Source organism: Ictalurus punctatus, chromosome 3 (genome assembly GCF_001660625.3).
Source record: "Ictalurus punctatus breed USDA103 chromosome 3, Coco_2.0, whole genome shotgun sequence".
Lineage (NCBI taxonomy): Eukaryota > Metazoa > Chordata > Actinopteri > Siluriformes > Ictaluridae > Ictalurus > Ictalurus punctatus.
The window spans coordinates 24,946,340-25,018,428 of NC_030418.2; the positions used below are offsets into that span (position 1 = coordinate 24,946,340).

General features: G+C 37.9%; 1 protein-coding gene across 2 annotated transcripts; it reads right to left on the reverse strand.

The window, feature by feature from the left end:
• Positions 1-4,225: 4,225 nt before the first annotated feature.
• Positions 4,226-47,121, reverse strand: hs3st1l1 (heparan sulfate (glucosamine) 3-O-sulfotransferase 1-like1). 2 transcript variants are annotated; one of them, XM_017463159.3, is made up of 2 exons: positions 46,736-47,121; positions 4,226-5,712 (listed from the first exon to the last, which is right to left on the reverse strand). In XM_017463159.3, the coding sequence occupies exon 2, from the start codon at positions 5,505-5,507 to the stop codon at positions 4,578-4,580; it is 930 nt and encodes a 309-aa protein (XP_017318648.1). In that variant the 5' UTR covers positions 5,508-5,712; positions 46,736-47,121; the 3' UTR covers positions 4,226-4,577. The 2 variants fall into 2 exon arrangements, with proteins under 2 accessions (XP_017318648.1, XP_017318649.1); XM_017463160.3 differs by lacking the exon at positions 46,736-47,121 and adding an exon at positions 11,390-11,692.
• Between the last annotated feature and the right edge of the window lie 24,968 nt (positions 47,122-72,089).

A 72,089-nucleotide genomic window follows, 5' to 3' on the forward strand; every position in this document is an offset into this window, starting at 1 on the left:
TAACGAGACTTCTAGAAAATATTAACTTTTGACAAGCTGTCATGATAATTATCATGAACAGTAAATTATTGAACACCAATTGTCAGGAACACTCGAATGACTTGATAGGATTTTTATGCCAGTTCATGTTAGGTTCAAGTAATAGTCCTGAAATAATTTGACAAGTCTTACATGCTTACAGAATATCAGAAATCAGACTGTATGATCTGTACACAAAACAAGCATACTTTGATTTATAGTTTTCAATAATCACCAGAGGCAAAAATTAGCTACAGTGCATGTAATAATATATGTGAGAGGCTGTTGTTGCTGTAACACTTAAGAAAACAGACCTGAAGTTGAACATAAAGCCAGTCTCTACTTTGCATCTGTTTCTGGTATGGAGATATTTATTAAAACAGACTTGGATTGATGATGAAAATCGCCACTGAAGCGAAGCATTTTACATTCTGCTGTGGGTGGCATGTAGTCCTCCATCCATCATTCTGTTATGATTTTCTTCCTTGGTTTTGTTTTCTTTTTAACATAATGATTAAACTCATAGACTCGTATCTGAGAGTATACTTTTTATCCCTCGGTCTAATGGTTTTGCTGCTTGGTCTATACCACCTGATGTATTATCTGTCAGTGACAGTGGCAGGCAGTAAGTTGCTTATAGAAATCCAATAATGGCAAAGCATATTTTATATGCACACACGTAATATGGTCATCTTTGAAGCAATAATGGCTGCATCATCATCTTTCAGCACATGGGTACAATATTGTATTGCATCATTTCCCTTCAGGAACATGATATAGCTGACAAAACAGTGCTATTTATATTTATATATTATATATATTTATATATATAAAGATAACTGTTTGAGTATATTTCTGTGCTTAGGAGTTTTCCTTTAATTTACCTAAATGAGTGTGCCCCACCCCAACTCTCACATATACACATCTCCCAGATCAAAAGCGTACCCTCTGAGCTACACATGATTAAAAATGAATCAACAAATGAATAATTTATCTATACTAGTTTTACAAGCCTCCTTACTATGTTGCTCAATGGTAAAAACAATGTTTTGCTTGATCAAATCCTTTTCTTTATATATAGTTTTGCCACCAAAAACACTGTACATGTCAAACACTCTATCCAAAATTGAAGTAAATGCTATTATCTTATGAACAAATCATAAAACTGTAATATACTAAAGTTTAATGTGTCTACACTTTTGCTTCAAGTTGGAATTCTGACCAATCTCACCCTCTCTTGAAGGAATACTGATCAATTCCACCCATTCCTAAAGGAATTCTGACCAATCACACCCAATCCTGAAGGAATTCTGACCAATTCTGATTGTGGCTAAAGGAATTCTGACCAATTAAACCCACTCCTGAAGGAATTCTGACCATTTCCACCCACTCCTGAAGGAACTCTGACCAATCACATCCACTCAAATGAATTCTGGGGATAAGGGGGAACCAAATCAAAGAGACATGGCAAAATTAACATGCACATGGTAATAGTCACTATGAGAACTGTGATGTGAAGAAGCAAATCATGAGAGATTTTGTTTTTATATTCTGGGAAAAACTAAGTTTATTAGAAAATATTATACCACAGCAACCCAGATCAAAATTAACAATTTACTAAAGATTAGTGACTGAGTGCAGGAAATGTGTCACACTGTGACCAATATGCTCCTGTGCTAATCGATGTAGTCTTTCTTTGTCTCAGAAGCTTGCCCTAGCCTGCATCATCCTTTCCCGACTCTACTCCAAATAAAGCAATTCACCATGACAGGCGAGTATTTTTTTTTTTTTTGGTCCAGGGAGGTTATTTCTACCTGTTACACTAAATAACCAATCTACTATGAATCACACTCAGCACAAGATACCACTAAAGGCACATTAATATGATTGTGTATGCCTAAGAGTGGAGAAAGGAAAAAAAAAAAAAAAACAGGATGGCATTGTGACAGCCAACAACTGACTGTATACAAGTGTGGACGCCGTAACAGCGATACAAAAGTGAAACCAACATGTCTCCGAAGCCCTATAGTGACAGGCTGCAATATAATTTTTAACCCCGCCCATTCACATGTAAGTGATAGACAGCAATTTTTAATTTTAAGTTACAGCTCCACAAATTATTTTCAGGAATAGTCTCCTGTCAAGTTCAGTTTACCCTGATAACTTTTCCTTATGATAAATGCATTTTATAGGAGTTATTTGACAATAAATAAAAGGCCATGGTTAATGAGGTGACAGTTTTGAACATGGCAGTCAGTCCTTATGAATGCGCACACACTCTGACATTCACTTGGAGCTCCTTACATTATTGTAGCAAAGTCAGGTCCTGTTCTACTGTAAACTGTTCTTACGGACCTAGAGCGGGGATTTTATTGCAGTTTTTTTTTTTTTTTGTATGTCTCTCATTTTGATGTCTTAGCTAGATCATTGTACTATTATAACTACCAAACCAATGTGAAGGTCACCCACCAACACTAGCTAAATTCCATAATTTATTGACCCTGATCTTCGTGAACACTTGAAATATATTGGTAGGGTTTGCCAGTCATTACTTCCTAAAACTGCATTGAAAGAACCCGTGGAGCATGAAAGAGCACTTCTCCATTCAGATGTGCAAGTTACTACAGGTGACAAAACTCCATGAAAATCATGGAAAGCAGCATTTTTCCCCCTCAAAAAATAGGTTGTGTTGAGTGTAAATGTTGACTGCTGTTTACCAGTATATTTTCAGTTGGCACCTTACATCAGCTACTTATACTTACATTACTTTGATTAAAATGATGGATATTGTCAGGTAGCTAGCAAATGGTAGCTCAGTTAGTCATGACTCAAAACTCAAATATTTTCCTGACAATGTTGAAATCAATATAGCTGAGAAAATTATACAACTACTAATGTTGTACTTGCCACTTGGAGTTAGCCGACGCACTACCTTAAATTGCAATTCAGGTAATAGCGTGCGTGTTCATGTAGAAGTGTCGATCACTAATATAGATGGACCACGGGAAGACCCACTGCATGTCTGAATGTATTTACAGTGTTTGCTTTGGTTCAGAGGTCTCTAGTGCTCAGTGCTTGGCTCTAATTTTCAAAAGATAGTGACTCCAGTTTCAACCCAAATACGCTTCAAAGATGCACAACGGGAGCGAATGGTGCCATGTCACCCACTCATATATACAATCACTGGGGCCAAGACAGACCCTCTGTGTCACTGCAAGAAATGTGTTCTTTTCTAGGTGAGTGCTGACCACCACAGAGGTCAAGAAATCACTATCACAGTGTACTTCACCACTAGTGTATAAAGGCCTCTATAAACAGCAATGAACATGGTGAAGTACACAGTAGGGTAGAACTTTGCACTCAATTAAATGATCTATGCTAGAATATAAGGATTTGGTGTAATATAGCATAATGGTGGTATATGGTATGCACAAACAGTGACAAAATCTTCCTAGGATCCGAGACGTGAGAGATATGGTGTTGTAGCAAATGTCTTTCATGTAACAGCCTGCTCTCACAAATTCACAAGCCCACAGAGCTATAAATAGCTTGCACCATTTGTTGTATTTTATTCAAATACTTTAATCATGATAGTTCTGCTTCATTAAAATCTTTTTTTTTTCCCCCATTTATGAGTGCAAGATGCATTTTTTTTTAAACAATCCATTCACCATGGTTGAAGACCTGAAAGTCACAAATTTTCACATATCGACGTTTCTCTGCTATTGAGACAATAGTGACTTCAGTAAGTCAGTCCTTCACGTGTAAGGATGAATTTGGTTTTAATATAGCATTTTTACTTGCTGGTGCTCAGAAAGTGGTGTTTGATATCATATAGCAACAACCTAGCTTTGTTGCTTATCATGTGTGCAGCAAGCACAGCTGTGCTGACTCTCATGATTCATATTTTGAGGCTGCAGGCGCTGACTTCCACGTCTCAGCCTATTAAGGGCTCCTGTTCCTCTAAAGCATTGCTCCAGGCTACCTGCTTTGCTGAATAATTTTCATCTCCTACCCTTGGTACTTCTCAAAGCATAAAATACCATGTCACTATCTTGGTCTTACACCCACCAACACACCCACCCACCCACCCACCCACCGACCGACACACACACACACACACACACACACACACACACACACACACACACACACACACACAGTAAGTAGCTAAAGAAGCAAAAATGAGAACTCTGGATATCAGCTTTCCAATTTTGGAAACAGAACCATTTATTATCAAGTACAAGAATATCAAATGAAGAAAAAAAAAAAAAGGCCCATGAGTTCACAAAAATGTTTGTTTCAGTCTCCCTTCAGTAACTTGCTTATAGTATAGAGGATCAAAGCTCTGGGCTGCGCTCACTGTATATATTCATTTATAAATTATTCGTTCAATTATTTTCTTAATGATTACAATTTTCTCATTGCAAAGTTATTCTGCAGTCACAATAAGAGTTCAAAAGGCATCCATCTGCACCCTTGCTCAACATTACTGATAATCAGCCAATAAATATATTAGTTGGCAAGGAACCTAGGACAGGCTCAGATATTCCCCAGCACTAGCCCCAGTTAAAAGTGTGTCCGACCAGTTGGTAGAAATTGTGATTGTGCTGGCGGAAGTAGGAGCGGAGCTGCTCCAGAACGGTGCTGTTCACGGGAGGATGAGGTCGCCCTTTGGACTCATGCAGGCATCTTTCTCTGCCATCGCTGCGGATGCAGTAGAAGCCCTTTGTCTGGTTGAAGTAGAAGTTGGAGGCTACTATCCGTGGTGGCAGCTCCAGGAATTTCTCCACTTTCTGCAGCTCTGACAAAGGGTTATGAATCAGTGTGTCCCCATGAACAATATGGATCTGCTCCAGAGGGAAGTGCAGGAGCCAGTTCCTCATATACACATCATAGAGACTACGCTGAATGGCCTTGTACCGTGTGTTAAGAGCCCCGTTCCTGACCAGCATGTCCTCTATGGCATGCACAGGCTTGTGGTTCTCCAGCCGGTTGAAGTACACCTGTGTGTAATCGGAGATGACTCTCTCAACCGGGTCTCTCAAGATTAGCAGGAGCTTGATCGAGGAGTTCATAGCACGGATACGGGCTGGAGCTGAAGGTGAAGTGAAGTAGCCTGGAGTCTTTTCGATAGTGATCTGGTGAGGGTATGAATACGGCATAAGGTCACGGTACCACTCTAGGCCCTTGGCATAGTTTTCATCCCAGTCAAAGAAGTGAACTTCTGTAGCTGCTGCTGCTACTTCAGGGTGAATGTCCAGCATCTCCAGAAGTGCACGTGTGCCACCTTTACGGACACCAATAATGATGCTGTGAGGGAGGTGCTTGCTGGTGCCAGGTGGGGGCACCAGGGAGGGGGTGACTGTCTCATTAGCCAGATATCCAGGGCCTGAGGTTGGGGCACTGGGCCACATCTGGATAAACTCTGGAGGAGCAGCATATGTCTGTAGGACCAAGAGGAACACAGATCCCAGCAAGGCAGCCATTGACAGGGAGAGCAGCAGGGAGAAGGGCAGCCAACAGATGGGAATGGTAATTTGCGGCGTTGTAGCAGTGCACTGGGGAAAAGTCTCAGGGAGATCACAGAGCTGGGGCACAGTCAGGCTGGCAGCATGGAATGGCACTCCTGGCAAGCCATCTTGGGTGGGCAGGAGAAAGAGGAGGATGGGTAACCTCTGGTCTGCAAGAAATCTGTCAAAGTAAGAAAAAAAAAATGAAAGGAGACATTAGAGATACATTTTGATCTGGTAGAGAAGGCCATCAGACCAGTGTTTTTAAGAGTTATCAGCAAGATAACAGAAGCACATGTTCCATGGGAAGCATACAAAAACCTTCCTTCATGCTTTTACTGAAAGAAAATATTTGGCTCAAATTTACTGGAGCAGTTACAATCAGTTCCTGGTAGGAAATGGCAGTGACAAAGCATGGTGTACTTCCAGAGCAACAAGGCCAAAGCACCCTAGATGAAATTACCCTGCTGTGATTTTCTCTCAGATCAATACACTTCAAATTTGTCCTAAAAATTCATATATAAAAAACTGTTTTAAATGAAAGGAAAAACATGCAACCCTATGATCCGACGAGAGTAAACCGGTTCTTTTTCTTGCTCACTTAAAGAGGTTTATTTATTCACCACAGTTCAAAACAGGGCAGGATCAAAGCCTGAACTGTGGCCAAAAAAAAAAAAAAAAAGACCAAAGAGTGGGAGAGAAAGCAAGAAGCTCAAAGAAAATGCCTACTCACCAGTTTAACAATCTAGCATTTGTATGCAAATATATGGATTTACCACATCTGCTTTTTATGCTTCATCAAATCCCGGACCGTGAAAAATGCAACAGTTATTCTGTTTAGACTAAACACTCAGCACCTCCAAGTCAAAATATTCCCCTAGTTAAAGGTCACTTTCATGGTATTTTTACTCCACACTAAAAGTTGATTAAACCTCACAGCTCCAGTACACACTAATACTGAACAGCTTTGATTTTTCAAAGAGAAGCCTTGATTTCAACTTTGAGCAAGAGCAGCATGCTGCCTCAGCCATAGATGTACCAGATGTTCCGTTCTCACTTTCATCAGTTACTGCACGCTGGATCATTACACCCTGATTCAAATAAACCAACAATTAAGTTAATTAGCTGTTCAATGGCACACACAGCTCTTTTGAAGAGGTTAGACTCTTCACCGCCTTAAGAATGTCTTTCAGTGCTCTGCAAATGACACCTGCCTCTGCCTGGGTTACACTCAGCTGTGTTTGAGGAGGAGGATTGGGAGAGATGTGTGAGGAGAAGACTGTGATAATGGGGTAACGCACAGTGACATGGCTGCCTGCCTGTCAGTGATACAATGGCAAAGGAGCTGCCAGTGCCAATACTAACAGCCAGAAGAAGGGATGAGTTGCTGTCTAATTTAAAACAGCTTACCATGGCTCTGTACACTTATCTGTGTCCAGATATTTCTTTCAGGCTGTACTTCGTCACTTTAGAAATTATATGGCAAGTCTGCCTGAATCAGCACAGGACCAAACTGTGAATCAGGAGATTAAGCATAGGGTTAGTCTTCTTGCAGATATCAGTGTGAACTACAGAAAAACCACCAGTTAATAGTCTCTCTTTTAAATCTATATTTATGTCACATCTGCTCCCAAAGAACATAATTAGCTAATCATTCTCTGCATAAAGGGACCAGGCCAGCAAATTAAAGATATTAAGCTTAATAAATCCTGGTATCTGCTACTACAGATGGTCTAACTGGTGTGTAATAGTGAGGAATAAATTAGCAAAGGTGTGTGTGTGTTAGTTGAAAATCTGTACACTGAGAAGGGGGGAAAAAAAGCAGATTTTAATATTCAGTGGTGCCAGTAAAAAAAAAGAAAGAAGTTTCTTCATATGCAGTGGCCCTTAGGTTGAGAGAGAGAATAGACATTTACTTATGACTCTTTACTTTGACTCGTGCACATACTTTTAATTTTTCATTTACAATAGAAATATAAAAAATAAAACAGCACCTATATTTCTGAGTAAAAATGAATTGTAGGATGGGTCTAACCATTTTTTCTGAAATTTCATTTCATTATTTAAACCATTTAGTTTTTAAACAGGTCATTCATAAATACAAAAAATATATATGATGAGGCATACTTGTATTGTTTCATTTTTATTTATTTACCCAGAGCAGGATTTTCTTTTTCACTGTCATTCAGCTAAATTTTACATTTCTTGTCGTGAACCAGGGCTAATTATGCACAATTAATTCAGTTGGTCTAAATTCCATATCGCTTCCTATTCACTATGTGCTCAGTACATGGGGAATAACCTAATGGTGTTGCAGAACCAATACATTAAAAGTGTGACTCCCATAAGTGCCTGTTGGAAATGAATAATTAATTACATGGAATATCACTTTTATGAGATATACTTTAAAAGTTAATTAAAACACTGATACATGGTTAAAAATACAGTCCCCCTCTAAAAGTATTGGAACAACAAGGCCAATTATTTTGTTTCTGCTAGACACTAGAGACATCTGGGTTTGAGGTAAAGAAAAAAATGCATATGATATGACATGCTTTTATTGACTGATATTTACAGCCAGACATTTTAAACTACTTAAAACATGGCAGCTTTGGTGTAAGACCACCCAATTTTAGATGAGCAAAAGTATAGGAGCAGATTGTTTTGAACTAAATTAAAGTACATAAAACTTGATATTTGATTGAATATCCCTTGCTTGCAATAACTGCATCAAGCTGGCGACCCAGTGACGACATCAAACTGTTGCATTCTTCTTTTGTGACGCTTTTCCAGGTTTGTACTGCAGCTTCTTTCAGTTGTGTGTTTTGGGGGTTTTCTCCTTTCAGTCTCCTCTTCAGGCAGTGAAATACATGCTCAATTGGGTTAAGGTCTGGTGATTGACTTGGCCAGTCTAAAATCTTCCACTTTTTCCCCTGATGAAGTCCTTTGTTGTGTTGGCAGTATGTTTTAGTTCATTGTCCTGCTGCATGATGAAGTTCCTCCCAATTAGATTGGATGCATTTCCCTCTAAATTGGCAAACAAAATGTTTCTGCTGACTTCGTAATTGATTCTGCTGCTACCATCATGAGTTACATCATCAATAAAGATTAGTGAACTCATTCCAGAAGCAGCCATGCAAGCCCAAGCCATGATACTACGTACACCATGCTTGACTAATGAGCATGTATGTTTTGGATCATGAGCAGATGCTTTATTTCTTAATATTGGTTCCAGAACATTTGAGGCTCATCTCTATGTCTTTGCAAATTCCAATCTGGCTTTCTGATTCTTACTGCTGATGTGTGGTTCACATCGTGTGGTTTGGCCTCTATATTTCTGCTTCAAATGGTGAATTGTGATACCTTCACCCTTGTGAAGGTCAAATGTTACTGACTGTTTTTGGGTTTTTCCTCATAGCTCTCACAAGTGATTGCCATCAACACCTGTTGTTTTCCTTGACCAAACTGTTCTATGTCTGGTTGTTAGTACACCAGTGGTTTCTTTCTTTTTCAGAACAGTCCAGATTGTTGTATTGGCTATGCCCAATGCCTGCACAATGGCGCGGATTGATTTACACTCTTTTCTCAGCTTCATAATGGTTTACTTTTCTCCCATGGGCCGCTCTGTAGTCTTCATTCTGGTTTTTCCATTTAACAAATACAGTCTTCTCAGGCAAAGTCCATGGCTCAAACCACGAGCAGATATTCAGAGCAATTAATTGTTTAAACAATCAATGTAAACAGGACACACCTGGGCAACACGAAACACCTGTCAGTCACGTGTTCCTATATTTTTGACCACTTGAAAAATGGGATCAAAATCTGAAATTTTGATCCACTGTCTCATTCATCTTTTGATCTCAAACCCAAATGTCTTCAGTGTGTAGCAAAAAAAGACTGGGCTTTGCCATTCCAATATGCTCAGAGGGGACTGTATATAAACAAGTATTAATTCTGACACCCTTATATAAATCATGTTTTTATAATAAATGAAAATGAAATTTTAATGTTATCAAGCAGTCGTACTGTAAATCAATGTTGGCTATATATAAAAAAAATCCATAAGATATACAACATGCATAAAGAAACTGATTATCACATTGTGTTTGAATTAAATCGTGAGACCATTAGAGATTCCCACCTCTATTAGAGAAGAGTCAAATTAGGCCTCATTTAGAGGCTGTTGGCATAAAACATTAATTCAGTGTGTGTTACAGTGAACTTGCCCTAACAGTCAACTTTAGAACACCAAGCTTTATTCGAATATTAAATGTCTGCACTTAGTTTAGGGAACATTATTCAAAATGAATATAGAGGATATATAATAATGCAATGCTGAGCAACATACAGAAAAGTAAACATGCGAGCTTAAATATCACACACACTATAGAACACAATACAGAAATATCCCAAGCACAGTCATGTTCTTTTGTTTCTGCTGAGAACTCCAGTAATGACCAACTAAAACAGGCCTCTGGGAGCTCACACCTCCCTGATCCTTCGCTGCATCTCATCACTTATGCTCATAACAATACACTCTCTCTGCCCTCTTTTCTTTCTGTTTTTCCCCCCCTCCAGTTTTCTCTAAATGATGGCTGTAGTTTATCTCACACTGTAGGAACAGGGAGAGAGGAACTAAACAATCTTTCCCACCTACCGAGGCTTCTGTAAACTGTGTTCTCATGGAGCCATGACCACAGATGGCTGAAAATCTACTGAACTCAACTTAGAACTCCACTTGGTACACAAACGGTACATTTCATAGATAAGCTAGACAGCATACACATATTTAATCCTTTCTTCAACCTTTCTATCTCCGTTTTCATTTTCTCTCTCTCTCTCTTTCTACCTCCTTTCACCATTTCTACCTGACATGTGCCCTTCACTTCAGAGAAATCATTCACTTTTTAAGTTGTCTTTACCAGGGCACTAACAGTGCACTCACATGCTTAATACCATCATTTTCAAAATAACTCCACTCCTTATCATTAAAATAACCCCACTCCTTATCAAGTCCTTATCATTCCTTAGTCCTTCAGCTTTTGGCATGTGCACAAACATCTTTTATTTTACTACTTTCAGCATTCACAAGCATCATGGAAAAAAAAAAGCCATCAAACTGTTTTTTTCTTCTTCTTCAATTTGTCAAGTAAACAGCATTCATAGCTTATCTGAGATTAAAGATATATATGGGTACTTTGACGCCTTTCATTTTCCTACAACTGAGCATGTGCGCAAACAGAGAAACAAGAGCTGAGTCAAGGTCAGTCATTATCATAGGCCTAATTTCACAGTACATCCACAAAATGGTGACAAAGGACAATAGCCCTATCCAGACAGGAACATATTCTCTGTGTGACAGCTGCAATCTCTCCATGATAAAAATCTTAGTACATATGCTGATTTCTATGCATTTTGGAATATAGAGAATATTACTGGATCATTTACAATCATATTTACTTGTCAGCATCTAATGTTAGACAATACAAGATGATAGGAAATTTGGCCTAATTTACTTATGGGAGGAAGAAAAACATAAATGGTTGATGTGGATGGAAATACAGAAATAATATAAATACTACAGTTCCATGTTAAAATCTAATCCCATCCAAACAGGGCTCAATAGATTTCTTTTTTCCAAAGCAGTGAGAAAGGCTACATATTTCCAAAATGGAACAGAAAGCTAGAATTTTTAAGTCACATCCTCCTTCTGTGGTGTTTCATGTGACAACTACAGAGGTTTACATCAGATTAATGACTGACTCACGCAGGACTAGACTTTTCCTGTGATCACTTACAGCATATTTAAATGTATTGATCAAATGATTCAAAATTTTTTGAGAAATGCAAACACTCACTGATTCTCACATCCATGTCATGCCCTTCATTTCTGCATACACAAACACCTTCGTTATGCAGCGCACACTTAAACAGAACATGTAAGCCTCACTCCTTATCGCTTCGCTGCTCCCTCTAGCTGGTCACATCAAGTTCAAGCCCTTAACAAAAGCATACAATGCAACCAATAAAGCTTCACCACCTACTCATCAGTGACAACACTCTTTCTCTCCCTTTCTTCCTTTCTCTGTGCAGTTTCCCCACAATCTCCAGTACACACCTGAAAATAAAGTTCTTCCTAAAGCATATAATATTATTGCAGAGACACCCTTAGCTCTCGTCCTCAGAGTGTGTCTGTTACCCCCCCCCCGCGCAAGTAATTTGTTTTCATCACAGTTACTCATTTTATTTCCAAATTATTATTATGGAGCGTTTGCATTTTGGTAGCTTTGTGAATAAAGTATAAAGTGGCCTTGCATCTCCGTGGTTCTCCCTGTTCTTCTCATCTCACACTTGTTTCTGTATTACATTCAGCTCATTTAATAGCTTTAAGCTTGCGCAATATTGATTTTTCCCTGCTCACTATTTAACATTTTAGAGAATCATAATAAATGGTTTAATCATGCAGCCTTAAGCCACTTCAGGTTTACACAGAATACAGGAGGTCATAATGATATTACCAGCTGTGTAGTTGGGAACTGGTTGCCGGCAGCACCAATCATGAAAAACTGAGCTGGATGTAAGATTTTTAGATCATTCTGCAGTAAAGCATAGTAAACATTTTCCCAACATTTTTCACTCTTGATCCGTCGCTCAAAACGTCCTTAGTACTAACGATGTCAAACCAGTCCCTCCGGGATATTGCAGAGTTTGCATAAATTTCACAAAATCAAGAAAACACCGCAATATTCAAAGGAGCTTGCAATTTTTAACAATTACTGCAGATTTGGACCAAAAAGTCCCCCCCCAAAAAAAACTCATCATGTGACATCAGAATGTGCATTCAGCCAAAGCCCTCTTTGATTCATGTGCGTCGAACAGTTAAAAGGTCTCATTTACCAACAAATATCAACGCAGAAGACCGTGCAAAACTATTTCATGCAATTTCGCCAATTCAAGTAGTTTTCCCGAAAAAAAGCACAAAAAAACTTGCATTAAAAAATTTGAAAAAAGCCACAGCAAAAGCAAGCATTTTTGGCCACAACAATCACAAAAAAACACTCTGAAATCCTGTATGGTCTGTCAAACTACTAAAACAACATTCAATCACCTTCTAATTATCATCACCATTAAAATTATTAAGTGTTTGATCTGGCACATTGTCGTAGGCCTATTTAATGTATTTTATGTTTTAGGTCAAAATCTTCATCCTTTTTCTCTCTTGACTATTTCCAGATGAAATATTTCAGGGGCATCCCTCATAAAAATAGTTAACTAATGTTAAATTTATACATGTCCAATGTTAGCCAAGGTAATCACTGAGATTTTATTTCTCACTAATCAACTCAAATCATTCTCCATTTATCTTGACAGAAAGCGAGATTAGTTGAGTGCATCAGAGCATTAATACCTGGAAAACATTTGCACAAATCGTTATTGGATTATGGTAGCGCAATGGTGAAGACACTGGACTTCTGAACAGAAGTTCAAATCCAAGCTCTGCCAAACTGCCACTCCAGGGCCCTTGAGCAAATTAACTGCCCTTAAATTAACAGTTGCATAAAATGACATAAATGCAAGTCTATCTGGCTTACGGTGTCTGCCAAATGCCATAAGTGTAAATCCAGATTCATATGTTGATCATCCTGCTGGCATATGTTAAGTGATGAATCATACTAGCATACTCTGCTGTTAATTTTCAGAGCTCTAGCACAAAATGAGTAAATTTTAGGCAGTTCTGGTAATATCCATCCATCCATCTTCCATACCTCTTATCCTACACAGGGTTGCAGGGAGCCTGGAGCTTATCCCAGGGAACTCGAGGCACAAGGTAGGGGACACCCTGGACAGGGTGCCAACCCTTCGCAGTGCACAATTGCGCACACACTTTCGCACTCTACAAACAATTTGGTAATGCCAAACAACCTACAACAAATGTCTTTGGACTAGGGGAGGAAACCGGAGTACCCGGAGGAAACCCCTGAAGCACAGTGAAAACCCTGTGCCCCCCCAGTTCTGGTAATATTAACAGAGTAAATTTGACTGGATATCATGGCAATTAAGTATAGACATTTAAATTCTTATATCGCACAAGCCTAACCAGCTCTATTCTTAGTTTGTACTGTGGGTCACTTCTATGTGGCAAAAATGTAATGTAAATTACATTTTATGTCATGGCATATGTAAAACACTGTTTCAGGCATTGCACACATGCTACAATGTTTCAGAGCTACAGAAAGAAAGATTCTCCTAACGTAAAAGGCTGAAATAGCACCGAGATCCAAACCCAAGATGATTTATTTTTGATGAGAACGGCATGGTTAGAACGGAGGGAAAAATATTTCTGGAAGCATCCGAAGAAGTCATAAAGAGAGGCCACAAAAATACCACTGTTCTCGAACAAATCTGCATTTCTGATTATGCTTTGCATGCAACTTCTTTACCTCAGGTAATTACTTTTTCCTACTTTAGGAAAAAGTGCAAGTAGGGCTATAAAACACCACTTGAATTTCACTCAACAACGCCAGACAAAAAGGTGCACGAGTGTGTTTGAGTACGTATAAGGGCCTATGAGGCAGGTGTGAAAACATTGTGCTTTTAATCACAGCTTATTCTCTTGGGAAGAAGTTTATAGCTGTAGCACCACCTGGTGGGTGTTGGCTTAACCTTTACCATCCTAAATAGTTCTACCCTTCTGATCACTGCACTAGACAGAATCAGCAGCTCATCCATGCTCACATAACCCTATTCAAGCAATACTTCAGGTCTTTAAAGTTCATGCCACTGCTGGGTAATCCTAATGGAGGCAGTGATGGGTTCCTGGAAAAGCATGGAACATTGTATGTGTGGAGCATCGACTGTATTATAATGATAAATACTGTGTGCTTAGTCCTGTGTTTGCGCACACTAATCATTGTTAGCCTTGACAATAACCGTTAAAACTTTAGAATAGACTGAGTGCTGTTTAATAGCTTCTGAATAAAACGGTATGGCTCTGGGAAGAAAGGTTGAGCCAGGCAGAAGGCCAGCTCTTTATTTTGACTACTAAAAGCATGGAACATTTGGTGGCAATGAGAAAAAGATTGAAATCAAGCTATTTCTGGAGTGTGCAAGTAAATGGAGATCTTACACGATACCAAAAAGATGTTTTAACGACATTATAGGGCAAGAAAGACACAAAAATATAATACCATTACAATACTGATATGCTTGTTACTAACTGCTCCTGCAGATTACTGAAACATTATAATGATTTGATCCAACTGCTTTGGATCATTCTATAATTTAGGGCACATCATGAACCTCAAAAACAACTTGTAAACTAGGATAATTAGTTGTCCCTTAATGGTGGGGTAATAGGATCATTTAGATTATGCACAAGACTTAAAAGCATAGAACAATCTGCAAATCAGTGAACATCAGAATTCTGTGTCTGCACAATATATGATCCCAACCTAGGAAGCAAGCCAATTAGAAATCAGAGGAGAAGTCGATGCACCAGTGTGCCCAAGGGAGAAATATTTAATGAAATATAGAGAACACTGCAACTTTTACTCAAATCAATCATTTTAACAATCAAAATAATATTAAAGTAACAGGCACAAAACAAAATCAAATATAAAAGTCGCCAGTTTGCGCAGTGGTTACTATGGACACCATTTGAAATGACTCGTTCCTTTCAGTAATTCGGCCGATCCCAAAAACAAAGAGGTTCTGGAAGATTTTGACACCAAATGTTGCACTGCATGTGTGGGAGTAAGAAAGCGAGGGAAAAGGTGTTTGGACACCTGCGATTGTATCTGCCCTGATTCACACCCAGTCTGCATGACATATTCATGCACCCTATTGTTCTCAGCACTGTTCACATTCCAGTGACCCAGATATCAGCAAACAGGCACGACTGGTCACTTATATTAGTTATTTAGAGTATGTGATAAATAAAAAATGCTTGTGTGGGGGAGGTTCAAAGAAATTTTTTTTATTATTATTATTTTTTTTATCTCTTTCAGATTATGATGCTGAATTCCTAAATGATGGAACACACACAATCACTATATTTGTACAACTACTATATTTCCCAAAATGATGGTCCAGACACCCAAGCACACATACAGATGGACCCAAACCAAATCATGCACACAGATATTACATATAAATATACACACACACACACACACACACACTGTATATTGCCTTTATATACATATAAGCCATTTGGCATCAATGTAAAAACTTTCACATAAGCAAACGCGCATCGTGTAAAGTGTGCTTGCAATTCATCACTGCCAGAGCCAATGCTAACTTGGCTAACAGCACCGGTAAGTGTATCGAGGTGCTATTGACGTCAGGGACGTGTGCATCGTAGATAATGAAGTTTTCCAATGAGGAATGTGTCCACCTATTAATCTGGCTCAAAGATTTTGCAGAGCTCACCTTTATGCAAATGAATCTTTCCACTGCATCGTCTGACTAAGAACATTTGCATGGTGATTGAAAAGACTTCTAAATTCCTTTTATACACATGTTAAACATCAATGCTCACTGCATTATCTGACTATATTCATTTTTATAATTCCTACTGTATTCTTTGGAAAGAAAAAAAAAAAAAAAGTCATAAATATAAATACTTAGGATACTTCCTAATGTTGCTAAGGCTGAGTTGAACCAAGTGGTCAAGTGAGGCACATTATGATTAACAGACTTAGACATGTCTTCAGTTTATTCTGTATTATTAATGCAAGTTTTCATAGAACATTAAATATAAATGCTAAACTGCAATCATCACATTAAATTACCTCCTCACTTGATTTCCATAACAAAGCCCATAATGATGCAGGGAGGGTCTGCGTGGTGGTATGTGGTAAGGGACAAAATTTGCATCTGAAAATGTACTAATAGTACCCAGTACTTCTTCATATCAGTTGTACATGTTGATGCATGGGTTGGATTTATTTTTGAGTGAAAGAACCTTTATGAGTTTTTTTTTTAACATTATTTTTTTTTTTAAATAAAATGAACTGTAAATTTCACATTAATGGATGCAATTCTTTGTGAACAGAGGCAGAAGTATAGCAGATCCTCAACTCTCCTTCCTAACTCACACCATGTGGCTCTTAAAGAATGCGCACAATTAATCAGGAAGTGTTTTTAATTGAGATAAACATCAGGCCTGTTTCACACCTGGCACTGAAATGCATCTAGCATATGAATTTTACAAGTTTTCAAAGGGATCAGGCTTGAACGTGAACGGAAACATCTGTGTTTGCTTGCTTTTACTGTCCTTTCACTTGGCGGGCAAGCTGGCAATAGAATTAAATCTCTCTGTAGGATAAACACAGTTCTGATGTATGCAGCAGACGTATCATCCTTTAGAAAGAAATCTCAAAAGAGAATTCGGATGTTGTAACTGCATTAAAATGAGCACACAAATCTTTTTGATTAGATTGTGTGCCAAGCAGAGAAATCTGATCAAAGAGATCAAGCACTAACGCACTGTTGTAGAAAGGGCTATATGGGTGATGTTCAATTGGATCAGAAGCTGTATGATTGACAGCAACTTAAAGAGGGTTAGGGTAGAGCTCTAGATGTAACTGAGAATAACAATAGTATAACAATAGTGCAATCATACAAGAGCCTTGTGTATAGTGCTACAGTGTACTAGTCCAATGATAAAAGCGTTAATAGTGACTGATCAGCCTTTTGGTGACACTGTTAGTCCAGCCTTTTAATACAGAGTTTGGAGAAGTGCTTCAATACCAAAATAAAAATATGCAAAACCTGAACAAAATATGGTTCATTGCAACCAGATATTTTGCTTGTTGTGGCTTCATTTGGAACATGGAGGTTTGTCCCCCAATAAAAATGCCCTAATTTGTAATGCTGAACTCCACACAGGTAAGTAATGAGATTTCTTTTTTTTGCACATCAATAGGCAATTACACAGCAGACTATGGTATTCATCTCTCTATCTATAATTAAAAGAGACCTGGTGCACTGCTCCCTCTACCTATCCACAGTCTTTCCCCTCTTAGGCATAGGCACATTCATTATAAATGAATTCTTCCTCAACTTAAAAAAAAAAAACCAGCTCTTTTTGTGCTGTATGGATAGGGAGACATTAAATGTTTGATGGGATCTAGCTGATCGTTTAGTGAGGTACTATAACATTGCCTCTTTACTGCTGACTCAGAAACTCTCAGAGCAGCATAAACCACACAAGCACATACTGGATTTAGGATCTCTGTGTACAACTGAATACAAGTTGTGGATCGAAGAGATCTATATTACACTATGGATTATGATTCATTCATATTATATTAAGTCAGTGCATCAAGGACATCAATTTGTTTATCATTAGAATGGGGTTCGTACCTGGGTATTTAAAAGAAGAAGAAAAAAAAATCCACCAAAATATTAGTTGAGGTTCAGTGAGACTTCAAGCTATGCAAGTAAAATGTGCTCGAGAATGGAGAAAAACAGGCTGCATTTGCATGGAACCATCTGTTAGAGATACTGATTGTCAAGCAGTGCAATCACTCCATTACTACAGCTGGAGAATAAACCCATACATTTCCAAAACTGTACTCCTGGCAGAGAAAAATACTGGACTCTAGTTGCTGTGAGCAGCTGAAAGTACCTTAGAACTAGAGCTGTTAAGTAGCTCACAACACAAATATGGAAAGAAGTACTCTCTCATAATGGCATGTATCTGCACCAGGACGAAACAAGCACTGGAAACACAGTACAGATCAGACTTAAAAACTAAAACCAAGTGTGTATACATATGAAACAAGACTGACATCCTTATTTGGTAATTAGCTACCCAGCTACCTGAACACCACACTACCATAGGAGTTAGCTTTGTCTGTCCTCACCAGCAATAGCTAATTAACTTAAGCTATTGTTCAGTTCAGTAACTAGCTAACTAAAACTGCTATATACACATGACAAGGCTGTTTTATATATTTTATATATATAATTACATACACACACACACTATAATTAAAACCAAGCAAGTTAACCAACATTAGCTAGCATTGTATAAACCAATAGCCAATGTCACTAGCAAGCCTGATATCAGGTTGGGTAATGTATAATAAAATATTTAGCTGAACTCTAATTTGTCATTGTCCAGATACTATGCAATGTGAGCCAGGACATATGAGTGAGCAAAGAGACTGCTCACACACAGTCGCACAGACATCCTGATTAACGTGTCTACTGGTACAAAAATCTTTAGTAGTTGCCACCGCCTTGCAAAATAGTCTTCATTCATTCGTTCATCTTCAATAACTGATTTATCCTGGGCAGAGTCATGGTGAATTCAGAGCCTATCCTGGAATAGGAACACATCCTGGGTGGGCATTAGTCTATCACAGCACACCGTGTACACAAATTTGCACTTTTATTCATAGCTAGAGGCAATTTAGCTTAGCTTATGCACTAACCAGCATGGGTCTGGGTGGTGAAAGGAAACCAGGAAACCCAGAGAAAACCCACACAGGGAGAACATGAGAAACACAGGGTTGCAGGGAGCCTGGAGCCCAACCCAGGGAACTCGTGGCACAAGGCAGGGGACAACCAATCGCAGGGCACAAATCACACACACATTCACACACTATGACCAATGTGAAACTGCCAATCAGTGCATGACTTTGGACTGGTAGAGGAAACTGAAGTACACAGAGGAAACCTCCAAAGCATGGGCAGACCATGCAAACTCTGTGCAATAGTTTCCTCCTTCTCACAGCTGATGCTATGTTTTAATTAAAGGATAAAATAAGATGGTTTTCCTCTCTGAACCTGTCTGTTCTTAACACATCCGCTTCAACTGCAGTGAGCTGTGATGTTAAAGTATGCAATGTGCATCTGTCTGTGTGGAGGACAGAAGTGCTCAGTGAGAGGTCAGATGCCAGCAGCACCTGTGTGAAATTCAAGGCTGTTTACTTTGAAACATCACACGCCAGGCAGAGAGAGCAATCAGAGCTAAACTTCCTGCACCAGGCTTGTAATCTCACTCCTGAGAGAAGCAGATCACACCCACAGCCTTTATCTATAATGACTATCTACAATGTTCTATTTCTCCATCCTGGCTGGAGTTGTGAAAGAGAGTGGAAGAATGAAGGAACAGAGACACAGAGATGGATGCAAAGGAGAGAGATGGATGCAAAGGAGGGAGAGAGAGAGAGAGAGAGAGAGAGAGAGAGAGAGAGAGAGAGAGAGAGAGAGAGAGAAGAGGGGGTGGATGTGCAGTCCAAGAGAACGTCAACGAAAGCGACAGAGTGGAGAATGAGTGGTTGCGTCTGCTTAACAGTCTGTTAGTGCATGTTGCTGCTGTTGCACATTTACATAAATGTCTGGAACGGCACACTGATGGCAAAGTCACTCAAGACAACAGCTTTTACACTCCAGACATTGCAGGCTGCAGGTAAACCGGCTCAATGCCCAGTTTAGTACACACATTATTCTATGTAAAAGCTTAATGCCATCTAGGCTGGCAATTGTGTACTCAGTTGACATCAGTATTATCAGAAAGAAAATAATTATTTTTAGTCTCAGGCTGATTGTACACAGTTATTAAAATTAGCTGACAATGAGCTTACCCTCACCAGCCACTTTATTAGGAACATCATGCTAATACTGGGTAGGACCCACATTTACTCTCAGAACAGCCTCAATTATTTGGAATGGATTTCACATGGTTTGATCATTACAAGATCATTAGAGAAGTACTGCAGATTTGTCAGCTGCAGAATCATAATGCGAATCTCCCATTCTACCACTTCCCAAAGGATCCCTATTGGATTCAGGTATGGTGACTGGAGAGGATATATGCTCTTATACGTACAAGATGGGTAAACTGTTGACAGAAAAATAGGATTCACAAAAGCAAATGTGTGCCAAGAAAGAAAAGAAAAAAACAAAACAAAAAAAAAAAACAAACAAACAAACAAACAAAACAAAAAAAAACACAAAAACATTCCCCACACCATTACACGACCCCCACCGGTCTGAACTGTTGGCAGAAGTCAGGCTGGGTCCATGGATTAATGCTGTTGACCAAACCCTACCATCTGCTTGTTGCAAAAGAAGCTGAGATTCATCAGATTCATCAGGAGACATTTTCCAATCTTCAACTGTCCAGTTTTTTGGTGAGCCTGTGCTCCCTGCAGATTCATATTACTGCTCTCAGGTGGCTGACAGAGTGGAACCTGATTTGATCTTCTGTTGTTGTAAACCGTCTGACTCTAGGCTTGATGTGTTGTGCATTCTGAGGTGTTTTTCTGACCATTTTCCTCTGACTTCTCTCATCAAGTAGGGGACTGCTAATGTCAGCAGAACTGGATGGAACTGGTGCTCATTTGATTCCCCCCCACCCCCTCACCATTCTGTGTAAACTGTTGTGTGAGAAACCCATTGTAGGGCACAATCGCACACACACATTCAAACACTATGGACAATTTGGAAATGCCAATCAACACATGCCTTTACACCAGGGGAGTTCTTGTGCTTACTAGTTCACTCAAAAAAGTAATGCAGCATGATATCATTGAATAGGAAATTTTTTATTTTGTTTTTCAAGCAGGAAAGACACCAACAAACAGGTCATGGTCAAAGTCACTGAAATCACGTTTCCTACCCCAATCTCATGTTTGATTCATGTGGACATTAACTGAAGCTCTTGACCTGTATCTGCATGATGCAATGCATAGAGCTGCTGCCATATGGTTATTAGGAACATTCGTGCAATTTCCAAAGTAGCCGGTGAGTATTTTTCATATCAGCAATTCAAACTGACTAATGCAGTTATTCAATTTAAGGAAACAGCTTGACTGAGCTTAAATTATACTTCAAAATGTGCTGCACAGTTCTAGACATCATCCACAATCTACAAAATATTTGATTTGAGGGATGATAATTTTGTTGATGCCAAGTGACACATCACTGCTTTCTTTCTGCTTGTTGCAAGATGTCCACCATTGGCAATGATAGGTGAATTAAATTAATCGCAAGTAGTCTCAATTTGACTTATCAGACAAACTTAGTTCCCTGTTCCTTTCATATATAGCACACTTGTTTCAGTATCTGCATGCATAAGTCATGCAATCTTCACCCCTTCCAGCAGTGCAACCACCTTCATGGCCCCGTAAAAGTGACTGAAGTCTTTATGGGAGATACGAGCGATAGAGGTTGCCTTCCCAATAACACATTTTTATTACGCATTGTTCTCCTCTGGACACTTTATGATGAACACACACTGCAGTCGAATAGCTAACTCGAGAAGTAAAAAGAGGCTGTGTTCAACAAAGCTGCAGAAGGAGGACAAGGAGACGGAGGGGAAACCTGAGACACAGTATTGATCTGCGAGGGCTTTACCAATCATTTCCTGTCAGTCCAACAATCGATCCTCTTAGTGTTGGGTTCAATCATGACCGCTGAACCTCAAACAAAAGATACATAAATCAAAACACCACAACCAGTACCTTGTGCTCGGAACACAACAAGATCAACGGTAAGAGGAAGAAGAGATACTTTAAAAAAAAACAACAACAACAAAAAAAGGCATTTGGCTATTCCCTATGAAAAATTCTGGTTTCTGTAGTTGTTTAGGAACACGGAGACCTTAGTTTTAAACAGTTAGCTTAATCTAGGTTATGCTGACAGATAATGTCACTTTACATTGTGAAAACTAGACATTAATTCTATTTATACTGTATACACCCACCAATGCTTTTATTCTCTGTACCCTCTGTCTAGTATCCTCTTCTTTTCCTAACAACCATATCATTACTGTGCATCTTTCCCTGTTCAGTGCTTCTTGTTTCCTCAGTGATGTCCATATAATTAAGCTTTCCTAGTGCTCAGACAGCATAATGTAGCTAAATAAAATATCACATTTTTCTTAAACCATTCTCAAACTGTTAAATCAACAGAGTTCAAAATTCTTCTGAAGTACAACAGTTGTGTTTCCCTTTATTGGTTCTTTTCTTACCTTTGCAGACAGGAACAATCTTGTTTCTTGTGAAAAGGCATTATTACATTACAGCTCCTGCATCAGCCACAATTAGTGGTAGCAGTGTGGGCCAGAATGTTTACACCTCTGAGAACCAAAGAGGAAGATGACTTTCTAAAATTAAATTATTGGGCCTATTATATTTTTGCTAGCAAATGCCTCATTCCAAGCATTCGGAAGGTCCTCCACATGCATTTCTCTACTCTACTCGGCCTCTGCTTCTTGGACTGAAAGGTGAGATTGAAGATGTTTCCTCAGAGAACCGTGAAACAGTTACTGCTTCTGGACAATTGATTGGCTGTAGGAATGTAGGAAGCCAAACCGGTTCACCTTTACTTAACTATGGCATTTGTAGAAGCCTAAATGATAATGGGATCCCAATGCTGGCCAGTGTGCGTGTGCACGTGAGTGAGAGCCTGACAATTAATTACGCATTTCCGCTGATTGCATAATTTAGACTTTTAAATTAACTTAAATCCAAATACTGCAATCTTAGTAACTCTACTTTGGTCAATTAGCTGTGACAATTACTTTAAGACACCAGACATCCTTGTGTGAGTGTCAGGGAGAAGACAAATGTGGGGAGTGGGGGATTTTAATCAGGCCTCTAGAGCATGGGGTACAGTTATACCTGCACATACAAGTGTCACAAATACGATAGAACTGGAATTTCAAATTAATACTTATAATCCATAAATCTTGCCTCCAGTGCTATTCCATATAGTGGCTGGCACGTTTGCCATGTACCTCCAGGGCTGGTGGTTCGATTCTGGTGTTTGAGGCATTTTTCCCCCTCATGCCTCAGGGGTTTTTCCGGTTACCTGCCCCAGTCCAAAAACATGCATTGTAGGCTGATTGGCATTTCCAAATTGTCTGTAGTGTGCTAGTGTGTATGCAATTGTTGGGTTGGCACCCCGACCAGGGTATCACATGTATTGTGCCCCAAGTCCCCTTGGATAATCTCCAGACTCACCACAAACCTGTGTAAGATAAGTGGTACAGAAAATGGATGGAAGGATTAGCTTGGTAATAAGGTGCCGTCATACATTCACCGACCCTGAAAAATATTTTCCAATTATGAAATATTATGAAATTTTTTTGAGAGATGTGAACACTCCACTTGTGTACAAACAACCGAATTTTGGTCCTCACACCAAAATGACATGCAAATGACTACACCCTTGTATAATTACAAAAAAAAGTTTCAATATAATATTGTGACGAGGATTAAGGAGAAGTCAGGTTGTGAAGATGCACACCTGGTACTGATTTGGCTAATCAGTGGGAGAGAGAGAGAGATAAAGGAGTGGTTGGAAGCGCCAGTGGGAGAGAGAGGCACACGTGTGCTTTATGTTTCGTTTGTGTGTTTTTGGTTTTGTTTGAGTTTGCTTTATTATTAAACTTTATGTTTATGTTCAGTCAGTTCCCGCCTCCTCCTTGCCAATCATTTAACTTTGTTACAAATATAAAGATATGTCAAAAACAAACTAGGCTGTATACACTGCTTTGTTGCACAAGTATAATTAATGAGACATTTTTATTTCCCACTTTCATATGGATGGCACGGTTCAGCCTCAAGACTCCAAGGTCTCGGCTCATTCCTGCGCTCAGGTTACCATCTGTACAGAGTTTTGCATGTTCTCATGCCCAAACGGCTTTCCACCGAACTCTCTAGAGGAAGAAAGAAAGAAAGAAAGAAAGAAAGAAAGAAAGAAAGAAAAAAAACCCTATGCACTTCAGGTTTAAAACACACATAAGCCTAGAAATATGCTCTATATTTCAGCTTTTTTTCCCCTGCTCTCATTCACTAAATGCAGCACGTTTAAATAACTAGCTCAAGGTTCATTGTAAAACTCCAGGATTAAGACCAGGATAAACAGTTCATATCAGAGGCCGAGATGCCTACCATATAAAATATTCTCTTAACTGTGACAGAGCCTTAAAAAAAGCTCACAGGACCTCATAAAAAAAAGTCGCTGATGCTGTTGAGACTGAAAGTTTTAAAATATTCTGTAAGAATCCTTAAAAAGGGATTTCTTAAGACCCGCATTTCTGTCATTCTTAGCCAGATAGATGGTGTAAAAATGTAAGAAATACCCCACCCTGGCTTGTGTCAATAGGAGTGGGTGTTCTACAATTATTAGCACAAGAGCAGATGATACAAAGAACCCTAAAAAGACAGCTTTGTTATTGTAAGAAAACAGCCCCCCCCCCCCGCCAAAAAAAAAAAAAAACAACAACAAAAAACTAAATTTTTACACACAAAAAAACCAAAAACAAACAAACAAACAAAAACCCCACACACTGCACATTGGCTTAGTAGTCAGCAAGTTTGCCTCGCACCTCTGAGGTCGGGGGGTACAAATCCCACTTCTGCCCCATGTTTCCTCCAGGTACTCTGGTTTCTTCTCCCAGTATGAAAAGACAGTGTTGCAGGCTGACAGGCATTTCCAAATTGTCTGTAGTGTGTGAATGGGTATGGGTGCGTGTGAGATTCTAGGGTGTCCCCTGCCTTGTGCCCCGAGTTCTTTGGGATAAGCTCCAGGCTCTCCCATGACCCTAAAAATAAAGCGGTACAGAATATGGATGGATGGTACACTGCAGCCCATCGCGAACTTCATTGTGCATTACTATACAACTCAGAGACAATATTGAACCTTTGTTAAATGCACACGTTACTATGTTTGAAAATAGCACACTACCATCTAGTCTACCTGTATCAAATATCTCAGCTGTGAAGCATGGTGGAGGGAGTATAATTCTGTGAGACAGCTGGGCTGCCTCAGGGCTTGGGCAGCCTGCAATAATTAAGGGACCAAGAAATTTCAAGCTGTATCAGAACACATCCAAAACTCAGCAGCAATAACAAAGTAACTCAAGCAGAAGAAATTAAACTTTATTATTATTATTTAAATATTAAAACAGACTATTCTTCTCAACTAAACATTAACAATCTAAAATAGGCAATTTAACCAAGACTTCCAAGCAAAAAAAAAGAAAAAAAAGAAAAAAAAAGTGTCAAATGAACACACAAGAGTGATATGAAGTGACATTTAAATGCAATAAGGGAGGAAACACTAAAAGAGTACACGTATTTCAATTCCCTGGTAAGTTTAATTCACTGTTTAATAAACACTGTGTTTTTTCATTAATTATCGATAGAATATTTCTTAGATCCCTTTGCATTTTAATTATTGATTTTCTTAGCTATTAAAACAGAAATAACACCTAATGATTCCCATCACCAAGCACAAAAAATGCTATAAGAGTTTCATTTGCATACTTTCAAATGGTGACATTTATGGCATTTACTTTTTATCTTCTGCAAAATAGCCTTTTATGCTCTTGCGCTCGCTTTCTTGCTATTCATAGCCATGACCTTTTCATTATACAGCTATTAAATTCAAGCTTTTCCCTAATCTTGTTTGTCGGTGTGGATGAGTGATTCTGTCTAAGGTGAGAATCAAGTGCACTTTTGAGACAGACCACTAGTATTTATATAGCACAACCACAGCCTGATTAATCACATGCAGTGGCTTACATTTCATTTACTTCATTGATTCATCTATTTACTGTTAAGCTCAGCTTCTTAGTAAGTATGTTGATCTGGATTCAGTTAATTAAGTGCAACCGCTGCCCAAAAAATTAATGCACACGGTATGAACTACTTAGCATCCCCTACCTCAAATGAAAATGTGTAGAAGGCAATGCTAAAGGCGAAGCAGGACACTAGAAATAGACCAAAACAACTCCAAAAAAAGGGTTATTAGTCATATACACATGAGTTCCTAATGCTTCTCTCTGAACAGCTATGAGTTCCATGTCCATTATTCACTTCAGGGTTGTTATTTTTTTTTGGATCAAGAATCCAAAAACATCAACATCCTTTATTTTCTCCATTTCACTTTCATATCCTCCAGTTTGAATTCTGAAGCACCCAAAATCAATTGTGTTGAAATCAAAAGGTTGTGAAAGATTCAAGGCTAAATATCTTGAATTAAAAAACAAAACAAAACAAACAAAAAAAACGACGGGGCGTGGGGTCAGGAGTGAGAGAAGGAAGGAAGGAAAAAGAAGAAGAGGAAAAAAAAAGAAAGAAAAAAAAAAAAAAAGATTTCCCCCACTATTCTTCATGACTTCCCGTACTTGAACTTACATAATTTATTTCTCCCTTGTCTAGCAGAGATGATGTGGACTGCTCCTGAAGCATGAAATGCATTTAAAAATACAAAACACTCCAGCAGTCAAACCATTATCCACCAGCACTTTATTTCCAAAGGCATAAATTGAAGTGGTCAAGCTTATTTTAAAATTCTTGACAATCCTTGATAAATCTGGTAATGATAGTAGATTAGTCTTAATCATGTGCAGGCTTGAGGTAGGGAAAAAAAAAGAGAAAAAATAAATAAATAAATAATAAAAAAAAACCACTATAGCTGTGCTTCAAGCTTGACTCCGATGACTCATGCAGGTCTGCCAGGAGCAGCCTAGCAGTCTACAGCTCTGACCACACAAACACAGAGCCCGGGATTGCCTCAGCCTTGCCTGCTGCTCAGTCTGTTCTCATGGTAAGAGTAAATTGATTAGAGCACTGGTTTCTGCACACTGATGCCTTTCTTCAACAAAGTCAAAAGGCATTTCATATTAATGGGAACAGGAGCAAGTGAAATTTACACTATTGGCACGACTCCACTAATAGATCTGTGAACAGATATTTATAGGATTAGCATTAATATTAATTATACCAGTAATAGTATAATACTAATATTACTAATAAAAATGATAATTAATCCTTACGTACATATCACCTTTTAAAACATAATGCAGCTTTTACAAAGTAAAATCAGAGAGTGCGTCTCAATCAGATTCCTAGCTCATGAATCAGTATATCGTGTACATAAGTTCGGACTCTGGTAAGGACCCTGGCACACTACACACCGGGGCACTGATGACTCAATTTTTGGCAACATGACTACGTACCCGCGTTGTAAAATTGTCACCACTGACATTTAACAACATGCAGGACTAATATCTTTCTGACATTATATGTCAAATTTGTTAGCTTATTCACACATGTTTCTGTAATGCTACTTCAAGGCTAGCTAGTGGATTTTTAATTTTTTAAATCATCCAACACCATCATTAAAAACCGTATATAGAACGACATATAAAGTTAAAGTTAATCCTTTGAGAGCTACAACAACAATAACAATTTACTTACATTTATAGACAAACATAGCTGAGAGTTCATCTGCGATTTTTTCTAGCATAGTGAGCATCGATGAGCCCTGGTTTTTGCGGTGCATTGTAGGATTTTTAATTTTTTTTCCCCTCGAGAGAAAAGGTTCCAGTGGATGGAAAGATTTTACTATTGAGACCGTCCTTAAAATGGCCATCTCCCTGATCAGTGCCCTGACTACTGAACTAGAGAGCTGACTGAGATGCACACAGAGAAAGAAACAAAAAGAGTCGAAAATAAAGAAGGACGTGAGATTAAATAAAATATAAAAATATGTATAATAAGGAGAAGTGTGCACATATAGAGTAGAAAGTATAATAATTCAAATAATATAAAAGGACAATAATATAAAGTGCCAACACACTTAAGGCAAATAACATCTAATGCTAAAGTGAAAAAAAAAATGTTTCTGGTTTTCCCGCTCTATTTTCTACTTAATTTGTTCTCCTGCCAGTTCCCACCCACCAGCCATCATCGGACATTAAACAACCAGCGAGAGAGAGAAGGCTAACACGTGCTTCCTCCGAACTTTTTCAAACTGCTACTCATGCTTTGTCACAGAGCAATATAACACACACACACTGAGGAAAGCACTAGTATCCACCTTCTTACACATACATGACCCCACGAATGATTAGTGTCGCTGTGATTGACAAAGGAGAAAGAATAGGTGAGCATGGCCAATTTTGCTGCCTTGGCTTCTGGCCACAGATGGCTGTGGCATAGTCAGGATTAAAACGCTCAATCTCTTGACCACAGGACAAATTACATAATTTATTTTTTAACCAGTGAATGATCATGTGTCTCCATCTGATCCTCTATGAAAGTTTCAATAATCATAAACTCCTGCATTTTTATGTAACGGTTTTATGCACAGTGAAACATGGATTATAACCATAATCTTTAAACCTTGGATTGATGAAGTAAGAATAAAAGGTTTATAAAAGTAGCTCTTTTCAGTTTATCAAAAATGAACCAATATTGACCCCAAGGGAAGCAAACATATCTCCATGATGTCTTGACTCTCATGACGGCAGAGCAAAGCACAATGGAATTAAATTGCATCCAAGCCTTGTATTTTCACAGAAACTATTTTGAAATCGAAAGCATGAGATTGGAAGTGAAACTGAACAGCTGTGTAAAGGACTACAATAAGCTACAGAATGAGCCATCTGTGGTCATGGGTCACAGTGTACTAATGCGAGATGAGGTCAAGCAGTGCAGCAGCCAGCCTGTACATCAAAGCCACACAAGCAGCGCTAATCTTATTTCACTTCTTCAGTCTCAGTGCAGGAGCTATATTGCTCAATTATGGAAAACTGTAGGAGAGGTGTGCACAACTGCAAAACTTAACTTGATTAAAACTCAAGGCAGGCTCTGAAGTTTCAAATAACATCACATTAAAAATCATACACACTTACAAAAAAGGTTCCTCAAAAGGTTTGTCGGATGCTTACTGGTGCTACTGTAGCTAGTGCTTGAAGTGGGCTGGTACTCACCGGTTTGCAGTACCAGCACTTCTACATTTTACTCTTTGGCGTACTGTGACTTTCTTGCGTACTGGCACTTCTCACGAGATGCCAGTACTCTTTTCTTCCTTCTCTATATCAGGTTCTGGGTGATTCATAATTACTCTACATAAACTACATTACCCAGGGTGCAGTACGTGACGTTCACCTGTTCAAGACAAAATTTTTTTTTTACAAATCTCAAGATAAATAACGTTAATGCTAGTCATTATGTAACATAACATTAATTCTAGGCTACGTAATGTAACACTAATGCTAAGTAACGTTAATGACAATGCTGGTTTGGCTCAAAAAGGACAAAGAGAATGTGCAAGTCAGACAATGACTATGTTTACATGCACATCAAATTCCATTTAAGGTCTATATTCAAGTTGCAGCCATATTCCGAATACGATTTTTATATGCGTACAGGCATTGGAATATTCCTGTATACACAGTTGTTGTAAGTATGCCCAAGTTGCCATTCCAAAATACCTAGCCTACAGATAAGCAGCTGTTAGCGCCCACAATTCCTTGTGAACCGAGCATGCGCATCTCCTTTCAGTGGATTTTCTGAACAAGGTATTTACATGCAACAAATTTCCAATCAACATACACGTGCATAACATAAAACTTATAGTATATAGATATTGTATCATTATAATATTATGTTAAAAGACAGATTTCATAATTAAATTGTTATACATCATTCTATATTATAAAATTAATACAACCCCAGTTCCGAAAAAGTTGGGACAGTATGGACAATGCTAATAAAAACAATAAGGAGTTATTTGAAAGTGTACTTTTACATTATATGGCTATTTTTGTTGTTTTTATTTAAAGACAAGGTATTTGATGTTTTACCTAATCAGCCGCATAGTTTTTTTTTGAAGATAAAAGTTTATTTTGAAATTGATGCATGCAACATGTTCCAAAAAAGCGATGTGACAAGTTGAAATAAGAAGGTGATGTGAAACAGGTGTGGCAATCGTCTAATCATAGTACATGAGGAGCCTCCAGAAAAGGCCTAGTCCTTCAAGAGCAAGGGTGGGACGATGCTCGCCAATCTGCCAACAGATGCATCAGTGAATTATCCAACACTTTGAGATCATCATTCCCCAAAGATAAATCATAGGATTTTGGGCATTTCACCATCTATAGTGCACAATATAATTAAAAGATTCAAGGAATCCAGTCAAATCTCGGTGCGTAAAGGGCAAGGCCAAAAGGACCAAAGAGGAAAAGGACCATCCAAGCTGTTATCAGCATCAGGTCCAAAAGCCAGCGTCTGTCATGGTATGGGGGTGTGTCGGTGCACATGACATGGGTAACTTGCACATCTGTGAGAGTACCATTAATGTAGAAAGATATGTACACATTTTGGAGCAACATATGCTGCCATCCAGAGCAGGACAATATCAAAGCACATTCTGTCCGGATTACAAGCTCATGGTTGCGTAAGCAGAGAGTGCGGGTGTGAGCATGGCCTGCCTGCAGTCCTGACCTGTCTCCGATTGATTGAGGATGTGTGGAGCATTATGAAGCACAAAATAAGACAACGAAGGCCCCGTGCAGTTGCGCAGCTGAAGAAATGCATAATGGATGAATGGGGGAAAATTCCACTTGCTAAACTTAACCAACAGGTGTCTTCAGAGCCCAAACGCTTAATAAGTGTTATTAAAGAAAAGGTGTGTGTTACAGTGCAATAATTTTCAAATATTGCAATATTTGAAATGTGTGTATATTTTCAAAAATAAATTAAATTCACAAAGTAAAACATCAAATAATGTGTTAATATTGTATTTTCAATATAGTACAGGGTGAATGGAATTTTTGAATAAGCCTTTTTGTTTGCTTTTTTTTCCCATACTGTCCCAACTTTTTCAGAATTGGGGTTATAATTTGGCAAATGGCTGTGCCTTTGAGTAAATACATTTATGTTGTTGACATAACATGTCCACAACTTATGTTGTGCAATATCTTCTAGTATCTTTTATTTATTCACAATAGAAACTCAGAACTCATACTTAATGATTAGCCGATATCGGCAGATACACATGCCAACATGTGAATAAGTTTGGTTTTTGGTTGCGATGATTCAATTAAAATGTTTTACATTTTATAATAGCATATGCATGTCAAAAATTGGCCCAAAAATGCTATTAATTTTGTTCAAATTACTTCAGGTTAACCTAAACCATGACATTCCACAAGTTCACATATTTATTATAGCATATTGCAATAGATGTGCAGCAATAAGGTTTTTTGTACTTTTTAATCCATAACATGCATCCCTAACTGAAAACCGGTTAAATAATTTTAAATATTTAATTAAGTATGGCCTTGAAGTGTATGGCTGAAACTTTGTGTATATGTGTATATGTATAATATACTAGAGTTCATAAAATCATAAACCTGAAATACTGATTATGCTTACTATCTGAAAATATAGTCAGATGAGCACTTGAAGCATGTGCAGCACTCAAACACCCCTAAAAAGCAAGCAGTGCTACTTAACTTGTCACACAGACTTCTTCTCGATGTAGAACCACCTCACTGAATGAGACCAGCTGGCAAACATCTGTATTCACTATTCCTCCAGCTCTACAGAACTGGCAGCAGCTCTTACTATGAAAACAAGCCTCCTCAACAGTCCAAGATCTCCGGTTCAGCTGAAGGCTCTCTACACCAGGGGTCTAATATTATCGCAGACCGGTTTCTTGGGGGGTAAGGGTAGGCGGGGGACAAAATATTTCAACTCGCCATAACAATCAGAGGGAGCTCTGGGCTTATTTCCCTGCAATAATATGGTCCCAACGAGGACCGTTCAAAATAATCCAACGGTTTGTCTCTCAATGCTGGGTGCTTAGTTTCAAGATGCCGAAGCAATTTTGAGGGCTTCATCGACTCATTAGACAATTTATCTCCACATATTATACACATGGGATTTGAATCCAGTAGAGACAAAACCATATTTTACATACGAATCAACATATTTTCGGTTAAAAGTGGTTTTCTTTTACCCCTTTTTCTCGTCAGCAGCTGTCTCTGCGTTATCGCCATCGTTTCGTCTTTTCTCACCTCCTCCACTAAAGAAACTTTCAAGCGATGCTTGTTCACACTCATGTTAATATTAGCTGAACCTGAAAGTGTGGAACCGATGTTTTCTGAAATCGCACCTATGTAAAATTTGGGTAGTGGCTCTTAAAGGGGAAATGCACAATAAATAATATAGTGGTAATGCATATAGCCTAGACATTTTTTCGTTCTTGCAACCCAGTAACAACTCTTCCACGACCTGGTACTGTGTCATGACCCGGTGGTTGGGGACCGTTGCTTTACACTACAGTAATGCTAAGGCTTACTGCTAAACATGGCTCTAACTGCCATTAGCAGCCTATCAGAAACACTAATCAACACCCAGACAGCACATGTCAATGCTTTTCCTTGTTCACACATTATAGAGACAGATGTGAAAGTGCTGGACTGGCATTATAACAAGCTCCGCTATGCATTGGAACATAGAATATGACAACCTGTGAATTGTTTAATGATTGGCTACATGATCTGCAGCTTAAGAAAGGCACTGGATCCAAGAATCGTTTGAGTTCATAGGCTGTGTAGGCCTGCTGGTTTAAGCTTGGCGCATTGCATTAAACAAAATCTTTTCTGTTTGTACATCAAAAAAATTATCACATCCGAATTATGAAACAGAGCGTTCTATTGGTATACATTAATATGTAAACATTTTCTTGACATTTTTAAAGTATTTGCTTCAATAATAATAATAATAATAATAATAATAATAATAATAATAATAATAATAATAAAAGATAGTTCATACTTGAAACATTTTCCACATTCAGAAAATTCAGCCACACTAGCATCATTTATTTAACCTGCATCAGGCTAGATGGTAATTAAATCTGGTGTGTGCAAACTCAAAAACTAGCTGTGGAAAAGTGTGGAAGTGTTTTGTGCATTTTCAGCTATTCTGCACATAGGAGGAAAGTTGCAGACATCAAACACATGCCAATCAGCACACTTCCACGAAAATCCAATCCACGGCCAGGCTGTTATACGCTATTATCCAACAAGAGCAGTCCATGCAAGTCCTTAACTATTTAGCAACAATAAGCCTCAAATTAGTGATTAACCTTTGTAATCCTGTGAGCATACGGAGAATAGTGCACCCGCCATCCACGCCTCTGTGAAAGATACGCATTATCATTGCAGAGAAATTGAGGGACTTGCCGGCAAATGAGCGAGCATTATCGGTGTTAAGCAGCTGCTATCGTAATGAAGACGCATCTCTAGAATTGAGAGAGCTTTTAAATAATGATTCGGAGAGCAGGACTTTTCTGGAATTGCACGTTTTAATCAAATCCGTCTGCGTCTGGGTACACGTGCATCGCAAGCCACCTTCTCCCTATGATTGAACCTGTTATCTTGCTAAACGGAGCAACATCTGGTGATGAGCATGAGCCATTGTTTATGATGTGGCATTATAGGATAATCAGACATTAAATGAGTCATTTCTGTGCATTTAATTCCGACTGTGGAGCTGATGGTTTAATTTGCTGGGCAATGAATTTTAAGTGTGTTGCTTAAAATTCTGCCAGTGAAGCTGAAGTCACCACAAATTAAACAGATAGGAAATTTCTGGGTCTCCTTCTCAGTAATATTAACAAGCCAACAGTCATTTCCAATCAATTTAAAATTCTGTGCATGCATGCATACATACAAACATACGTATAGTTACATACATACAGTTTGTGTTTCCTTGTCAGTAAAATTTACAAGTCAACGATCATTTCCATCAATTTCAAATCATACATACATACATAGGGGAATGTATCTTTGAATAAAATGTATGGCGAAGAACATACATAAAACATTTACTGTTTATAATTGAATTCAGGTAAAACAATATCCTATACAACAATTTAATTCTTTCATCTTCAGTAACCACTTAATATTGATATTAGATATACTTTATATACAAATGTACTTCAAAGGACGTTTAGGATTTCACACGGAGCGCGATGCGATAAAGTGAAATGCTTACACGTCAAACGTGAAATGATTGATCGCCTTCAGCTAATTCACACCTACAGGATAGGTGGCACAACCCACTATGCAGCTGATCGATCCATGGTCTTTGACCACTAAAAGAACAAGAATCATGTAAATGTTGGCACATAGCACCACAATACAAACTGTTAAGAAGCACAGAAACTAAGTTTGAGAGAAGGCGGGAGAAGCCAGGTTGTGAGGATGCACACCTGGCACTGATTTGGCTAATCAGTGGGGGAGAGGGAGAGAAAGGAGCAGCTGGAAGTACCAGTGAGAGAGACGCACATGTGCTTTATTTTCGGCTTACGTTTGTGTGTTTTATGTTATGTTTGAGTTCTGTTGATTATTAAACTTTATGTTGCCGGTTCCCGACTCCTCCTTGCCTGTTATGAAGTTTGTTACACTAACTTTTCTTATGTGTATTCTACCCAGAAAGGGAGGCAGAATTTTTTATTTTTATTTATTTTTTTTTCCCCCAGCCCATGAAGCTGTTTTAGTATGAATGAAATAAAGTGAAATATAATGCAACAACACAGTAGTGGGACAAAACTCGATTATTTATGCAAGATAAAATAAAAATAAGAAAACTGCTTCTGCATCCTCAGCAGACACTTCAGAGTCTTTCAGCGGCGTTTACAGCCCCACAATTGCTGATTGCATAGTAAAAGCAGCCTGTATCCTGTACAATTACCTGAGGCCATCTGAACAAAACTCACAACTCCGGAATACTCTTCTTCGGTTTTCAAAACCGCTTTCTGTGCTATAGTGCCATCAATCTCACCCTTTTGTGCAACAGCAGGGTCTCCGGGCACATGATCTAAAACTCAAATCTAATTGGACAGATCGCTTCAATAAATAATAAACAATAAATACGGTTTTATTTATTTTGTTTTTGAAAAAAAAAAAATAATAATAATCGACACACTGGATGGGAAAAAATGTCACTGTGATTGATTGCGCCCGGTGTGAACAGCTCCATAGGGATCCATATATTTGATTCAGGCGCATAATCGCGCCAAACATTTGCATCGCATAATCGCACTCAGTGTGAAAGGACCTACTTTAAGACTACTCTGCTTGTCCCTCTGGTGGAACCCTAAACATTTATGTAGAACTGTAAAATAAAATGTTTCCCCATCAAAGCTGGCTTCAAGCAGTGCTATTTTAGGAATAAGAACTCCAAGCTAAATAAATAAATAAATAAATAAATAAATAAATATGCAGCTCATATGACAAAATTACTCACACTCTAAAGCACATAGACAATTTGATACTTTCCAAACAAGAGGTAGAGCAAGACAATGAGTCAATCATTTTTGTACATTCATCTTCAATAACCACTAGATCCTGGTCAGGGTCATAGTCTGGTCAGGGTCTCCATCTTAGAAACCCATTTTGGAGCAAGAGGTGGCAATACACCCTGGATAAAACACCAGTCCATCTCAGGGCACCATTCACACACTCACTCCCATGTAGCATCGATTTAGCATAGCTGATTCTCCTACTCCTAATGCTTTTGGAAGTGGGAGGAAACCAGAGAACATGTGAAACACCACACAGACAGTAACGCAAGCTCAAGATCAAACCAGGAACCCTGGAGCTGTGAGGGGCCAAGGCTACCTGCTGTGCCACTGTGCAGTCTCTATATACAAAACAATTTCACTTCATTTATATTTTTTGCATGCCTTGCTTGAGCAGTCTACTTCAGATCCACCAGGGATCAGAAAGCACTGAATTGCTAAAACGACTGAAATGCATGACTCCAATTACCCTCCATTCAGAAGATCATTATCCTAGAGGTTCACATCCTCCCTTTCTCAATGACCTTGACTAACACACCAAAATTCAAATTTAAAAAAAAAAAAAAAAAAAAAAAAAAAAAAAAAAACCCACACACCCCATAATTTTGCATAAAGCAATGCAAAGTACAATGTGCATGTAAAACATTACTATTTTATGATGTTCATAAAGCTAACATTATAGGAGATATACAAGCAACAACTTGGCTGTACGTAAGTGCTGACTCTGGTTCATCACTGTAAAGCTGCTTCCATTTACGAAACGGAAAATCCTATTGTGTTGACTGAGAATCAGCTTTGCAAGTGAAAAACGCAGAGAGATGCCATCTTGCAGAGGGCATGTATGAACGTCATAAGAATCCTTGATGTAAACCACCTGGTCTGGCAACGGCACGGATTCAGTTGCTTTCATTTTAGAAAATACAAAAACACTAGTATAGGCTGGTCTCGTTTTTTTGTTTTTATGTGTACAGTAATGATTACTGTAAAATATACATTAACACAATGAACTGTAATGTTTATCAAGACTACTCACAAAGGTAACTAATAAACCACAATGGTATATGCTGTAATAGGTTTTAAACAAACAAACAAAAAACAAACAATGATGGGGTGGTGCTGAGGTGTTTTATTCCCCTTATACCATAGCAGCTTGCCAATGCTAACATTGTTTTTTTTATGTATATATAGAAGGGTATTTATGGAAAGTCTGTAAACAATCCAGTTCCTGTTATCACTTATGTTATAGCAACTATAAACAGTTGTTCCCACACCAGCATCTATTTCCCCTAAGTTAATAAGACAAAAAATAAAAAATAAAATGCAGAAAGCTTAAAAGGAACATATCTGTGCTGACACTGGAGACTCCTTTCAAAAATGCTAAATAAATGTGCCCTCAAAGAGGCTGCCATAAAAATCTCTGTGGAAGTTGTTACTATAGAAAGGATAACATTAGAATGAGCAAATGAATGCAAACCTTGCAGCTGGAACTACTGGTCAGAGCTGCTGTTTTAGAAAATTAATCAATACCTTCTGACCAATCAGATTAAAAAATAAATAAATCAAAGCAATCAATAACACTGCTGTATAATATAAAATACTTAAATCGGGTGCTACTTAGTGGCAATGCGTATAGGTGAGGAAGCCGCTGGGATAATGTAGCTAATTCAGTGTTGTGCTACTGCACAACACTGATATCACAACTGTATATCTAGAAAAAATCGAATGTCTCATTCCTCCGTGGTTTTCGGATTTTCATCTGCGAAATACTGCCTGCAAGTGTCTCAGATTTGGCAATAATGCTTGTGCTCAGCATTGTAATCTGTGTGTGAAGGGAACAAAAACGGTGTGAAAGACAGAGTAAAGCTCTGTTGTGTAACGGGGAAAAAAAAAGTGTCCCTATTCAATGTGAGCTGAGTTTTAAATTTAAAAAAAAAAGCACTCATGCATTAGATTATATTTGGTACCGTACCTCAGAATATCTTCCCAATGTTAGACTCCGAAAAGAGTAATCTCAGTCTCATTGTTTGCCTAATTTATAAATTGTTCCAAATTTTGTTTTGAGCTTGTGAAGTCAAATCTACCAATCAGCATTTGATACAGGTTGGTCTTTGCTTTTGCTTCTTTAATAGTATATAAAAGGCTTGATCGGCATTTAATGAAGGCTTTCACCAGTTGCTATGACACCAATTGATATGCATAATGTGTGCGCATAAAAGGAGTCCAGGGCCACTTCCTCATAACCTCGTCAAGGTGCCAGACAAATGACTGCCCTCATTATCTTAATATCTTCTTAGAGTTTTTTTTGTTTTTTAAATAAAAGTGTGTAGTCTCTTAAGTGAATATAAAAGTGTTTAGACAATTAAGTGAATTGTCTCGTTGCAATGGAATACATTTGAATTAAAATAAAGTTCATGAATTATTTCACACACAAAAAATTTATTCTGAGGCCCTTAGAACAGAATACAGCATATTACCATAAACATGAAACTAGACATCAGTGATGCTTCAGGGGGGGGGGGGGGACCATCCAGCAGCCTTCAGATGAAAAGCTGGTAGAAAATGAATGACAGAAAGAAGGATACATACACTAGGAATGCTGCCCGAGAGGAATAAAAGACAAAAGAGACATACACAGAAAGGCCTGCATGAAGACACAGAGTGTGAAATAATACAGGACTCATCCTTAGATAGGCTCTTTGCCTGAAACGTAAAGGAAACAAAACCCATGAATAAATAATTCACCATTCATTAAGCAGAATGATAAATTCGCCTTGTAATTTTTCGAGATGACGGCGTGTGCTAACTCAGAATCCGTAATTGAGGGGCAGAAAAACTGCTTTAAAATCTCCCAAATTAAGTGTCAGAAGGCTCCTCATCACTACACCATCATCCTTTTTCTCCCTGCTTCTCCCAAACTCCTCAACCATCCCATTATTGCAAAATGACAGCAAACTGAACAGAACAGCCTGTCATCCTGTTGCATGGACACACGGAACCTGATCAGAATTTATAGCTTTGTAATGAGTCTTCTTCCTCCTGCCCAGGCAAAGATGGGTACTTTTGATGCTACAGGTTTACTGCAGGCATTGCAAGGTGAGAAAATCAATAGGAACTTTTTTTTCTTTTTACATCTGCTACACAGTTAACCACATATGATCTTTACTCTAGGATTAGGAAGACAACACTTGAATAATCTAGTTGAGCATGAACATGCAAAATCTCTGCCCCTGAACTGGTAGTTAAAGTGACCTGTCTTTGATATAGTAGATTGGCTTGTGTGACAAAAACAAATTGGGCTCTACATGCTAACTTTATACACTTCACAGCATTAAAGAGGTTGGGGGAGGAGCTTCAAAATACAAACACTGGGGATGCTAATAAATGAGATCTCAGGAGACTTACTGAATTAGTGACAGGCTCTTGGCTAGAGTGCGGAGCTATTAAGGATGCCGATGTCTACGTTTGGGCGGTTTGCAAGATTGACAGAATAGAGGCAAAGCACTGCAGCTAATCTACTTACTTTCCTTAAAGGGCTAATCAGAAATGTGGTCAGTTTGAGCCCATCAATCCAAATCTGAGTTAATTTAATAGAAAGAGCTCATCAGAAATCTCTACAGGCACAAAAAGTTTCAAATCTAGGCCAGTCTTTGGAAAAGAAAAAAAGAAAAAAAAAATCTGTCCAACTTTGTATGTAGGTATTTTCATTAATTTTCCAGAGGATCCTGGGTCTGTCCTGGGAAGACCAGGTCTGAGGTGAGAACACACCTTGGATGTTACATTAATGTATGACTGTATATTCAGTTATGGCTAGTCATAGTAAATGAGAAGACTTTAAAAAAAAAAATCTACCAGGAAACCATTAGGGTTGAGCGTTATAGCAAACTCCTACACACAGGGGCACACTCACTGAAAAACAGGTAGGCAACACCATTCATGATTGCTTTTTTTCTTAAAATCAATTGTTTCAAGACTGTAATCCTGCGGTGTCTCTTCTGAATAGTAAGCACTGTAAACAGAATAAGCTGTGCTTGCTGTTAGTCAGCACTTTCAGTCAAATGACACCATTTTCCATTCTGGCCTCCCTTTGTGTAAACTGTACTTTGATTGGACATCGTGTGCTTAGTCAATTAATTCTAGTTTCTCCTCTAAAGGCACTTCAGTGAAAACTTGCCTTATTCAGGATTATCGGTTATTGTGCATGTTCAGTCACTAATGATGGCATGTTATGGATTTGTCAGCGAAACATGCTTAGATAAACTACTACCAATGCACATACATTTGCTTGACATGTTTGTCAGTGACAGCTGTGTAAATATATAGTCTGAGCTAAAGGGCTGGGGGACCCAGTCCTAGCTTGTATTTCAATTCATTCTGTGTATTTTTACTTAGGACCATTGGTGGAGCTATTGTTCTTGGTTAGTCCCACACCCCCCTTTGAAACAGAGAGACTAGCTTAGCCCTTCTAGCACACATACACCAGCGAGCACTAAGTATAGTACAATGTAGAAGCCTATACCCCTCATGCTGCACATGCCCAGTTATTTACTGTCGTCGTCTCTTTTTTCTGCAGATCTGAAGTTAAAGTGCAAAGATCAAATGAGGGCAATCTGATAATTGTAGCCTCAGGTAGTCTGAGTCACTCACTGTGAGGAAAAATTACTTCAGCTGGTGCGAACACCTATGACACATGACCACTTTAATCAAAGATTAGACACATAGCATCACTCTTAACCAGAGGGTGGGTTCTGGATCTCTACATGTCCTTTCCATATATGTGCATGTACTTTACTACCACAGCTGTTGTGTTAATATCCAGACCAACTGCCATATCCAACATATTGTACACATGGTGCACTACATTGACATGACTTCTTTTCCCCAATGCATTACTAGAATTAGTAGTAACTCCTAAACATCTATTAGTGTAGTATATTATTTCCCTCAAAGCTCTGCTACAGTTGGGATTATACAGGATATAACACAGTGCCTTTTACAAGAAAGTCCTTATAACAGATGTCAGCTTTCCACCTGGATGTACGATAACTGGCAGCAAAATGTAGTCAAAGAGCACTGAATCCACATTACACATACAGTGTCTGTCAAATCTGCCTCAAATAAATGTCTCTCAACCTACAATGCTGAAACATCACTGACTTACCAGACTTTAAGATCCCTCAGCACATTCAATGCAGTTTAAGGTCTATTGCCTAATGAGATCCAATGATTCAAGTAAACGTTTGTCCAATATCACTGACTTTATTTACCAAAAGCAGTGATAAGGCTACAAAGGACAAACCATTTATTTGCTTGAACTCTCAAGATTATTTATTTTCAGCAAAATTATCTTTAGGCCATACACTGTTTTCTTCAAGGATTTTTATCATCATTCCAACATATGTACATGAGCTGAAACAAAATTAAGTACCAAAAGGTCCGGTTAAAACCACTCAAGTAATAACAACTAACCCACTCATAAAGAAAGAAAGAAAGAAAGAAAGAAAGAAATAAATAAATAAATACGTACGTACATACATACATACGTACATACATACATACATACATACATACATACATACATACATACAAGTACCCAATCATACACACACAAACCTGATAAATTAGCAGCATAGCAAAAGACATGAAAAATAAAAAGTTCAGTCTTTTGCTATGCTGCTAATTTCTCAGGCGTTAGTGTATGCTAGTTTACTCTTGCTCATTACAGAACATTACAATTACAGTACTAATGTGACATTAATGCATTTACATATGAACATTTTTTTTGGCTCATGCAGAGTTTCAGTTCTGATCATTGTACTTGCTACAGACGACCCCTAATTCTCGTCACCAGCAGGAGAATATTAATTAACTGTAGATATTACGGGCCGGAGATTGAATCTGGCACATATTAGAGCTGAATTTGTCAGGGCTTTCATGATAGTTTCTCAACAGCCTGAGGGGAAAATTGTCTACTACCCCAAGAACACACACACGCTTAAAAAAATAAAAAAAAAACCCTGAATACATTTACATGTTTAAAAATGTGCCATTCCGCCATGCTCTTTTTTTCTTCCTTTAATAACATAAAATATTAATATATTAGCTTCCCCATGTTTTCTCTAATTGAAGTCTGATTCAAGTTACTTGACAAAAGATTGTGTAATGATGTACTGTGAATACAAATCTTTGTCTTCTTCAGTGAAGAAGACACCCATGAAGGAATGTTTTCCTTCACATAAACCACTGTCTCTATGAGCACACTGATGATATCAGGAGTTTGTAATGGATTCATATGATGAGGGACATCTAGCTGCTGATGTTAGGGCAATTTTTTTGTAAGGATTTTATAAATGTACTCTCATTGCTTTAAGATGGCAAAATTATTTACTTTGTAGTTTCATTCCTATATTACAACACATTGTCCATCATTGGAATAGGGCGGTAAACCACAGGTCCAACATTTAAACTGTGGCTCCCTTCCACGTTTTCCCACAATAGTTTCTGAATTCCTGTACTTTCCCATTTCTGTAAATAAGTGCCTTTAAATTCCATATTTCTCCAGACATGTGAATGAACCCTGGGTTTGCAGAAAACATCACATATTGTATTTAAAAAAAAAAAAAAAAAACACGAGAGAGAGAGAGAGAGAGAGAGAGAGAGAGAGAGAGAGAGTCCTGACTTATAATGTGGACTTGAATTATTTTAGTGTTTAGAAGAAAGCGAGTTCCTCATAGGCTTTTTGGTTAGCAGTTACATATTTTAAAGGGGTTTCTACACAGAACATTTAAAAGGTTTCCCTGAGGGACAATCTCTCATTCTATAATTGTTTCATGCATCATTTGTTTCAAATGAACACCCAGTGAAACATTTTGTTGGGTTTGATTGACTATAATTACAACATCAGTTTCAAGCTTAAAATTCTGCCACCCTGTGGACCGAATAGTCCATTGGCAATGGCTAGAGGGCAAACACTTTACATAATCTCCCTCAGATACATGAACATTTTTTTTTTTTAAATAGGGCACGTGTGTCAGTTATACCGAAGACAATATTTGTGGGTCAAAAAGGAGTTTCCATACCATTTAGAATAGCTAAAATGCACCCAACCATAACTATGCATGTGCAGCATTGTCTAATCAACATGGAGTTCTGGATGCCAGACTCAGGAGTTCATCACAGTCTAAACATATCGGTATGTGAGCCATTTGTTTCCTACCTGAGCCCAAGCCTAAACACAGGTTAATAAACTAAAAAAATGTTTCTACTACAGCATATTTAGCAGCACTCTTGTGGTATTAGAAAACTCAATTTTTTTATTCAGCCAAATAATTTACTTCGACAAGGCTAACTGTGTCTCTGATTGAATCAAATAAACCCTGCATGGGTCGACCGGTGATGCGTGCTTTCACTGCGAATAAAGAATAACCGAACAGAGAAGACCACATTAACATGAACTAGTATCAGCCCAAAATAAACTATCATTATTACTGCTTTTACTGCAAGACATGCAAGACCTGGGCTCTCATTTATCTCACTTATTTAACAGAGTGTACATACAAATACGTGCAAAATTCAAGGCAAAATTTATTGAACTGAACATGCATAAAACATGTAGCAGTTAAAAATAAAGGCTTAAGACCTCCTGTTTGTTTAATCCTAGATCTGGACTTGCATTATCTATTAAATATATTACTACTCTTCAATGGAACAATTATTGTAAAATACAAACATTTATTGTTACACTCAAACAGATAGAGTGGGCATGGAAAGGAGCGTGCCTTATATTGCGTTGGAGGATGTTGTGCCACTTTTTTTATTTTTATGGACCAGACTGAGTTACCCACTCCCAAAATGCTACAAATACATTTTTTTTTTTGTGAGCCAAATGACTTTCAAGCAATTGCAAATTTTCCCAGACATTCATACATTGACTACATTCTTGTTAAAGTTATCAGAAAATGAATTCAGCTTTATTCATCTCAATTCCATAAATGTGCAACAGGCATGTGCCATGTATTTGTTCATGTTTTCATTTTTTTTTGTTTTTATAAAACACAAAAATAAGAACACTATAGCTTAATACCTCACCACTTTAAAGCAAAATGTTTGATTTTGATCAGTCTTGTATGTTTCTTTTGTTGGCACTTACAAAAATGCACAGTGTCATAGGTTAGATCCTGAGCTCGGGTTACTGTCTCTGTGGAGTTTAAAATGTTCTCCTTGTGTCTCTGTGGGTTCTTCTGGGTTCTCTGGTTTCCTACCACCTCCTGAAAACATTCCAGTAGGTGGACTGGCTATGATAGATTGCCCCTAGATGTAAAGGAGTGTGTGAAAATGTATGTGAGTGTATGAGAGCTCCGGATCCACCGTGATTCTGGCAGTGAAGAATAAAGCAATGAGGCTTAATAAAACAACAAAATATTGCAGTCCTTTTATTAGGTATCATTTGAAACTATGTATGGTTAATTGTAAGGGTGTTCATATTTAAATGATCAGTGACATGCACACACATATGGCAGCTACATATCAGAATTTAGTACACTTCATTACTTATACTTGTGTGTTCAACTTTAAGCACAAGAAGCAATTTAAGTCTATGCAATGGTGATGAATGGTTTCTCAAAAAGCCTGACCTTTTTAACCAGTATGATTAATAAATATTACATATGTGTTGAACTGATGAGAATTTCAGACCTATCCTTTATCCTCCATGATCAGCAAAACCACAAGGGAAAAGAGAATGCATTACAATGGCAGTAATTCACACCAGTGTTTAGTTAAAACTGAAAGAACTGAAAATTCATTTCCAGTCATAAAGAATCTTATATATGATTTAAACATTTATGGCATGAAATAATTCTTTAGTTCATTTTGAAACCACCAAAAACGGTTAAAGACTCATTCCTCAAAAGGCTCTTAAAAATAATTCTTCAATCCAATCGCTCTAAAGAACCTTTTCTGGCACCTTTATTTTTAAGAGTATATGAACAAACTCCCCACCAGTGTTATGGCTACAGTCAGTAGGATTTATTAAAAGTAATTTTATTGCTCCTGGTAGTAAAGTCGTAATATTTCACTAAAAACCTGCATTTGGTGGCTATTGATGTGCTTTCACCATGCAAAACAGATTCATTTAAATAAATGATATGCTATAAACACAAACAGCCATTAATTTTTTCTTTGACACAGCAAAATGAGTAAATAAAAAATAAACACACTCCACCTACACATATTTTTCTAATTAAACGAGAATCACTAAGCCTATGGCAAAAAGATTCAACACTAAACAGATCAGCTGCTTGGAAGCAGCCAGCTTAACTCAAGCTGGCATCAAGTCCAACACCGCTACTGCAGCTCTGCATTGATAAGCTACACTGATAAGATGGATATACTGCTTCGTCTTCAAATAGCTAATCTTGAACTCTTTGTCCAAGTTAAGTTATTTTACTTGATTTACACCTACATCAGGCTAATCTACTTAACTATGACAAAAAAAAAAAAAAAGCTCTGACCTCACTGAAAGGAGCTCCAAATGGATATTGACGCGATGACGATAGGCTTTAGTCACTATAATGAATTGGCAGGCGCTGGGTCAGCACAGGTGTGAGGATCCCTCGAGACTCATGTAATCTGGCCTGCCTGGGTCTATTCACCTATAATGCTAGAGACCTTAAGACAACATTGGCCAACTGTGATCCTGGAATCCAGGGCCGTTTGCTGATTTCTTCTCTGCCATACCTGATTTAACCATTGAGTTAGTGCCCAGACTGAGACGCGTGTTAACAGGGATATCACAGATTTACTGGACTCTGGACCTTAAACACTTAAGTAGCTTAGACTCACTGAAGCATAAGCTTGGATCCTTTCGTATCACCCGCAGCACACAGCGCTGTTTCAATTACACGCTCATTAACTTGTGCACCGCTAATAAGGAGAATCAGGCAGGATGCCGCTCTAAGAGAGCTTAACAGACACTTGAAACCAAGAAAAGTCAAGAGTGTGGCATCAACAGGATGGGGGACCAAGTGCTTCAGTCTAGGATTGTTGCTTTTTAGTCACATGGACTAAATAAATCATTGAACGATTCAAATTCAGTTCTAAGACATGGATATGTCTTAGCCAAGCTAAAAAAGGCAAAAATTAAAACCCCCAAAATAACAATAGGCTACCTGTCTATTTTCATTATAGGTTGTGGGGGGAAAATGTTCACATCATAAGGGGTTATATTGAGCACATGCACCTAGTTTTGGTTTGTGTGAACAATGAGTACACCTGAGCTCCAGTATTTTAATTATAAATCAGAGCATGACACAAAGGATTTGCATTAGTTTACAGAGAGGCAATTATGTACATACAGTATATCTGATCATTAAAGCAATATATGTGTACTGTGCTAGTTTAAAAGCTTGGATCTCTGCCAGGAAAGGCCCTGAAGATCATTTTTTGATGCCAAAACAGACAAATAAGGACTACTGCAAACCTAAAGCTTGGCCAGTTACATTCATAATATTAGGTTAGAAAAGGAACAACAGGTTGGAAACACCATAACACAAACAGTACTGTACTGTTCCCTGTACATTGTTGACACCCATGGAAGTAGTACTTCCTCCGCTCTTAAATCCCAGTTTTAGTCCTGATAGTAAGTATTGCAGTCTCTCGCTCATAAACCTATTAATACCAGACTTAGTGATAGTGGAAATCCCACGCAACGCATTTTAACTGAAAGAATTTCGATAGCGCCCTGAGCACAGGTTTATTGCCTACAAATCCCTTTGGATAATCCGTGCAATACCAGGGAAAGTTTGCCAATTCTATTACACGTTTGTCAATTCTAATCCGGTGTGAAAGCATGTTGCCATTTAAGACGGACAATGTAACTACTAGCCCCAAAAACCAAGTAAATTGTATATATTACTATGCGCTGTAATGTGAATTTACATCGTTCTAGGTTACGAACAAAAAAGACAAACGCTGCGCGCGCGCAAATACACCACACACAGTCTCTCTCACTCAATCTCACTCAATCACACACACACACACACACACACACACACACACACACACAATACCTTGCATGCAGTCGGCGCTGGGAGCCGGAATCATCGCTGTACCTTCAGCAGAGTGGTTTAGCAGGAGCGCCGTGAGTCCCACGTCTGAGAACCGCAGGAAAACACCGCGCGCGCTCTCAGATCTGCTTCCCCCGGAACGTGAAAGAGAAGTGCGGCGGCGTCGGCATCTGTTTCTCTCAGTCTCATCACTTATTTGCACTGTGAGAATGAATAAACGCACGGGCGGGAGGAAACGGAGCTCCGTGGGGTTTCTTTACCCCCTCTCAAAGTGCACGCTTGGACACGCTTCCCGCTGTGCAGTGCACGGAAGTGTGTGCGCTGCTGTGCGCCCGCTGAATTGCGCGTCTGGCAGAGGGCGCGCGGAAACGGCGTGAGAGGAGGAGGCGCGTCAGGTGATCAGATAAAGCAGGAATCGTGCTAGAGGTAGGAGTGGCAGTGAGGTCCAAATGAAATTAAGGAAGGGAAAACGCACTTTTGCAGGGTCATTACAAACGGGTTGTGAAAGGCAATTTTAAAATAATAATAATAATAATAATAATAATAATAATAATAATAATAATAATAATAATTTTAACCATGATTAATTATGGCACCAACTGATGGACAAAATGCACCGTATATCATTCGTGTATTATAACTCAGAATGGTAATTTTAAAAAAAGACCTCCTTTACGACAACTATAATGGAAATGCAAATAATTGCAAATAACTTGATAAGTTTTCCATTCTGATGTGAGTCACAGAACTAATGGGCTATTTGCATTCAGTGCTATGACGCATTTCTCTTTTGAAATAGTGCATCTCTCACATTTTCCAGTAACATTGTTTCCGTTCGTCATTATAGTGAGATAACTTGTTATTCAGGTTTCTCTAACTATCCATCCATTCATCCATCCATCCATCCATGCATCCATTTTCCATACCACTTATCCTACACAGGGTCGCAGGGAGCCTGGAGCCAATCCTAGGGAACTCGGGGCATAAGGCGAGGGACACCCCAGACAGGGTGCCAACCCATTACACATTAACACACTACAGACAATTTGGAAATGCCAGTCAGCCTACAGTACATGCCTTTGGACTGGGGGAGGACACCGGAGTACCCGGAGGAAACCCCCAAAGCACGGGGGGAACATGCAAACTGTGCGTACACAGGGCAGAGGTGGGACTCGAACCCCCAACCTCATTCAGCCACTGTGCCCCCTTTCTCTAGCTATTATTCATCTATTTATATAAGATATTTATATGAGTTATATCTAAGATATGCTTTTTTCTTGCCTTCATAGTTGTGTATATATGACAAAGGTATGTTACAGACTATCAAATATTGCTATTGCGAGTGTAGTGAATGAACCAGAAACATGGGAGTAGTATTAAGAAGAATGCTGGAGCGTTTGAGCCCTAGGTCAGGGACTAAGACTACCGTAGAGCAAAAACCCTATTGGAGGTGGTTAATACAACCTGAAAGAAAACACACAAGAAAAGGGATTTCTTTGTTCATATAAATGTTAGTTTAAGTGCTTGGTGAAAACATGAGTCTTTAGTCTACGTATGAGGACAGCCAGTGACTCAGCTGTTTGGACAGCTAGTGGAAATTCATTCCACCACCTGTGTGCCTTAAGGACAGATGCTTTATGCTTGATGTCTTGTATGTTGAGGGATGGTGGGTCCATTCAAGTGTTTTTGAGGCTGAAAGGGAATGTGGTGTCTAGCTATCCCTAACATTTTTACATCTTGTTAAACATACAACTACCTAACACCTCGGATGAAAATTCACAAGTGAAAATGTCCAAAAGAAAAATTACACACATGAACATGACCAGCAGAAAACAAACATGATGCTGAGCTCCTGTCACACCCCCAGGCAAGAGACTACCAGGTTGCTTGCACTACCAGTAAGCTGTCTTCCAAAGGACAAATCTGACATTGTACCAATTGTTCCATGCTGGCTGAGAGAGAGACATTATCTATCCACTTCCTGGAAGCTGGGGAAATAGTTACAGAAGACAGAGGAGACAATTATGGTCAATATTTTTTTTTTTAAAGTTAAGACTGTCTTTATTTTCAAAAACAGCAGCACACGTTTACCTTAATATTATTATTTTTAATTCTAATAGTAGAAATTAATTGCAAAAAAACAAACAACAAAAATTAATACTTCAACATGACCTATACAAATGTAACTATAGGAACTATACAGTAGAAGTAAAAGACTATATGCATAAACATATAAAAATAGCATCAATCAATGAGTATTCATTCATCCATTCATCTTCACTTAAGTGCTATCTTGGTCAGGGTAATGGTGACACACACCCTGGATGGCACCTTTACAGGACTCCATGCATGCACACATTCACACCTAGGGGCAATTTAAAGTAACCAATTCACCAGCAGCATGTTTTTGGTGGGTGAGAGGAAAGCATTGAACCAGGGACCTAGAAGCTGTGAGATAGCAACGTTACCTGCTGAACCACTGCGCTGTCCTGTACAAGCATGAAACACTGTATAAGTCTGATATACTGCCCCTTGTACTGTATATGCACAAATGATTTCTACTGCACTGCCGTACAATTGTTATTTATCTTTTATATAAAGTTTCACTTAGCATTAAAAACTGTCGAAAATGGCCAATGTTTTTCTGATTGAAAATGTTTTCACTAAGACAATTTCAGTATAAAATGGAAAACAGCACCTTTCTTCTTCGCTGCATTTGTGGTAAAATGGATTTGAAAGTGCAATCCAAACCTATTTCATTTTCTCAGCCTTTTCACCTGCTAGTCAGGGAATCAAGGTAGTGCGACAGCATTAGAGATAAAGGTGGCTCTATGTGAGACACAGTGTACTCCTGAGAGAACACATTTGTAAAGTTCTTTTTTGTATTTTCGGGCTACTACAATGCAAAAAACCCATACAAATACTAATATTTGAATGACATGCTAGATGAAATCATTTACATTTAAGCGCTCGACTGACCTAACACACATGACCTGAGACAAAGGGTAAATAAGATGAAACTGTTGAACATCTGTGGAGTTTTTAATTCATAGATGCCATGTTACAAATATCACTAAATTTGAGAGATAAAATAGCAGAGTGTAGCAGAAACAAACATATTTTCATATTTTGGACGGTGTTGATTGGGTGGCAAGACACATTAAAATATATAGTTCCTCTCAAAATCACTCAGAAAATTGATACTTTATTTCTAATCAAATGGGTAGCTTCACTAATTTGACTAACTTTACTTGTTTATTCTCATTTCTTTCAATATTGACATTGGGTAAATCACTGTCAAATATGAATAATATCCTGTGTAATATATATTGCCTGTTTCTTTGCAGCCTGTTTTTTTGTGTATAAAGCTGAACTTAAAGTGATGCATGGGAAAATGATTGTCATATTAGCATCATATTGGTTAGCTAGTTAGCCATTCAATATAGTAGTCAGTGGTTGAAAATACGCACATTTTTTAAAGAGGCACTTCAAAGTTTTTAATGGTGTGGTTTAATTTGTTAATCTGCTAGCCCAATGACTGTTATATATATTCCACGTTAGAACTGTAAGAGAATGTATAAATAGAAAAATGACATCATTAAAGCCACTTACACATGCAGTTAAAGACAAAATACACTCACAAATGTTACAACTGCCGTTGTCAAACAGCAAAATTTCATGTTTGTTTTCTTTTATGCACACCTCATTTTCAATGCAATAAACCTTTTTACAAGTTGAACGTCTTTCAGCAACTATTCACCAACTATTTATCAGTATGCCATGTCACAGAAATAATAGAAAACATATAGAAGAAATCTAAAAAGCCTGTGACACCTCAGTGTTTTAGACTGTGTTGTGTTATGCCATTAAATTCTTCAGTGGTCAAATCAAATAATCAGTCCATACAGGATTTCTTTGAGTTTTTTGTGATTGTAAATGATTTTGCTGCTGCCTTTTTCAAAATGGTGATGCAACTTTTAGAGTTTTTTTGTGCTTTTATTTTTGCAGAAAACTACTTGAATTACCGGAATTGCAATTTCACTAAATTGTTTTGTACGGTCTTTCGCAGTGATGTTTGTTGGTAAATGAGACCTTTTAGCTGGACTTGTGTTCGGTGCACGTGAATAGAAGAGGGTCGAATGTGTGTTGTGATGACGTCATATGATGAGTCTTGGCCCAAATCTGCGAAAAATCTGTGGTAATTTAGAAAAATTGCAAGCTCCTCTGAATATTGCAGAGTTCCCTTGATTGTACATTAATTTCTGTGATCGCAAAATCGCAAAATCTTGGAGGGACTAAATAACCAAACTAGGGCTGCAACTATCAATTATTTTCATCATCGATTAGTTGGCTGAATATTTTTCGATTAATGGGGGGGGGGCCTTCGGTACCATTTTTTTGGTTATTTAAAAGAAAATCCACAAACTGGGTGTTACAAATATAAACTTCAGACTAAAACTTTACACAACTGTTTGTCCAATTATGCAAGATTGAAAAGGACCCAATACACAGACACACACCAGAATATATATTATTCATTTAGGACTGTAGTTTAATTCAGTGCTTTTCGTGCATCCATAAAGATAATGCATAAATATTTTTACAACATTTTATGTGTGAGAATGTATGTGTATATATATATATATATATATATATATATATATATATATATATATATATATGTAGTTTACATTATATAATAGTATGCATGCATTACATTTAATGGATGTGCCAAAAGTACTGAATTAAACTACAGTCCTAAATTAATAATAAAAACTCTCCTTTACTGCACCTTGTGGTTTCTGTTACTCACTGCCTTTAGGAATATGGTTATACTTCTGTTTACTTTTGATCGTAGTGGTTTAATTAGGCCTCATTACTAATAGATCACTTCCGTTATAATAAACAACAGAATCTACATTGCAAGCGTGCCAATACAGCATATAATGACAATAAACTTAAATTAAACTAAACCTTTCAAGCAACTGTCATGCTTCCGTGGTACACAAACTCCTCTTTATAAAGTTTCACTTCTCCGCAGTGTTTAATATAAAATGCACTCCTGCCTTAGAGGACTTGGAGGTCGCACACTTTCTTCTTCAGTCACTTGACGATTATACCTCTGTCTCTTGCTGACTGGGGTCATGTTGGGAATAAAAGGTAACGCTAATAAACAGTAAACTGAAGAAAGTCACTGTCGGTATCTCTGGGTATGTGCTAAAGCTAGCGGCGTCGCATTATGTGCATATGACATCATGCACCACTGACTAGAATGTGGCTTATACTTCCAGTTAGTAAAAAAAAAACGCTAGTGTTACATTTGAGATGATATTACCTTTCTACAATTCATACACTAGAAGGTAGAGTACACAGTGTACAGGGTAAGTGTATAGTACGTCATTTGGGACACAACTTTAGTATTTACTCTCTGAAGCGTGTTTTCGGAACAGAAGTAACGTAATGAGTAAACGTACCCCAAGCCACGCAGACCAACTAATCGATATTGAGATTCGTTGACAACGATTTTCATAATCGATTATTATCGATTTTATCGATTAGTTCTTGCAGCTCTAAACCAAACATGCATCAATTTACTTCTAATAATTAGAGTTATTCATAATGCAGAGCATTATGCAGGGAATGAACAGCTTTAATTGCCCACTGATAAGCACAAAAAAGTCCAAACCCCAAGCCTTATATCTTTCTCTATAAAGACCAACACTTATTAAGCAAGCATTTGCAAATCACCTTGCTTTGGCTTTCCACCTTTGATTATTGAAACAGAGTGTGATGTTAGATAAGTTGCTTCTTTCTTTCCCCGTCTCTCTCTCTGTGTCTACGGCTCAGTCTGTTTTCAAAGGTATCTGTATTGAAAAGGAAAACACATTGTGTGTGAGCGGGATGCCGGTGGTGATTGTCAGGCGTAATCTCCGCCTTGCCTGGAGAACCCAGCAGGAGTAGATGTTTGACCCGAGCCATGCCAATACTCCATTTTAACACTCTGTACTTTATTAGAACCAGAGAGCTTTCTATTCATGAAAGTTATTGTAAGGAAGCAGGTACGGATGCAAGTGCAGGTCTTCAACGGTTATTGAAACTGTAGCAAACAAAACAGATGTGATCCAAAAGGCAGAGTAATTATTCAGGCAAGGGTCAGGTGATGAACAAACGATGGTTTGACTAAGCAAGATCAATTACCAGTAAGGCAAACAGTAATTCAAAGGTTTGGCATCGAATGGTACAAAGTAACACAGTGTATACTTCACAATGATAGTGACAACTGAGAGTCCTTTAAAACTGTGAGTGTTTTGTGATTGTAATAGGCTCCAGGGGTGTGTAATCAGTAATCTGGTGAGCGAGAACGTGAGAGAGTTTCTGTGTTGTAAATCTCAGTGGCCATATTTGTAGGCCACGCTGTATTCTGGGAAGTGTAGTTAGACATAACATTTCTACTTACAAAACCCATTAGGCCCAAATTTACATTTACATTACGTTTACATTTATTCATTTAACAGAGGCTTTTATCCAAAGCGGCTTACAAATGAGAAAATACAAGCAAAGTGATATATCAAGCAGAGAACAATACAAGTAGTGCTACAATACAAGATCCATTAATTGAGTTCCAGAAGAAGCAAAGTGTGCAGAGTAGAGATATAAGTGCTAGAATAAGTTTTTTTTTTAATTATTATTATTTTTTATTAGGGGTTGGTTAAGTGTTCACGGAAAGGTGGGTCTTTAGCTGTTTCTTGAAGATGGTGACAGATTCTGCAGTCTGGATTGAGGTTGGAAGTTCATTCCACCACCGAGGAACAGTTAGTTTGAAGGTTCTTGAAAGGGACCTCGAGCCATGCTGAGTAGGTACTACTAAGCGTCAAATTGATTTTATTTGTAAGGCATTATTTATCAAGTTACTAAGGATTGGATTAAATCCATTTAATACAAGAGACCATTTAAAGCCTCACTGATCAATATAATAACGTTGATAATGGTGGTGTGTGATTTCCCCCACTGTAACAAAATTAAATAATCTAAATAATCATGGAACCGGTGGCTTTGCTTCACAGACTCCACTTTGACAGCTGTACTGTATCTCTGTGTTGTTGATGTTGATTGAAGAATGACTCGTGAATTATGAACAATAACAACACAAGATATTTAAGTTATGTCTATTTCAGGGCTGACCACTACCTGTTTCTTTATGGCTTGCTTATTGTATTAGTTGAATAACTCTGATAAGCACTGATTAATGAACATGATTGTGTGCTCTGGACCTATTTTTGGATAATCAAGAAAGCTTCTGGATCAGGAGTGGCACAATGAATGTTTCAAGTAGTTTCAACTTTTGACTTCTCCAGTTTTAAAATTATTTAACCCCTTCATGGCAAGCATCTTTAGTACTTAGTAGAACACCCGTTTTGAATCAAAAAACTTCTGTGCCGAATTGATAGGATTTTAACCCAACTTTTTTGTGTTTTTGTATCAGTAGTGGTGTATGTCTTGGAGTTCAGGCATGGAAACCTTCTGCATTTAGTACATGCCTTACTGTGCTCACTGAAACCTTTGTGCCACCAATTTTTGCTGCAGGTCTTTTACAGTCACTTGAGGGTTTTTCACAACCTGCCTTCTTAGAAATCTGCTTGCAGCCGTTGATAGCTTCCTTTTTCTGCCCCGTCCAGGTATTTCAAAAATGTTCTGCCCCTAGCCAGTTCAGGTATTTCATGTGTTCCAGCTCAAGCACATCTTTTGCAACTAATGAAGCCCTTTATTTTTTGCATCAGGTGTGCTTCAGACAACACCTGTTTTGCATATTTGTGCTGTTATGAGGGATTCTATTCAGGGGGTTGAATAATTTTAAAACTGGAGAAATCATTATAAGTTGCATTTTCAGTTGAATTTGGGGAAACCACTAGAAGCATTCATTGTGTTGAACTATTTCAATTGCTTTTGTTTGATTTGTTCATTGCAAACAGCTGAAAGTCTGTAAATTTTGACAATAAACCTGATTTGCAATGGGGGTTGAATAATTTTGATTGCAACAACAAAAAAAGAAAAACCCTTACATTAACCTGGTTGCATAAGTGTGCATACCCATTAACTAATACTTTGTTAAAGCACCTTTGCTTGTGATACAGCACTCTACCAACTTAGCACATCTTGATTTAGCAAGTTTATTTCATGTTTCCTTGCAAAAATGCTCCAAAATCTATCAAATTGTTAGGGGATCTCCCCTACACAGCCCTCTTTAAGTCATTCCATCAGTTTTTGATATGATTTAGATATGGGCTCTGACTGGGCCTTTGGTCTTCTTCTACTGAAGTCATTCCTTTTTGATACTTGGATGCTGCCACCATGCTTCACCATCAGTATGTCTTGTTTTTGCACTAAATATATCTTTTATATGTCTCCCAAAAAGTTCTAGTTTGGTCTCATCAGAACATAAAACAATTCCCATGGCTTGAGGAGATTTAAGCAGACTTGGATGTGTATATATATATATATATATATATATATATATATATAATTTATATATTTATTTATTTAGAAAGGGCTTCCGTATGTCCACCCTACCCTATATGCTCCTTGTTAAGTCTTCTTCTTGTCTTTTTTATAAGCTAACATTTATCATAGATCTTTTTGTAGGCAATAAGTGTTCAGAGGTTCCACTTCAGATGTGAAGATGTATCATTAGCAGCAATTTGAATAATGATAGTGCAAAGCCTACAGCCATTAAAATGTATATGATTGTATTTGCCAAAATGTCTCCACTGTCTTGCAGTCAGGTTTTACACACACACACACACACACACACACACACACACACACACACACACACACACACACACAGAGTGTATAATAACTGCAGAACAGTCTGTTCAGCTAGAGCTTATAAATATAAGTAGACAATCTTACCCTCTTGGCTGCCATAAAATGTGATTAGAATTAAGGGAATGCTTGTAATTCCTAAAATTCCCATTCTTTATTAGTTTGTGAGCAGCAAATCTGCTTTAAAATATGTGTCCAATTAAAAGGCAATTAAAAATAGATGCAGCACATGACCATGGTGAACTTTTATCTCGAGGGTCTTCACAAATAACAGTTGGCGTTTAATGTTTATTTAATGGATTATATTTGGAGTTCAAAGTACCACAGAGAAATCTGCTTGTGCGTCAGTTTCTCCCTGCTGCAGCAAACAGAAAGCTCTTGATATTGAAGAAGAGAGACATTACTATTCCTTCAGGGTTGAAGATAACAATGTGACTGTAATGGCCAAAAAGTATGCACAGTGCTTTTTACCATAACCTTGATGGTTACCAGTCACATGCCAGCAGTTATACTTTATTTACTTTTCATCATATCAAGAATACCTGAGGTTTTCATAAGAATTTCCATTGTAGGAATCGCATCCAAGCTTGTAACCATGACCTTGTAGATTCATTCATTCAACACAATTCATTCAATACAATGTGTGTGCTGTGTTTGAGTTCATTATGTGGATGTTTTCTCTCTGAAAGCAAGCCTTACTTTTATACTTCAAATGTCCATATTGATTAGCAAGATTCCTCAAGTTCAAAGATTAGAGATCAGATGAATGTATTTATACACTTGATGTCCAAGTCAGTAACCATGACAACATGATGTCCACGTTCTGGTATAAATGCTAGAACATTTCCTTTTTAGAAACAAGAGTTGAAATGTTGCAAGCCTTTCCTCTGACTCCTTGGGTAGTAGCATAATCCCTAGCTTTTATTCTTGCCGACTACCGTTCCAGTGAACAATGCACAATCATGTCACTGTTCAGAGATGACCTTGACATTATGGATCCTACTCTTATGAAAGCTTAGGTGAGAGACCTGTGTAAATGTAGTAAATGTATAGAGCGAGTGTATGTTTTATTTAAGTGATTCGCATGTGAGTAGTTCTGACAGACTTCCAGACTTGAGATAGAATTTATTGCAGAAACAGGAACAGCGCACAGTTAACCAGCGCATATCCAAAGAGGTAAATATCCTATCTTATTAAATCAACTCAAATTAAAATATATCAGTGCAATAAATAAAGCTCAGTAACATCACAGACATGAATGCTGCATTAAGACTTCACAAACACTCAGTGCATAGTTTATATAGGGGAGCCTTTGGCAGGTTGCAGATGAGTGTGACCAGTCTGATGATCTTGACCATGAATAGGTTGATTAAGAGACTTGGAATTGTTTAATCTGCTGTTTCAGTGGTTGCATAGTTAGATTCTTTTGTTCATATCAACCTTTTTTGTAACCCAGCAACATTAACATGTCAGGGTTTGGTTTATTTTGTGCACATAAACATTATGTTCTAGAGATAAACCAAATATGAATACATTATTCAGAATGAACAAATAATATCTTCTATATGGATACAAATACAGGCTAGCTAGAAATGTTCAGAGAGCATTTGGTTGAAACCAGACGTGTAAATCAGGACACAGGACAGGGAGATTTCTAAATTCGAACCCCCAACGGAGGTGTGCGGCAAGCATGCTAACCACTAAGCCACAGTACATATTTAATTTAAGTTCATGCTAATACTTAATTTAGGGTTCATATTTAATAATAATAAAAAAAAAAGATAGAAAGAAAGAAAATCCATTGCTGTTTAGGCCATTCCCACTTTTGGTTAACCCTAACCGTAACCCTATTTGTAGCATTACACAGACACCAATACCAATAGTGATAAACAACAGATACCAATAATGCATTGCATTGCATTGCATTACATTTACTGACATGGTGCTAGAACGAGTTGACAGATACTGACACTGAAGAAAAGTTTTTGGGGGTAACGGTGTCTTAGAGGTTAGCACGTTTTAATCCCACCTCCAGAGTTGGGGGCTCGATTGCCACCCATGCCCTGTGCACGCAGAGCCTGCATGTTCTCTCTGTGCTTCAGGGGTTTCCTCCGGGTACTCTGGTTTCAGTCCAAAGACATGCATTGTAGGCGATTGATATCTCAAAATTGTCTGTAGTGTGTGTGAGTGTGTGTGCGATTGTGCCCTGCAATGGGTTGGCACCTCAACCCGAGTTTCGCCACCTCAGGCCCCAAATCCCCCGGGATAGACTCCAGGCTCCCCCACGACCCTGAAGCAGTACAGAAAATGAATGGATGGATGTATCTGGATACTGGATCTGAGGAAATGGCCAATGAATCTGCCTAACATCCTGGCAACCAGATTAAATTCAGATCCAGATTAACTTGACAGTGTCTAAGTCCATGACAATTCTGTGACAGACCTAAAATAGACTTCTCCTTGTGCGTATTTTTGAAGTCTCCTGAAGAATAAGGGAGTGACAGGTTGGACTCCAGCTCACCATGTATGATATATATATATATATATATATATATATATATATATATATATATATATATATATATATATATATATATATATAATCTTCGTATTTTGTCAGAGCAGTTTTTTGGAGTGAGACACTCCTGAAAGTAAATTTTCCCCTACAGTGAAACATTTTTTCAGCCACTGATGAGTTACTTCATATAAGCATGTGGCAGACTGGTAAAATGAAAAAGACATTTCATTTACATGTCTTGCTAGTTGTCATTTCCAGCCATGATTTTTACTTAGTTTTTATCAGGAGCTATTTAAAACTGGTGATGTGAGAAATACTGTATATAAATATATCACTTATTTATGCTTTGGCAGCATAAAGTGTTACAATGTGCTACATACATAAATTAATTGTTGTTGTTTTTATTTTTGGTTTTCATTTTTTGTCATATGTTTGTCCATTAATAACCTCATTTAAATTAGTGACCTTTACAAGCTTTTTTCTCTTGGTAAAGGAGAAAAAAAAGACATGGGTCAGGGAAGAAAAAAAATACTATGAGCTGCCACAAGCCCTACTGGTTACACAGTCAGTGCTCGGAGGCAATTTTTTCTGGGTATTCGCCACACACCATCATGGATCCGTTATGCACCATCATGCTCCAACTTAGGCAAAAATGAGTTGTGGCTACAGTGTTAACAGCAGCAACTTTACATTTGCTAGCTAGTTAAAAGACAGACTGGAAAGCACAAATAATATGGGATTTGAAATTGCACAGATCAGATAACAAAATGCACAGAAATCATACAAAAACTCACCTAGACTGGATAATAAAAACATCCAAAATGGGACCAGACATAAGGCTATGTGTTTTAGCTGGCTAGATCATATTAGCTGTCTTGCTATTTACAGACCATTTGGTATAGCCTACCAGAGCTGCAAAACCACAGCAGAGGGCAAAAACGGTCACATCAGAGGCTCTACATAAGCATAGAACTATAATTAGAGTTAAGTATGAGATAAGAGTAAAGTGAACCTTTTTTGCCTAAAAAAACAAACTTGTGTTTTAGCTTACTAGCTAATATGACCTATAGCTCACTTTGATCCCTCAAGGCAAGCACAGTTCAGGTTCAGTTTGATGCTGTGTCAGTGCTATTGGGTCAGCTCTTGCTAAAGCTGAGAGAGTTTGCTCTTTGAACTGGTTTTGAGATGTGACTATATGCTCAATAATGTTTTTTATCCTCATAATGCATCTATAGTACTGAGGATAATGATAATGCCAGCCGATAGAGATTTGAGGACATAACTATCTTCTCAAGAGTACTTGTTTGGCATCCCAAACTACATACTAACATACTAGTAGGCCTGTGCCTTAACCACTGAGCCATCAGATAACCACAGATTAGAAAGCTACTAACCTCCAAATTCTCAAGCCCCACTACCAGCAGTTTGAATTGATCAATATATCAATGGAGATTGAGAATGTCTGTTTGATGAAGGCTGAGAATGATAGATAAAAAAAAAAAAAAGAAAAAAAAAAAACAGGTCGAGTGAATGATCTAGCAAACACTGTGTGAAATGTATTCCAAATGAAGCCTGTGTGAATTCCAGCTCTCGCTTCATGCAGCTTTCTTGTTTTCAGAGCCCTTAAGCTCCGGATGGGGGTCATTTTGTTCAGAAATGGCTTCTCTCTAGAGACTCATTTACTGCCTTCTCTTCCAGCACAGCCTCAGAGAATTGTCCTCTTGAATGAAAGAAAGAGTATGCCTCCTCCCTTTCTTTCAGTAGTGCCCACCACTTTCTTTCTCTCTATTATAATTTACTTCATTATTCTCTTTTATCTCTTCCCATTGCAGTCACTGCATGAGTAAAGGTGTTTTCAAATTTGAGTTTGATAGGAAACATTTATGAACACAAACAACTTTATTATTCTTTTAGAAATGTATGATTCTTTAAGAAAATACAAGTGAGGTAGAAAATCCAGTGAATCCAGCATTCATCTAGCCCTGCAATAATCTGACTTCACAAAACATCTCTAAAAGTAGTAAGTAGTCTTACATCCTTCAAGCTGTTGTAAGTGATGATAGCAGGTATTGCTAATATCTGCCAGCTAATGAAGGTCCCCACCCTTGGTGTGTCTAGATCTTGAATCAGTACATTGTATAGATGAATTCGGGCACAGGTAAGGCTCACTACACCCTGGCTCACTACACATTGCGACACTAATAAATCAATTTCCGGTTATATGATTATGTACTTGTGTTGTAAAACATCACCAAAAATTTTAAACTTAAAAATATGTTATATAATACGTTTTATATGTCATATAAATTTGTTAGCTTAATCATATGCATTTCTGTGATGGTATGTCAAGCAGAATTGTAGGACAGCTAATGGATTTTTTTTGAATCATTAAACACTTAAAAGTCATTAGACTCAAACAAACCATATATAGAATGTCAAATAAAATTACAAATCGCTAATACAAGTAATCATTTGAAAACTAAAACAATGATAACAAGCTACTTACATTTGTAGATGAAGTTGGCTGATAGTTTATCCCCCATTTTTTTGAGCTGAGAGGCTTCAGAAAACATGACGTTATTTCCAGTAAGGGACATAATGAGCATCGATCGAGGCTCCCTGTTTTTTTGCGGTGCATTGTGGGATTTTATAGGTAGTAAATGTTCCAGTGCACTGGAAGAATTTTGTGATTGAGACAACCTTTAAAATGATCACACTCCCAGATCAGTGCGTCTGTCTCTTAGGCTACGTCCACATTAATCTGGATCAATTTGAAAAACAAGTTTTTGAATCTCCCATGTGGATAAATATGAAAACCCCATTTTTGCATTTTAATGTGGACTGAGAAAATGGAGATATTCAGAAACAATGATGTATTTTTAGTCATGTGAAGCAGTCAGGTGACCCATTCAACTCAAAACAAACAAGATGATGGATGATGTACTGTACTTGTTGTGTCTGCTGTCCAGTTTGATAGCTTTGTTAAAGATTAATGTCACTTTTTTAACGCAATTCGAGACATTCAAACACAATTACCACACCTACCATAAAAAAATTAACAGTGTAAAAAGTTATAGAATTTGCATGATAAATTGGTTAGTTCAAAACTCTGCACCCACAACTGTGCTTTTGTTAGTTAATCCCAACAAAACACCAGTGGGTGTGTAGTAGTTAGGCAGCTAACATAGTGGGCCTGTAAATAACAGATTTCAATAGAACCACCCAAGCAATATATCTCCTTGAGCCCTATATTAAGGCCTTGCCTGTCAATGGCAGACAAACTATAATCACAGAAACAGCCAGAGAGAAGTGGACATTGATCCAATGTGCTGCCCTTACCAGACTCAAATGAAATATCCATGCAGTTTTCACACTTCTAAAGAAAATGCTTGACTGTGGTGTGACCTACCAGGGAAAATATTCAACAGCCTACTTGTCCCTCTGTACCTCAACAGCAACAAAAACAATGAAGGATGGAAACTGTTCTACTCACAAAAAAACAAAAACAAACAAACAAACAAAAAAACAGAGAAATCAATGAAGTCAAATTTAATCAAATGTATAGGGGTATATAATAAAATAAATTAATTAATAAATGACATACTCACTATGTTACCTCACTAATTACCTTAGTATCTCTAACCCAAAACTGTATCTCTCTTATTCAAAGATTTGAGAAGCAGCAATGTTCTGAAAACAATGGAGACTTCCTGATGTCAGGATGGCTGGGTGATGAGGATAATTACCTGTCAAGCAGAAGCAAAGCTAACTTAGCCTCATTTCCAAGTCCTTCAAATCTGTCTCTCCAGCACTGGAAAGTGACACCAGTGCCTTCCTAGGCAAGAAATGTATGCTGCATCAGATTAGGACCAAATGTATTGTTGAATCCACTCCAGATCCAGCCAGGTGTCTTTGTACACAATGGCCCAATACCTAAACTGATCCATTTATATTGATCTGTGGCAAACTGATTTATAATGGGCACAGGTTAACAAAGAATCTTGTTACATCTGGTCCTAAGCTGGAACAAGTCCAAATGTTATTTTAATATCTGGCCTAAATGAGACACAGACCCAGTTCTGAAGCAGTTCAAACTGAATTCGTTACTGGCACCCAGCCACATGCTGAATAAATATTTTAAAGCAATGTATAAATATTTTTTACAGGCAAACATAAATCCATATATACATTATACAGTTTTATTGTAAAAATGTAGTGTATATATGGTTTACAGGCAAACATAAAACCATATATATATTTTTTACAATAAAAATTTATAATGGTGAATAAGCTTTTAGTGCAGCTTTAGTGCAGAACAAACCACTCCTGCTATTGTAGGGCTGCACTCCTCATTATTGTGGCCATTAGCCGAACTGGCATAAGCTCGACGGTAATGCTCATGAGCTCTGTGATCCCAAGTCTAATTTTCGTTTAAATCATCTAATGACATGTCTTCACTGGTCTACGCTTGCCATGCCACAGCGATGCGCCGGATTGCATTTCCACCTCACCGCTCCAGAATCCTCGGTTCAATCCTGACTTCAGGTTAATGTCTGTGCGGAGTAGGCATGATCTACACATGTCTGCATGGGTTTCTTTTGGGTTGTCCAGTTTCCTCCCGCATCTCAAGAATATGCTGGTAGGAAGATTGGCTATGCTAAACTGGTATGAATGAATGAAGGTATGAATGTATGTGGGATTGTGTGTGAGCACAGAGCCTTGCAATGGACTGGTATCCCATTTAGGGTGTATTTCTGCTTTATGCCCAGTGTTCACGGGATTGGCTCCAGATCCACGTTGACTGTGACCAGGATAAACCAATTACTGAAAATGAATGAATTTTTAGTCAAATTTCTTTCCTTTCTGGACACTTTTTTTTGTAGGCTGCTGTTGGCACCAAAATTTTTTTTAATGCCATTGCTTCCATAAGACACATCATTAACTCTAACATAATCCTACCCTTATTTCCTGCTACATCAAGCTAGAATCCTTCAATCTGTACACTTGAGCCATCTCAAAATGTGTCACATGTCTTTTCCTATAATGTGTCAGCTTCTGTTCACACATAAGCATCTCAGAAATTCCTTAAATCAATCAACCTGAGGTTTCAAACTTGGCATTCGTAAACCACCCCCTGCTTATGGCAGCTTTAAGTATTAGCATTTCAGAAAGTGGGTCAGGATCAAGAAATGTGGATAGAGTGTTAAGCTCCTTAAGTATGCTTCAAAATTGAAATTCATATGTGGAGAAGAGGCACAGCAGAAGTGTAAAGCATGCCAAATATGCAAATATATGTAAATGCATTGAAGTTGAGTTCACCCACTTACTGCAGAAAGAGTAAACAAGGCCTTATGGGACTGTGTGCACTTAACTTTGGTTCTGAAGCGCAGGGTATCACTACTGTACCCTTTGTTGGATATTTGTTTGATAGACTGACAATCAAGCATACAAAATCTTGTATAATACCAACATTATTAAAATTTTAGCTTGCTTTTAATTAAAAATCTTTTCCAGGAACCTTCTCTTCTGCTGAATTCTGCACTAATTGCCAATTAATTGTTGTACCTGTTTATTGCTTTCAAGTAACATGCTAGTTAGCTGTGACTTACCGACAGCCTTGGCGTGATATCAAAGCAAGACCATATTTTCAAGCTGTAACTGTTTATGCCTTTTAAAAATATCCTTAATGTAAATTACAATATACATCTTATACCATTCAAAGAAAATCACATTTTAAGCAGTAAGACAATGTATAATATTAGAATAAATGCAATTAAAAAACACACTAGGTATTTGTGAGATTTCATTATTACTATATCTGATTCAACATAATTAGACATCAAGTAGACAAATCAGGTGGGCTAGTGGTGGCATTGGATGATAATTAGGAAAATCATGGGGCCTGAAGAAGAGGTTTGAATATGGCTAAACTAATACAATTACACATGGATAGACATGACATTGGAGTAATGTATCAGCAACAAAATTGTCAGCAAACAGTCGCCAGTAACAATAGCCACAAACATGGATTTTTAATATGTTGAGACGGTGCAATGACAGACCCATAAATCTCTCTGCAACTTAAACTTCATTTACTTAGGGGACAGAAAGAAATGCAGCCAAATGCTTGCTCAGCATCAGGCAGTGTCATCTGGTACTAAAGTCAATGCTTCGACTGTGAGAAGTTAGAAGTCTTATAAGAAACAGTATTGTAAAGCAAAGCAGAAAAGATCAGCCTGTCTCAAGAGTTAGCTATTATTATTTTTCCCCTCTTTACAAGTTACTGATCCTAGACTATGGCAGAATCGCAATTTCTAAAAGTTCATACACATAATAAAAGCAATTTGTTATAATAAGTAAGGGGCAGTCTTCCGAGACAGGATAAAAAGTCAGTGACATGCTGCGGATTTCTTACCACTGTCTCTGATGTGCAACATTAACAGTAAATAACACTCCCACACAAAACACAGATTGAAAATTATGACACTCTGTTATAAAACCTGATCGGGTCTTTTAGAAATCCACATCCTCTGTGATGAATGTCTAGATAAAATTAACATTGACAGGCTAGTCCAGCTGAGCAGCATCTCACTAAAAATAGCTCACAAAACTGGTATTCTTATGTCTTTATAATTGCTCACAGTCACACCCAATGTGAATTTGATTTTCCTTTATTCCAAGGGAGATGCCCATCATTCTTCTTTGTTTTGGACAGAAAAGCAAACAATCCAGTGTTTAAGAGCATAGAGTCAGAGGTCAAGAGACAACACAAAAGCTTAATGTGCAATGACAGGGGTAAAAAGGCTTTTAGCAGTAAGATGCTAAGTAAGTATGCAAGTCTATTCTTATTCGAAAAGGAACAAATTCACTGAATATCCTTAAGAATATAGTGGATGATAGGCATCCCAATGTGGACTGCTGGGTCAAAGTTTTTGACTGAAACCATGCCCAAATGTCCATGTGCTGCATACAGTGGAAAAACAACATGGAAGGTGCTACCTAAACTTGTGATCCACTGACGTACTATAGGCACACGACAGAGACTGGAAGCCCCTCACTACCTATTCTTGCAAGCCAACCATTTATATTTTACATCCAAGAGCTTATTTTTGACTGAGGCCATTTGACTGACTGCAAATGACTATCCACAGACATTTTTCATAACCCACTGTCAACCCATCCATCCATGTATTTTCTGTACTGCTTATCCTACACAGGGTCCTGCGGGAGCCTGGAGCCTATTCCAAAGAACTGGGCATGAGGTGAGGGACACCATTCACACATTCGTATACACGTTCACACACTATGGACAATTTAGAGATTCCAATCAGCTTACAACGCATGTCTTTGGACTGGGGAGGAATCTGGTGTACCCAGAGGAAACCCCCGACGCACCAGGAGAACATGCAAACTCCACATACATGGGGTGGAGGCAGGAGTCAAACTCCCAACCCTGGAGATGCGAGGAAAACGTGCTAACCACTAGACCACCATGCCCTCCCTTTGCCAAACATGCATGAAAATTTTGTTTACTTGCCACTAATTGTTTCAAGCAAAAGTCTTAAATAAGTTTTAAACCTGGGAGGCCATGCCCTTTTTTCAGTCCTGCTCTGAAAACCCAATTTGTCACAGCATAAAAAAATTGTTCTCATTGTGGAGTGGTGTGCAGTAGTCTATATATACTGAAGTGTGGATAGTCAGTCAGATTGCAACCTTAAGATCCTAAAGCATGTGGCCAGAAAATATGAACGATATCAGATGCTCCGTGGTTTGTTGGCTCTGCATCTAGAGCAGGCAGGCTGAGACTACTCACAATGCAACTCAGTTGACACAAATCAGTTAGTGTTTTGTAGCAGGCCTCATATTTCTGAGAAGAGTCAGGTGAACTGCGTTTTATTTTCCTTTGCTAAATGCTCTGTTATCTGTCTGTCAGTATTTAAGCTGAACTGGTGGCAACAAAACTCAAAACAGTCTTATACCAATAACAACAATCAATCCCCCAGTGCTGTTTTACAGTCATATGCACACCTTACAAACAGACACAGGATGTACAGGAGCAGCAGGAATCTGAAAATTCTGCATACCAACTTCTACAATGCCCTGGTCTTCAACTTTCAGCTTTCATTCTACATATGTATTTTGGATATATTCTTCTAATAGAATTGCCAGTGGGCAATCTTGGGGACAAGAAAGGTATTTAAAATACAAATTTAAGACCCCTTGATACACTTTGCCCACGGCAGGGCTCTTACAGCTTGCTATTCTACTTCCTCCTTGGTTCCCCTCACCAACATACAGTTTTGGGATGGTCTCTGACTTACCAACATTTGATATTTACAAGGACCCTTTCCCATTTCTTTTGCAGGGATGTCTACAAATTTGCAAATCAACACGGCCAACTCCATCATCTACTCTAATGATTCTTCTTTGGCAACAAGAGAACAGACTACAAAAGCATGCTTCCATTCCACTCTGGCCTTCGATAACTTGGTGACCCTCAAATCAGTTGCTTCAAATGGGCTCACCATAGAAAGTGCTTTCCAACATCTATTCCCAATTATATTACATTCATTCTCTAGTTTTATTGCCCCTAGGTACCCATCTTCTACTATCACTGTCCCCGTATCTGAGACGTGCACCCCTGCCACAGAGAAGTTCAGAATAGCATAATCATTATAAGGGAACCTTAGGCTGTTAAGTGCCTTCAGAGACAGTCAATTCAAAAGTTGAACTCTTTTTGTGTGGAAGGTGACTCAGCAATTTCAGCTCTGGAACCTTATTCTTATAAACCAGGCTTGCTCCTCCCGGTTGTCTCATCCAGTGCTAAGCCTTAGGGCACCTACTTTCTCCACTTCATCTCTTTTAATGCATACAGAGAATTCCAGAACACACCTTGTCACATATCTTTCACATAGCTCTACATTTGTATTTCTTTTACTCAAACATTGCTGTGCATACTGGTGAGCATGTTAATAGGTGATATATTTCTCCTTCCATAAAAACACAGTTGTGTTTTGTGTAGTCCAATTTGAATATTTGATATAGTCATTGTAAATATCTAGTCTGGGTCCTGACTAAGTAGATAGTAGTCAAATGAGGAAATCCTGCAAGTTGCATGAACAGATTTTTCAATCTACATAAATAATGAGCCACCAATGTGACAGAGCATATGTCTACATTTAAAAAGGTAAAACCTTCCCAGACAGCAAGGCTAGTGTATACCATTTCCAGGGTTCGGCTATTGCATTCATCCTTTTGAAAATTCATGTTTAAATTCAATATAGCAAACACCTAATTTATCATTGTCATCGCTTGTTTACCAAGTCAGTTTTTTATATGGATCTTATATTAAACATTGAAGTTACTTACCTGCCAGACTTTGCTATATCACACAGATATCACAGATTAAAAATCTTAGGGCAGAAGTTTTAGTCTTTTTTTGGTCTTTTACTTCTTCTTTTACTTAGATATATTAAGGTTATATTAAGCAGCAGCTAGCATTACCTTCAGTAGCACAGCTGATCTTTATATCCAGCCATACAGCTGTACAAAGTCGATTGACACCACAAAGCTGTGCAACTTTTACACTAGTATATTGAATTAGAGTGAAACCAATTTGATGTCTACTTGTATGATACTGAACAGAAAATTGAGTTGACAGCTTCCTCTGAAGTGCAGTTTTGCATCAGAGCTCTTTTATTATAGTACTTCACAAAGAGGCACCTGGGCTCCAGACTGGCATCATGTTGTGCTTAAGATTGGTGGCAAAGAATAGTAACGCTCTTGCTATTATTTAGAGTAATGCTGGCCAGTCTCAGATTAGATTTCAGAACTGGGCATTACTGCTCTCATTCAAGTTCATTTAGCTCTTCTATTATGTGAATAGCAGCTTTAAAACAATTAAGTAAATGATTTCACATATAGATAAGCCTTAGCCTTTGGTGGTTCAATTCTTCTTCTTTAGTCCTTAGCTGGTGATATGGAGGGGTTGCCTCCGGAGGTGGTACTCTGGTTGCCACTGGATTTTGAACTTCACTCATAATGCCTTTCCATGCTATACAATCCATGGCAATGGCCTTGGCATTGTGGAGACTGAATCAGGGGTTTTTCAGGTCCTCCTTGACTTGCTTGGACCATGTCTTCTTTGGCGCAGATCTTTGCAACCGGTTCAACTAAGAATAACAAAATACACAAACGGTTCTGAGCACACACAGCTGGTTACTCTTGAGTATCCAAAGAACTTTATTTTCAGATTGTGGGGGTCAGTCCTTCCTTCCTTCCTTCCTCCCTTCAGGTAGGTTCACACATAGCAATTTTAATTGCTGCAAGACACCAGTTGCTGTACTATGAAGTTGTCAGTAGGTGTTTCTACTACTGGTTGCCATAGTTACATTTATCATTGGGTGGCAAAACTAGCATTCCACAACTGACAACAAATCAAGTTTTCTTGCTGCTATAATTAAACATTCTGGAGAGAGAGAGTGTTTGTATATAATATTCACCAGTGTATATATGCACCATAGGCTACGAGATGAAGGAGAAGCAGTGTGTGCACTTTGCCACTGTGTCCATCTATCTGCGGTGTAAGTGCAAGCTGTCCATGAAACAATACAGACTTGCAGGCAGCATGGCAGATCATGGATCACGTGCGCTCTACTGTCTTCCCTCCCATTGGTAGTCACTGCACCAAGTGAAATTTGCATAAAGTTAAACATTTCTCAATTTTTGTCGCTGTCACTCAAGTCGCCAGAAGTGACCAGCTCTCATTGAAAATGAATGGTTTCTGGTCGCTTGGTTGCTGTATGTCACTGTATGTGTGAATGTACCTTTCCTTCCTTCCTTCCTCCCTCCCTCCCTTGCACCTATATACCTACCTTCCTTTCTGCCTTCTTTCCTTTCTTTGCCTCTGCATTGCAGTTATTCTTAATCTAAGTGAAATTTCAAGGTACTCTGTATTCTGTTTAGTTGTATTTTCTGTTTTCACTTGTTAGATCCACTCTTTGTACTGATTTACACACTGAGAATCATCCCTTTTTTCTGCACTTCCTGCACTCAGTCTGTCTGGCTAGTCACAGAGTCCATGCATTCTGAAGAAGTTTCCCACATCTCCTGCAGCATTCTGTCTGCTTGATTGTGTATGCTGTGTGTATTTTCTGAGCGCATGCTTCTGGTTTATTTGATACTATCTTCTGTTTGGGCAGTTTCTGTATTGATATTGTATCTCTATTTGTTTCAGCATTATCAGGTCTTATCAGCAGTTGTTGTTTCAGTACACTTTGTCTGATCTGGGTTAGAGGTTTTTTGCTGGTGTCAGGTCTGGGTCCATCTGTATCTTTTATGAGATCCCCATATCTCTAAAGCTTACTTCTACACAATCTCTTATCATCTCTACCAGGAGGATGCTATATTTGTAGTGTTTGTGAGCAAGAGTATTATAACCGTGAGCTCTGTATATCTCCTTGGTTATTGTTCAGTAGGGCAGATATAGATAGAAGATTGGTAACAAACTAACACTGAAGAAAAAAATACACTGGGAAAAAGTCATGAAGATGCAGTAACTTTAAAAAGCAAAAACACAAATTGATTAGAATAACATATTAGATTTAATCAAAATTTGGTTAAATGGCAAAAAGCAGCAATTTATGATGCAAGTCATTTCAACCCATTAATAGATAGTTAATTGAAAACCTGGAGGTCATCACACTTGTATAAACCTTTTCATTTTTTACAATAATATATTACCCCTTGTGTCAATTTAAAAATATTACACATAGGTCCATAGAGGACAAAAATGTCCATGTCCAAGAACACATAAAATATTATATGTTAATATTTTTTCCCACTTTCACTGATGTTTCACAGCATCAGTTCCAATCATAATTACCAAACGTTCATTCATTTTCAGAATTGTAACCCTTTAAATGCTGGTTTGGTTACATAATGCAACAGATGTTTTTTTTTTATGAAAAAAAAAGAAAAATAGTAATAATTTTCCATATATTAAATGCTAAGCAGAATTTTTGTCTTTGATTATTACAGTCTTTGATATGTCAGTGATTAACAACAACATTCATTTTGATGCATCCATATTTTTTTATGCAGTGTCAGATTTAAAAAAACAAAACAAAACAAAAAAACCTACCACTCAGGTCCATAAAGGACAAAAATGTCCATGTCATAGAACTGTCATAGAAATATTATATATATATATATATATATATATATATATATATATATATATATATATATATATATATATATATATATATATATATATATATATATAAAAAATTCCAATTTCACTGACTTGAATTTTAACCCTGTAAATGCTGGTTTCTTCACATAATGCAAAATGCTCAAAGCTCAGTAACCTTCTTTGACTCATATACATGGGGTGGGATTTGTGATTTCCAGTACAATATAATTTCACACACAATAAGTTCACACACATTTTCAGTACACACCTATAAACTACAAATCTGATATTGATGCAAACACACCCACACAATTATAGCTGCATCGTTTATTCAGCTGGTCTGCAGCACTCTATAATATAGCAGAATCAGAAAAAAGGAAAAACATGTATTTTCCCGAGAGGCTAAACCTGAGAAAATACTACACATTTCAGATTTAAAAAAAAAAAAAAATTCAATGTTTTGAAACCTTGTCAACAAAATAAAAGCCTGTTAACACAGAATGCATGATTTTATGCTTTAACGTCATGGGGATTAAATATTGCAGTTTGAATAGGTTTCAATGGGGACTTAAGGTCCTGAGTGTAACTATTTTGTGTAACTAGTTTAAAATAGATTTATGAGAGCAAAATATTAAAATTCCAATAAAAATACACACCTTTTGCAAAATTTAAGCTGTTTGCATTAACACAGACAAAAAGAAAAAAGAAAGAAAAAAAGACAAAAATGTCCCTAAGGATACAAAAGGGATAAAGCATTGCTTATTCAAAACGTTGAACTTTTAATTGAAATATATTTTATTGGAATACCTTAGCCAGGGTTTATGTTAAATGCCTACTGAGTGCATACTCATTAAATGAAGATGACATATATAATGCCATTCTACATTAGTGTGCTTTGCTACTTCACTCATTAGCCAATTTTAATCTAGAAAAAGTAAAAAGTGCACACTAGTAAGCTTTGGTATCAGGCTGGAAATTTATCTGTGCTTCTATAAGCCACTGGTTATAGAATTTCTGTTCATGGGCTATATAAGACCGTGTAACAAGTGTCAGTGTCTAACTCTATAATTGTTCTGCTTTGTATATTCACAATGCTAAAGAGCAGCTACATATATGACGTGAAAATAAAATCAAATTAAGTCAACCTACAAATGTGCCTATGTTTAGTCATTGCTGTCCTCTTAGTAGATGAGGGTTTAGCTGTGGTGAGACGGGAATCTGCCATTCCATGATCAGAGAAACAAGATCAGCAGAAATGCATAGTATGCAACTGCACAAGCACTTACACAAAAAAGATGTACTTTCTTGCGGACAAATTATTATCTTGTTAAAGCTTGCGCTTATCCAGATGGGCTTTGATCAGTACTTAATTGCCTTGGATATTCCGTTAAACTGATGTATCCCTAAAGAAAACAGATCATTTTCATACCATCCTTTTTTTTCCTACCTTCATTCTTTCTTGAGGAAACTTTGATGTTTACCATGCCCTAGAAAAAGTACTGTCCATGATAACTTTTTGATGCTGTACAGCGGCAATCTCCATGCAGACTGCATAGAGACCTGACGGAAAGAGAAGGAGATCTGAACAGTATCATTCAGCTGTTGAAACAATATGAGATTCATGACAAAATAGAAGTCAAATCCCTTTTCTTTTCTGTTTCCTGTAAACTCTGTATAAGGCCTGGTATTGCTTTTGCTTTTGTATACATTCTATTACATCTACATCTATATTGCCTATTGCCATAACTCTCTGAAATTCAGTACTTTATACTTTTATGATACAAGAATGACAGTCAGCTGTGAAGTTGCCTTGATTACAT

Bases quoted from the DNA above. Each gene is read 5' to 3' on its own strand.
- hs3st1l1 (XM_017463159.3), bottom strand. From the start codon at position 5,507: ATGGCTGCCTTGCTGGGATCTGTGTTCCTCTTGGTCCTACAGACATAT.